General features: G+C 40.8%; 1 protein-coding gene across 1 annotated transcript; it reads right to left on the reverse strand.

Moving 5' to 3' along the window:
- Nucleotides 1-20,213: 20,213 nt before the first annotated feature.
- LOC126336671 (dehydrogenase/reductase SDR family member 11-like) lies at nt 20,214-52,372 on the reverse strand. Its single transcript, XM_050000618.1, has 6 exons — nt 52,105-52,372; nt 49,448-49,610; nt 44,110-44,239; nt 35,973-36,102; nt 34,194-34,337; nt 20,214-20,628 (listed from the first exon to the last, which is right to left on the reverse strand). Exons 1-6 carry the CDS (start codon nt 52,240-52,242, stop codon nt 20,587-20,589), a joined length of 747 nt encoding a protein of 248 aa, XP_049856575.1. The 5' UTR covers nt 52,243-52,372; the 3' UTR covers nt 20,214-20,586.
- Between the last annotated feature and the right edge of the window lie 2,405 nt (nt 52,373-54,777).

A 54,777-nucleotide genomic window follows, 5' to 3' on the forward strand; every position in this document is an offset into this window, starting at 1 on the left:
TTACTGATGTAGGTTACCTGTTTCGACAATTCTGTTGTTATCTACGGATTTATTGTTACATCATTACACGATCTTCTCTTTCAGAGCAATATGTGGTGCTGCACAACGTGTGCCCATGCTGGTATGGTGAGCTATACTAGTAGTCCGTAGGTCAATTTTAAATTAACAGCTATATACACTCATGTTACTGCGCCGATTTCAAGTGCACACGTTCATCACCATTTCACAAGTAAAGCTGGTGATGAATGTAAGCACTTGTAATCGGAGGAATAACATGTGTGTTCATAGCTGTTATTTTTAAGTTACATGTCATGGTACCAACGTGGGCATACATAGTATAGCACCATTTATTGTGATGAAGAAGATCGCGTAATGATGTAAACAAAAAACCTTAGATGGCAACAGAGAATTGCCAAAACCGGTAATCTACATGAATAAATGATTTTAGCGATCTCGGCTGCTGAAAAAATGTTCAGTTCAAATGGTTCAAATGGCTCTGAGCACTATGGGACGTAACATCTATGGTCATCAGTCCCCTAGAACTTAGAACACTTAAACCTAACTAACCTAAGGACATCACACAACACCCAGTCATCACGAAATGTTCGCCCGCATCTCGTGGTCGAGCGGTAGCGTTCTTGCTTCCCACGCCTGGGTTCCCGGGTTCGATTCCCGGCGGGGTCAGGGATTTTCTCTCTGCCTCGTGATGGCTGGGTGTTTTGTGATGTCCTTAGGTTAATTAGGTTTAAGTAGTTCTAAGTTCTAGGGGACTGAGGACCATAACTGTAAAGTCCCATAGTGCTCAGAGCCATTTGAACCATTTGAACGAAATGTTCAGTGTTCGTAATACTACAGATTGTCCCCATGATGACGATGTCAGAAGTATAGAAAAGAATTCTACTCTACATTAATCACAAATGATATCATACCTCATTTGCTAAGAAGGGTTTCTCATAGAACGGTGACGCAAAATTGTACGAGGGTTATTCGGAAAGTAAGGAACGATCGGTCGCGAAATGGAAACCACAGTGAAAATCCAATGAAGTTTTGCACAGGTGTGTTGGGCAGTGTCTCTAGTATGCCCGTCGATCGCATTACGTCATTCTTCATAGTTCTGAGCACACAGGGAGCACATAAAAATAACTAGAACAATAGTGTCTCCCGTCAAGTACGAGGGCTGGTGAGAAATTTCGCCTGAAGCTGTGCAGCCAACATTACATAATTGTCGTGCGTTTTCTTCTTCAAGACAATTCTCAGCTGCATTCTGCAGGGCCAATCAAGATACTCCTACATCGTTTTCAGTTGGATATGTTTGATTACCCACAACACAGTCCATAATTGTAGTCCTCTGAGTTTCATCTCTGCTCACATGAACCGCTGACTGTGAAGTCAACATTTTGGCACGGACAGCGAGCTGTAGGCCTGCGTAGAGAATTGGCGGAAAGCACTGGCGGCTGCCTTCTATAACGATGGTATTGGAAAGTTGGTACCACACCACGACAAACGTCTAAGTCGGATCGATGACTATGGAGATAAGTAGCTGGAAGTTGTAGCCAACTGTTGCAAATAAAACAGTTTTGATTTTCACTGTGATTTCCATTTCGGGACCTATCGTTCCTTACTTTCCGAATAGTCCTCGTATTCACAGCAATTCGTTGTGCCTGGCTGATAGAAAATACTTCATACGCTAGTGTATTGAAGGTAGCATAACTGATAGGTTCGACTATGAACTACCTGGGGTACGCGCTGCGCGGGAAGAGGATCTAGCGTGGGCTATCAGTGGCGTAAGCCATCGTGAATATGTTAACTGTGTTCGTGCGACTGGAAAAACTTTATTGTATTTTCTTGTGTACGTGAGGCTTAGAGAATTTGGCAATAGGCGAGAAGTATTTTAAATTCTTTTTCTGTGCTGCCACATTGTCCATAGCTGCTTTACAATTATAATTCTGCAAAGCAGAGTGGGATTAGGCTAGAATCGACAGTGTCAAACAAAGAAATAATCTAAAACGGCGCACTTAGATGGCGTTTCGTGATGTAAGCCAAAAACTAGCCATGACGATGTTTTATTTCAATAAAATGCAACATGTTTGGTCACAAAACGTACATTCTCTTGTAGTTACAAAGAAATGATTTAAACATCCTTGACAAGTGTTTTGTTTGTGTCTGCATCAGGGCATATTGAAGTTAACCTGTACTTATGCATGCAGTTCATCTAGCACCTACGAAGCCCAAAATTGTAGTATTACTGGATTTCAGATACTTTGCAAATGAGATGTTTGTCATAAAAGAAAGGAACAGTTATCGGGCTGTAGTTCGTAAAGATATTAAACTAGCGCATATATAAAGAGGCGAAATACTTTATAATATGCGCCTACACCAAGAAGCGCGTCCAGCGTTAAAATATTTCAAATAAACACTATGACCAGCTGAGCGCAGATATTCAAATCATTGCCACAGCGCTCGATAGCAATAAGCTGCTAAACATTTGAAAGAACAATCCATCATTTGTTAAGAAATGTTCTAGAGACTTCATTACCTTTTTACGTTTGGTCGACGACTTGTTAAGACGTGTTGTGTAGCACCGCTACATGTTATATTTTATTTAGTGTCGAAACCCATGTAAATCACCTAGTAAAATGCTTCGGCAAACCGCGTGACGCTAAAGAATACTTATGCGCATACCATAACATTTAATTTTTAAGAAATCTCGGACAGACAAAAGCAGCGATTGTTGAAGTGCTCCATGTATGAGAGAAACATATAAATGTAAGTTTTGTATTCATTGTATATTTGTTAATGTCTATTAGTTTAGCGCCTTTGTTCTTTGAGAATATGTTGAGGCTTTACTTTACTGAAAATCTCTGCTTATTCTTTTTTTAAAACTTTCAGTGTACGTAAGCTTTGTTACAGGTTCAGTCTTCATCACGGTATCTCAATTGTATTCGGGACGACATTAATTTGTTCAATTTGCAATGTGATAACTTTTTACAAAATTTCAGTGTTTTGCATTCATCTACTTTTTTTTCTTATTCAAATAGGTCCCTTAGGTATTTTCATCGAAGATTCTGATTGCGTGAAGGCACTCCGGGTCAAAGGTCAGTCACGAAAGCACCTTCACGTAATCAAACCTTACGTCTCCTGAACACAATCGAGAACCGACGCATCGGCGATCATCCATTAACTTTTCTCTCTTTCCAAGTCGTACCAAAAACGGCAAAGCAGAACTGCCGTGAGTACGCAATCTAGTGTTGTAGGTTGCATTCTTTATCTTGTGGGCAAAAATTGCCAGATATTATCATCATTACTGTTATGTTTGATTAAATGTTTGTGAATAGCAATATCTATAACACTTGAAAATGAACATTTGATTATTCAGAAACTAGAGATCATGGCTTAATCATGGATTTCCAGCACGAGAGTGTGCAACAGAGCAAGGGTAGTGAATTCGGAATAATAATTTACAGGGAACAGTTTACTTAGGAATCGATCTGAGTAACATACGGATAGTAGGGGTCAGTGAGAGAATGAATCTTTGAGTGAGAAAACTGTGAGTGTATCATAGACCGATGGTAATCCCAGAAACCGCTGGCTACAAGGAAGTAACACAGAGTGTCATGAAATCAACACCAACTACTCCAGTCCCCGCGCTATCAGATCTTCAATCTTTTCTGGCTGAGATGGCAGCGGAAAAGAAACAGCAATGCAAGAGGACAGAAGAAAATTTCGGAAAAAAACGAAAGCCAGAAGAAAATTTGCCAAAGTAAGAAGGCAGCAGAACATGTTAATGGGAGTGATGATAAGAATATTAAGGAGGAGCTCAAACAGTCCAGGGTAACTTAAATAATTAATAAACAGGCGTGTAGTTGTGACAGTAAGAGACGTGCGTTGTTACAAAAAATGAAAGACACACTGGATGAACTGCATAAAGATGTTAGCATGATCAAAGAATGGAAAGGCGAAGTCACAGAATATGAAACTGAAGTCAAGGATGAAGTCAAACTGCTGTCATGGCAAAGTAACTCGAGATCAGACAGGACCATGCCGTCTAACTTAAAGGTCAGTAATAAATTAAAATAGTATTCAAGTTTTAAGAGTTTCAGGTAGCGATAAACCACGGAAGCTATGAAGCGTTTGTCGGGTTATTCATAGAAACCAAAAAAACAAAAAAACGACAAACGTAGTGTTAGCTTAGAAAGTAATTGAACGGGTAGCGATCAAACCATGGGTAAAGCAGAAAGAGAAAAGAAGAGGAGAGCTGCATTGGTTTACTGACAGATTCTGCTGACTATGTGACTAGCCAAATCACTCGTTTCCACCTATACAACCAGCAATACCAGTAGGCATTGGGTAGCAGGAAATGGATCAAGACTAGAATCAGAAATGCTTTGTCTCTGTGCAAAAATACGCAATATTCCCCGACCATTTGAGCAGTGTTCATCCCCAAATTTGGATTCAACGATTTCAAGACAGACTGCAGAGATCATGCCTGTGGCATGTAAAATAAATTTTATTTGTGTACACCTCTGAGAAGAAGCAGCACTAAATATGCGAGTAATTGCAGCCGTGTGCAAAGTACATGATGAATTTAAGTGCACATTTTTAAATGAGTACTGGGTGAGAAATAAGGAAGGACACCTAAAATTGAGCATCTTAATGATGGAACCGTACACTGAATCACAATACCAAGATCCGATACAGTGTTTCAAAGACATGGTGAGATTTAATCTGCTTCTGGGCGCACCTTACGGGCAGAAGAAATTGGTTAAAATCTGTGGTCCAGTGTGATTGATATTAATGCACTCAACTGCTTGTTGCAAGAACTTGGATTTTATCTCAAAGACAGAGTAAGGCAGCCTGTATACTTCGTACAAACTCACTCTGAACTAGAACACTACCGTCTGAATAACCTGAAATGAGGAGTGAGACACAAATTCCCTGAGAATGGGAATAGGTGAAACAGGAATAGTGAGCATGGACGTAGGGGGGCACAGTGCTCGTTAGATGATAGACGACTTAATGGAGGCCGATATGATTTGGGCAGAGAAGACGGGGAAATTATTGTAGTTCGAAGTCCTGACGCATTAAGAAATCAGTGTGGGAGGTTCCTACCCCATTCTGTGGCATTTAGTAGTCAGGCCTGCTAGAGGAGTGGCCTGCCAAGCGAGTGCAATTATTATTCGTACATAACAAATATTTTCATGATTGATCATACCCACTGCAACTGTGCTTGAAATATGAGCCGTAGTGCCTATCACTTAAGGTATAATTTTTCTCGTCCTTACTTCTTAACTCAACGGAAACGATAATGCATCTGACTAATAGCTTGTGCACATTTCTGATGGACTCACTCCACCCTGGTATATATTTTAATCAAAGCTTGGACATCCCAGCAAGAAGAATGGAGGTTGTGGTGAAATACCTCAGCAAAATGGCTACTCACAACTCAATAATCAAGACCAGTATTTGTTTCATATATCTCCTCTTTTATTACAATCAGTTCTTTTACGTTAATGTTGCAAAATTTCTTACAACACACGTAAACAGAATAGTTAAACAAGGGATTCTCCACCCAGTGGGCATGACATAACATAAGCATTTTACTATTCTATGGTCTCATGTTGTTTCTGTTTATTGCTACTGTGCACTTTCTGGATTGGTAACGAATCTTTCGCTACTTCATCCTCTCCCACACTCTCGTAACCTCATTCATTACCAACATAACGAATTTATTGACTTTCGTGCTGTACTAGGAAAAAATCATGCTTGACCCACCGTATTTGAAACTAATTCGCTACTTTCCCATGCAAATCACACGGATTAAATACACAAAATAAATCACACTGACAGTATAAAACACATCTCAAAAACAAAATGTTTGGTTATCTACTCTTTCTGCTTTCCCATTTCAAACAATAGTCATCCCAGATTTACACGTCACTGACCCACGTAATAATTTTCCTACCACAAACTCTGGAGGATTTATGCACATCTCCCTGTATCCCTGTGCAATGCAACCCACGTGGTGTTGCCGGGTAGATGACTGAGTCAGTTTAATTCACTCTCAGAGTATTTGAATATCAAGGTGGCCCCACACGAATGTATCTCATAATGGAAGTTTCTACATCTAGAAGTCGAAATCCATCATTTTCTAAGTCTTGTTCTGGTGTTATATAAGTGTCAAATTCTACGTCTATAAAGTCTGAATATTCATATCTTCAATATCATTGTCGTCCAATGGTTTTAATTGTAATTATTGCATCTACTGAATCATCAAGTAAATATAATAGTCGTAATGATGGAAGGGCAATAAAAATTAGTGTAATTGCTGGTAAAGCTGTTCAGATTGTTTCAATTAAATGTCCATGGAGTATATTACGGTTAGTATAGGCAACAAATAATATATAACTTAAGGCATAACCTACAATTACTGTAATTAATAATAATACGACCATAGTATGATCATGAAAGAATGATAGTTGCTCCATTAATGGTGAAGCTCCATCTTGAAGAGATAAATTTGATCATGTTGCCATTTGAATATTTTCTAATAAAAGGTCAAACCTTTATTTGTAGAGCTTAAATCTACTGCACTAATCTGCCATATTAGAATCTAGAGATTAATGGTAATTCTGAGTAACTACGTTCTGCAGGAGGGTTATTTTGTAGTCATTCTGTTGATCTTCAGTCATATAGGTAGGGCAATTGCAAATGTTAATGCTAAATGTATTGTTCTAGTAAAAATATAAGGGAATAATCCTATAAAATTGTTAAATAATATTATAATAAAAATTGAGATGAAAATGAATGTTGTTCCACTAAATGATTTTGGTCCAAGTAGTGTTTTAAATTCATTATGTAAGGTTAAATTTAGTTTATTTCAGATAATGTTAATTCGTGATGGTGTAAGTCAAAATAATGATGGGATTAATAATAGTCCTAGAAATGTTCTAGTTCAATTTAATGATAAATTAAAGATGTTAGTTGATGGGTCAAATGTTGAGAATAAATTTGTTATCATTTTCAATTTAAGTTTTTTATTTCAATTGTTCCTTTTTCTGCTCTTTTAATAAGATTAGGCTTAAATGAGAAGAAGTTTATTTGATTAAACAAGATTAATGTAGCTGAAAATATGATGAATAGTGAGAATCATATAAGAGGGGATATTTGAGGGATTTGGATATAATTTCCCCATCAGAAGTAGTCGTTAATTTACTATTATTTGGTTTAAGAGACCATTACTTACTTTCAGTCATCTGATGAATTTCAAGGTGTACTAATCTTGTTTAGTTACTTTAGATTGACACTCTAATGTTATTTATTTTAACTAACTCCTTAAATTATCTTAGATAATCACTTAATAAATAAATTTACTGAAGTTCTTTCAATTACAATTGGTATAAATCTGTGGTTTGCTCCACAGATTTCTGAGCATTGTCCAAAGAATAATCCAGGTCGATTTATTGTAAATGTTCCTTGAATAATCGACCTGGTGTTGCATCAATTTTAACCCCTAATGCAGGAACTGCTCATGAGTGTAGAACATCTGATGCTCTTGTTAATACTCGTACTTCTGTATTTATTGGTAGGATTGTTCGGTTGACAAGCACTTCTAATTTTTTTTATTGTCTCATAGTCAGGTTGAGACTCACACTGTACTCACCACGTGGAAGTGCTTGTCTCTAATTCAAGTTCTGCACACAGAGATCTAAATTATTTTCAACTTAGATTTACACTCGCAAGTATGTCATCTTAATACTATCACACGCTAGCATTTCGTATTGTAATTACAACACGTGGTTTCTTTGTCACTTCCGAAGAATAATATGTTCCCCACGATTTTTTTTTACCTGCCTATCTTTTTCCGAACTATTTACATGAGCCTCCCACCAAAAGTTTCTGGAAAGAGAAAATATTAGTTTATCTACTCTTAAATATTCCACATGCACACCATTTTCATTTAAATTTGTTTTTCTGGAGTTCACATAAAGCACGTCTTCCAGCTCAGGAACCAGCGACAAAGTGCTGAAACATTGCCGTTCATCCGGTCATCCCTCGCTTCCTCAGAAGTGGGGGAGGACCCTGCGACCGTATTGGTCAGCCACATTCCAGGCCTTCTAGTTCTCTGGTATACTTCCTCTCTTTGGTTCGGCCAAAGGTGACCTGAGAACCGTTTCAAAGATGATTATTGAATCTACCTTCACTATCTGTGGTCAGCAGATGACAAGCCATTCATTTAATTCACAAACATTACCAAACTGGATTCAGGGATCTATTTTAAGGAAGTGCACATCATAATTATTAAACATACAAATTGCCCTTCTTTCCTACATTGGTATCCGGCTTAGGCGTATTAAATAAAATGGTGTTATTATACAAAACACGCTCTTCTGATAAGAACAACGAAGTATGTTGTACAACTTTTCTATGTCGGGCAGTACTGTACCCTTTCAAGTGAAACAATGACTGAGATAGAAATAACCAATGCGGCTGTGGCTCCTGCGTGACGGTTGGATGATATACTATTACCCGGAACCTTACTCATCTACTGTGATGAATTAAACAAGAAGTTATTGGAAAGTGCCACGGTGTTCGACAACCAGACAGGTATTGCCTATCCCTTTATTGACGTGAAGGTCAGTGGAGTAATATTACCATGCATTTTAAACTCATACAGTCAAGTTTCAATCCTAGATAAAGATGTTTATAGGATGAGTGACAATAATAAGCAATGTCCAGTATTCAAAATGCACACGATGAAAGTACGCAGTATATACTTGGAAAGAGTGCTGGAGTGAAAGAACAGATCAGGGACGATTTCGAATGCCACTCACACATACTCAATGCAAACGTTTTGGTCATACAGAATCTTAAAATAAAGTTTATTCTTTGTCTCATCTTCTTGACGTTCTACTGAGTAGTACTGCACTGGAACAAACATTTTTGTCGGTGTGCTTGAAGGGGAATGGAAATTCAGTAAATCCTTGAGCGATGTAGTCGGAAATATTAACGCTAAATGCGTTCTGGAGTCCAGGGGACTCATTAAATAAAAATTGTTTTGTGTCCCTTAATGATTTTTGTTGTTGTTTTGGGACGTATACGTAATCAAAGGCGTATAAGGAAACGATTTTTTTTATTTACAACCAATTTAGAAACAAACTGAAGCGAAAAAATCTGAAACTAAAGATATTACAAAAATAAACATAGTCTTTCTATTATATGTATTTTTCGTGTAAAAAGTGACAAATAAAAACGTTTTTATCGAATACACTCTTCGTAAGATCTAAATTATAAGAAAAGGGAATACATTTACATCCACAGGAAATCTGTAAAATACTTATAACGATCCAGACAAGTGTATGAAAAGAGAAAATATTTTCGACTCTTTGAGATTTACAATCGATTGAACACACAGTTTCATAGAACATTATAAACAAATAGGTTTTCTGCATTGAACATACAAAAAATATATTTGTTTATAAGTTTGGCTCACATATAGAATAATATTTTGATTCCGAGGCAAAAGTCTTAATCGTCAACTGGTGTCTCAGATACAGTCTTCAAAAGTTTGTAGATACGTAGTTAACTGCCTTGTTTCAAAAAGTAGAAATTCTTTAGGTATCTCCCGTTTGTTTTTCCTCGCGGTACCAATGTAAGTAAATTTATTTTGCTAAGGTGGTTTTTGAGTTCTGTTGAGGAGTACGAGTTGTCACCAGTAATACTTCGGTTGATTTCAAACAGTGGTTTCGAAATACGAAGAACAGCTAGCGTTGGAATAGTAAACCGTTTTCCTTCAGTTGTGAGATCATTAGAGTCAGTGCCCTTGTATTCTGTATGTAGTGGTTTCGAACATCAACAAGGTATTGGATTTTCAAACCTTTTTTTTTTTCTCTGGGTAAATGTATTTTAAATTTATATCTATCTCTATAGACAACTAGCATTTCATCCTCAGTTGTATTGGTTCCTAAATATAAGCCGATTACGATAAAAATTTTCAAAAATATGTTAAATCGCCGCAGCCGAGTCAGATTTTACTCTTATGATTCTCTTTAAGTCTTAGACCTCAGGCAGATTAATAACACAGGAAACGTTTTTGCTGAAGTTACCAAACGAAAAATTTCACGACATCCCATCTATTGAAAAGAATGATTCATTTTCTTCACTGTCAGATTTGTAGGCAGCAGTCCCAATAAAACGTTGATTTCAATAGAATTTGTTTCCCTGTGCGATTCTGATTGCGTGTCATTGCGAAATTCCTACTTTATCGAATTTGTACAACACACAAACATACCTATTATATATTGTGAGAAAATCTTCTACCTTGCATCCAAGGGTACAAGTTTTGGTAAGGTCAGTAAGTTGTGGGCTGGTATTCTTACATTTAGGATTGGTTCGGTGGCAGCCCATTTGCATCCGTTTTTAGCATAAAAAGATTTTTTACTTGGCTCACTTGTGCCTCTATCGTTTGCACTTTCAGTAACCATGAGCTCATCTTCGTCATCAGATACAGCGCCAGAAAGTTCACTCGCCTTTTCACGATCACATGGGATAGCATTTTCGATGGTAATGTGGTTACCGGGATCGCCATCTTGATCTGAACAGTCAGCATCACATTCCTCAATTCATCTTAGTATACATTCCTCAAAGTTTGAATCTTTAGTGTTAACTTTTTTGGGTCCGCTAACATATTCCCTATACTGAAAATATTACACTAACTTGTGTCTCGTAGTCCCAGGGCCTCTAAGTCGTTTACAGTGCAGTGCAGGATTTGACGTGTTTCCCCACCATAGAAAGGTACTGATCAGCCATGCTTCCTTACCAAGAAATACAAAAGTTATTACAACTTCATACTTCCCTGGAATCCCAGTGACTCTGCAACGCCTTTTAAGGGCTGAAATCTAGGAAAAATTCAGACGGGCCAAACAAATTTCGGGCTATGACATTGTAGTGAATGGATTGTTCAGAAGTACGATGCCAAGTTCTTGGGATATGCATTCATCTCCGACGGGACAGGTACCGCTGCGACTACAGTAATTATGAACTTGGCATGACCCTTCTGAACAACACAGGTACTGAAATATCGTATTTATCCGCCGAAATCAGGCAAGCAGCTTTCAATGAAAATATCTCCCCTGAACGGGAACATACATAATGAATATACGAGTGCAGGTTGTAGATACTTGGTTGAGGACATATGGAAGTTTGCCTCTGGCCCTGAGTCAAGCTGGGATAGCTTACTGGTAAGGCCACCGCTCGCGACAAGGGAAACATTCAGGTTAGACTCCCAGTTCGGCACAAATTTTCACTGTTGTCATTCCATTACATAACTGATGGTTGTCCATATCCACAACTGCGAATACATCTTATAAATTTCGGGCTTGCAGTCGGTCATCGTTTAATTCGTCCCACGATATTTCGGATATTTCGACTGGACACCAACTAGTCATCTTAAGGTGAGCCATCGAAGACGGTCTTGTTGTCCAGTCGAAACATCGTGGGATGAATTAAACGACGACCGACTGCAAGCCCGAAATTTGTTTGAACATTCAGTTTTCCGGGAAAATTTTAAAATTCACAATTTAGACAGTTTTTTCTGATGACAGCTTTGATATGTTAGGGATTGTGCTCAACGGTGAAGAAAAAATGCTATCAGAAGAAGAGTAAGAGCAGTTAACGGATATAGCCAAAGAATAGTTGAAATAAGAAGGTGAATAGAGTATTGAAGTTGATTAATCGGATATTCTGAGGACGGAAACAGCCCGAGAGTTAGTGATAGAGAAAGACTTGTCAGACATAGAAGAAGACTGTAAAGATGACGAGTGGGAATATGTTTGGTTGAGCGACTCCGAAGAAAAGGGCACTAATTGCTTAGTGTGTAATACCATACAAGAAGCTTGCAGGACGTTCGACTTTCTTCTTCACTCAAGGTAATGGACAGATGCAACATTAAATTTAAATGGACCTAATGACTCGAGTGGTGATGAATACAAATGTGTAAACGGCTAACACATAGTAAAAGACTTGGAAGAGCACAGGAGGTCCACCCGATTTGATAGCAAAAATGGAAAACAAGAACGGAGAAGGACTGAACACTGATGATGATGAGGACAACCCGTGGGGCTATTTATTCGACGTGGAAAACGCTTGAGGACAACGAATAGCGGAAGGATGGTACTGTGTGTTTTATTAGTTAATAGGTTAGATAGCATATATAATATGTGAATATCCGTATGACTACATGTGTAAATTATGCGTGTTCTCCTCTGAGTCATAACGATAAGGCAGATAAGGTTCAGTTAGGGTGATAGAGTTTTATTCAAGGCAAGAATGGGATCAAGGGAAAGCGAGTTCTTAAGTCTTGTTCCTCCTGCCACCGAACTTCACTAATTCCCACTATATCTAACTTTAACCTATCCATTTCCCTTTTTTAAATTTTCTAACCTACCTGCCCGATTAAGGGATCTGACATTACACGCTCCGATCCGTAGAACGCCAGTTTTCTTTCTCCTGATAACGGCGTCCTCTTGAGTAGTCCCCTCCCGAAGATCCAAATGGGGGACTATTTTACCTCCAGAATATTTTACCCAAGAGGACGCCATCATCATTTAACCAGACAGTAAAGCTGCATGCCCTTGGGAAAAATTACGGCTGTAGTTTCCCCTTGCTTTCAGCCGTTCACAGTACCAGAACAGCAAGGCCGTTTTGGTTCGTGTTACAAGGCCAGATCAGTCAATCATCCAGGCTGTTGCCCTGTAATTACTGAAAAGGCTGCTGCCCCTCTTCTCTTCAGGAACCACACGTTTGTCTGGCCTCTCAACAGATACCCCTCCGTTGTGGTTGCACCTATGGTACGGCTATCTGTATCGCTGAGGTACACAAGCCTCCCCACCAACGGCAAGGTCAATGGTTCATGAGGGGGGGGGGAGGGGGGGAGCACCGTCTAATAGGGACATCTTTTGTTAACTGAGTCAGTACCAATTGAGCACTGTTTCATAATATGCCTGCGGCAGGGAAGCAGTGCCGTTAGGGGCTCTTTTATTAATGTGTGTTGAAGAAGCCAGTACAGTATGCACTGAGCCATTGAGAGCAAGAGTAATGATACGGACGTGCCACGTTACATAAAGGTACGTGAGTCCAATGAACCGAAGAAGCTGATTTTTCTTTTTTGTGTATATTCTGTGCTGTTCTCAGGGAGTGCATCTGACATCTAGAAGAAGTCCATGTGAGAGATAATTAATAAAAAAGCGACATAGAAATCAGTAATACAAGTACGAGGAGGAAACAAACTAAGGCCCAAGAAGGCCAATGCGGGAAAAAGTAAAGTGAATACACACCAGGTATGTGACTAGGTTAACAAGAAGTTAATCGTTAAATTTCATTTTGTTTATTGCATGTTCCAGGAGATTATGTGCTGTTTTCTGCAAAAAGTATTAAGAGGAAGGCAACAAACTAATTTCTAATGGACGGAAAAGCTACAAATGAAGAGAGAGAAGTATGCAGGCACGCAAATATTATGTGAATGATAGGTATCCTGGCACCATAATTATTTTAATAACTTGTAGAATTGTGACGGAACAGTGTGTGGGAAGAGCACTGTTAGATGTCCGCAAGGTATCGACAGAAATTCCAGGTATTAGCAGATAAGAATGCGCAAGAACTAACAGCAAGTGAATTAACGAGTCGACATACCCACCCATCATAATAAGAAACCGGTAAAAATAAGTGACATCAGTTTTTGAACCATTCTATACAACCCAGTTTGTGGTTTACTAGTCACACTAGGCTATGTGGTTCTAATGGCCACCGACCCATTTTTATTGTATTATAAATCCTTAAGTCTATCAATTTGATTGAACGTGAAGGGGCTGATAGAGGAATACTGTATATATCAAGGTAATTTTCTATAAAATTTAACTATGTATATCTAGTATATGTTTCCATAACACAATTGCGATGGTAATGGCACAACATGACGCAAAATGTGATAAGGGAGGAAGGGAGGAACGCCAGCTGAAGGTGGCTGCAAGGACGTGTGCGACTTCTGGCTCACTGCAGGGTAGTGATCAGTGATTGCCCCGCTTCCTCCCCCCCCCCCCCCTCCCTGCCCACCGCCAACGCCCCCCCCCCCCCCCGGGCCCACCAGTGTCCACTGTTGTCTTCCATAGGCTGAGCCAGCGGTTGGTCAAGGGCACCCCATACCCGGCGCATGGGACTGATGGGGTTTGACGCCTCATACTGTGGACCTAACGCATTACGCCACAGCCGAACCCAGAGGGAGAAGAAGCGTGCACCACAAACCGTTGGTTGGCAGCCTGTCTACTACTTGATTCCATGCGGAAACAGCTTAACCGACGTCTTTCAGCAATGTCAAGATGCTACGCCTCAAGTGACAGCTCATCAACTGTTTCGAGAAGTACCAGGCAGTCCGTTAGTCAATGTGGAACACCAGTTAAATTTTGTGTGACGTCTGTACACGGATATAAAAGAACTAACTAACGTGCTGCCGATGCAAAACAACACAAATCTGTAAATCATGAGCCTCTCATTGCCATAAACTAGTTCAGAACTCTAACACTGATGAACACATCGTATACAGTGACAATCTAGGCGTAATGCAAGTGCGACTCTGTCCAATTAGATGTGAACAGTGCAATTTCTACTTCATTTACCACGCTGTGAGAATGAAACTTTTAATGCACCTCGCTATAGCCTCATTTCTCTGATCAGTGAGAGACATGTCTTTGCTTCATTGCCAAATGATCTTAATATCACGAATTTGAACAGATGAACGGCGGTTCTGAATGGTATGAGTGTACGTCAGACAGGCTATGGACATGCGCAACCGTAGTGACTGACCCTTAATAATTAGACACAGATGTGTGGAGATGCTACTTACAAAAACTTTAAATCCCTGCTCGCAAGTTGTACTGTACTTACACGAATTGATCTTTCACATGTCAGCAATATGTAACTTAGAACTATTTCGTTTCTCGTACCAGCAGTCGAGATTATTGATGTGATAAATAGTATTACCTGAACCTGTGAAGTGCATTTGTAATTCCCAAACAGGGGAAATCATACATATTTTTTAAAGTATTAAGTGTGCTTCGTCAACTTATATTTTCAGGAGCAATATATATTAAGTTTAAACATGTTACATCATATCGTTTCAGACTGACCTGTATTTTAGTTTTGGTGAGTTATTTAACTGTTGTAATATGAGCTGCCCCTTTAATGGCAAAACGTTTAAGCATGCATCAGAAGTGTTCAATTTTGTTCTTGTCATAAACTTGTAATGTTTTCTCTCTCATCATATGTTATTCGTACTTGAAGATCATAGGACCCCTTGTGGAGTTATTTAACTGTACGTTGTAGGTTAGTTTGAGCAACACTTTCTTAAGATTTACCAAATTGTACATAACCTAATCATGCAGACACCCAAGTCTAGGTACTCACGAATTTAAACATATTTCGATAGGCCGGTCGCGGTGGTCTCGCGGTTCTAGGCGCGCAGTCTGGAACCGTGCGACTGCTACGGTCGCAGGTTCGAATCCTGCCTCGGGCATGGATGTGTGTGATGTCCTTAGGTTCGTTAGGTTTAAGTAGTTCTAAGTTCTAGGGGACTGATGACCACAGCAGTTGAGTCCCATTGTGCTCAGAGCCATTTGAACCATATTTCGATAATTGTTGTTCTGTATTCATATGAACTTTTGTAGTGATGTATGAAATTTTTTTGACGTATCGATGTATTTAGGTGTATCCTGTTCTTAATTATTTTTGTTGTGAGCAAAAGTATAAGTGAGTATTCATTGTGACACATTAAGAGTGAAAGTCTATTCAATATTTGTTTATTCAATGACGAATGTGGCTGACTTTTGATTAAGAAGAAAAGTTTCAAACGTATGAGTTGAATTTGAAGTATATTTGAATTGAATTGTGTGAGCTGGTGCTCTCTTCTTTATATGTGTTCAATTAACAGCTTACCCTAACTCCAGTTAATGAGAATATTTGTGTGAAGGCTTATGTTTAAGTGTGAATGTGAAATTGTTGCCTTGGCAACACGATACCCACCTCAGTCTCACAATCCATACCGTGAAGCACACCATTCCAGTGTCGACAAAACAAAAAATGTAAACGAAAAAGTAGAACCCAAGGCAAAAGTAAAATTTCTTTGATGCAGTTGTGCTACAGACAAATTCCAGCACAAACACATCAGTATTAATTTTAAAACTGAGGAAGGGATGATGTTATGGGACAGTTCTTACGAAATTGCTCTGTAATATGATTGTTGTTGATTTGTTGTGAGCAAACGTATAAGTGATTATTCATTGTGACACATTAAGAGTGAAAGTCTATTCAATATTTGTTCAAATTAGACTATCAACTCAATTAAAATCACAAGCGAATCGTGAAAGTATGCAAGTAGCTGGAACAAATACCAATGATTTTAAATATAATCAGTCCTTTTTCATTTCATTTCTATGCGGTGGTGAAAGACAAAATGTAAGTGCTGGATGCAAAGGAGGTCAAAAGTAATTGAGACAGAAGCTTTAAAAGGATCGCAGAATTGGCTCATCAGAATTGAGGGGCTGAGAGTACAAATGATACATGTGCTTGCTGAAGCAAGACAATGCGTAATTTTTCTGTGAGCTGAGTCCACCAGCTGACGGTGAGAACGTGAGGGCTGTAGGGGTAGGACCGTAAACCGGATCGTAAAACTGTTCCTCCACTAAAAGCAGAGCCACTGGCAGGTATACACTGGGTGATGGCCGCTCCTGAGATGGCCACAGCACCATGGTATAAACCACTGCAACCTGACAAGTTGTAAAGTGGCATAGTGAGGCGCAGCAAAAAGAACGTTTTCTAAAAAGATAGTGTTCTGTAAGGGGATGGGAAAACATGAGATACAGAGCGTGAGGGAAATCTGCTGGATGCAAAGAAGGTCAAAAGTAACTGAGACATAAGTTTTGAAAGGATCGCAGAATTGGCTCATCGGAATTGAGGGGCTGAGAGTACAAATGATACATGTGCTTGCTGAAGCAAACTAACTAAATGACTACCAAAACTCAACAGCTATTTGTAAATTACGTGAGTTGCTATCCAAAAATTGGATATTTTTTGCTAATGATCACTTAGTCTGCGTACAGTTTTAGGTATTTTTAGAGATTGCAGTGCCCCTGCACTATTTTTTCTAATCTGTTAAAACTTTTTAGAGCAAAACAGCTACAAATGCTATACTTTTAAGGTGTTTCTTCCTAGGAGTCAGTTAATCTGTGTATAGTTGTATGTATGGTTAGATATTTTAGGGGTCCCTGCATTATTTGTTTACAATATTTAAAAATACTTATACTTCTTGTGCCTTAAAACTTTTTGGAGTAAGACAGGTACAAGACTGTATTTTGAAGATTTTTTTGGTACAACACATGAGATACATAATCCAATACCTGTTCGTTATAAAACCAGTATAAATGAATAATGAAATCGACGTTAATATAATATGTTGAGAAACAATAATGAAGTAACGAATAAAATTAAAATATCAAAACGAAAATACATTGATGTGGTTCCAACACATACGAGAGATTGTTCATATTCATTTCTATAGTCCCCTCGCAGTCAGTGTCTGTAGAATATAAATCACGTACTTCTGTGCTATTTCTTGAAGAATATTCTTCCTGGGCAGAACTCGTGATGTACGATTGTGTTATTCATTTTTCAGTCTTTCTCATCCTCTTCTTTGACCATGTCCTCTCCTTTCTTCACTCCCACTTCTTACACCCTCGGTAACTGCTTTCTGTAATGGGATACACTGTTATAGAACTCATGTTAAAGTGAAGGATTGTGGTTCATCGTATCTTGAAGATTTTTCCATTTCTCTAATTTTGTTTCAAGCCCTTCTTGTCCAAAGGCAACAGAAGTGGTATTGATGTGGGATCAGTATTGGACCTCCTGCAGTACATATCTATAGACTCAAGGTCACGCTTTAGTGAATACTTGACGTGTATTGTCAGAAATCTTCTTTGCTGAGTCACAGACACCTGGGATTCTTCCGCTGTATCTTGTTTCCTTCTGTGTCTTTAGTAACATTATCCTTTGCTATTGCATCCCTGACTGTAATTGAAAGAAATTTTGTTTTCATTTCCACTACGAAAACTTTTCGGCTGACCTGCTTCACTATATCCATTCCGTCTTTGGGAACAAATACCCGTGAAGTGCTTCTCTGACTTTTCAGAGAGACCAGAATCTTTATCATATTCCATATATGCATGGCCAGGTTGAAGGACCTTATGATCTGTTGTGTCAAAATGCTGATTTGGCTCAAGATGTACAAGCAATATTTCAAAATATGATCTATTGAAACACGCATTAGATATTACCACAAGTATTCTTAAAAGCATGCACAATAGGCTAATGTTGTACTTTTGAAAAATACATACCTGAATCTTCATTAGAGGCAGCAGCAATTTTTTTTCTGTCTCCCATTTCACCTACACTTGTTGCATTCTAAATGCAATCCAGGCATTGGCTTAGAGCTTAAATTTTATCATCACAGGGGTGGCACTATGTAGGACATCATTTATAATTCTTTTACTCACAAGAGAGCCTTATCTCTCCAAATGTGCATTCAGATCATTTTCTTGTGAAATTTCACTTGCACCACTTGTACTCTCAGCCTCTCAATTGTTTTTGTAGTGGGGTCGGGACATTGTGAATGCCTACATGCACCCACTATCATTGTTAGAAAAAAAGTGAAACCAAAATCGTTGTGGGAGGGAAGTTCTGCTTTCTGTTCCCACTTTAAGAGCGAAATGTGTATTATTGGTTAATCACAGCAGATTCTTTAAGAAGAGTGAGATTGCTAGGATTTTTATGATTGTTCCCTTAGACAGATCTCGGAAGTTCACAGCTGTTGCCTAACAAGAACCCAGTGCTGGCAGTACCAGCAGAAAATTTTTGGAGGGTGAGGATTTGCATACTTGCCTTTAGAGCTGTGGGGAATAAAGACTTCATATTATAACTCTAGAGAGGGAGCACTCAGTCTGCGTCCGTGTTTCCAACAGACAACATTTTGGTTGGTGGTTTCTATACTCTGTCACAGATGCCGAAGCCACTGCAGACATTCACTGCATCTGAGTTTTAGAGCAGTGGTTAACATGGGCGGCATTTGCGAGGCAGACGCCAAGTTATTTGTTCAACGTTTATTTTTCTGAATTAAGTCACACGCTCACCTAGTTGCTCTCAACATGCGCTGCCTTTAATCTGTTAACTAATTCAGCAGCCATCAGTGATTTACTTCATGTAGCAACTTTTGTTACGATCCATCCATTTTAACCGTTACGCATTTAATAAATGCTCGTATTACCTATTCAATCCTTGGAATCAAGTCCTTGTGTTCTACCAATAAACATTACTTTATTTTGACTACAGTTTCATACGATAGTTTGATGAAACCATTCCTCATTATTTCTATGTGAGCTATGATACCTATATTTACTGAGCCACCCCATTTTCAGATGTTCAAAAATATCCATTTAGCGCCCTTGTCTTAACATTTCGCGTGATCTTGTAGGAAGCAGTTCATTCACTGTATAGGTCAACGGATTCAGACATTGATAGTATCACAGAGGTGTCGTTAAAGTACAACCATAGTCTCACAGATGAAGAACACATCAAACATAGCCATAAACATTTTCATTTCAGAATTAATACTACAATCTGAAAGAAGCATAAGAAATGAATAACAAATATTATAACGAAATACAACAAAAAGAAGAGTTCACAAAATTAATTGACACTGACCCTCTGAGCATGTGGGAAGGGTGAATACCTCACTCATAAAATATTTTCGTCTGCTAAAAAATTTGTCGGCGCAGTAATAGGAATATTATGCTCAAATACATTCCTTCAACTAAACTTTATTCGCGACTGAATATTTTATGACTGCTGACAAGTGATGAAAAATGTATCTTCCTGAAATTAGGCACTCTTATAGACAAAAGTGATTCCGAGGTTCCATGAATATTGCATTGATTACTTGCAGAGATATTGTGAACTGGACTATCGATTCGGTAAGTGGACAAGGTACATAATTTATGACAAAAACTAGAAGCAAAATTCAAGCGCAAAATATTTAGTAGAGGTTTTTGAAGGATATTCTTGAAATCGCTGCACAAATAATGTAGTATTACTGCACCATACTGTCGAGTAAAAGTACATAAAACATGAAAGCTTTTGTTTTATTGTTACGTCACCTATGCCAGATAACGTCTAAGTTTTACATAAAAATGTTAGAACTATTTTCCAGTGCCACATGTGCCTATGTGCTACATTTAAGGTTTTGAGATACTGGAATTATTAACATACTCATAAGGGCGGCGTTGAAGTTATTTCGAAGCTAACAAAAATCTCGAGTTTATCACAGAAAGCAGTCTAATAATACTTCTCCACGGAGAAATTAGAAGCTTTTCTACATATTCGATTGTATTGTTTAATTTCTTCAGTTGTGATGATAACTGCTATCATGTTTCGGCACAACTGGGAGCAACTGAGTAATAAATATGTATATGTTTCTCATCGATGTCGAGGCCTTCAGTAATCAAAACCAGTTGGACGGATGATTATGTCATGGATCTGAAACAAAAATAAAATTTTTTGATTAAAACTAATTGAAATAATTGAGAGCGTATAAATTTGAAGGAAGATGAAGACAATTTGGTTCAAGTTAATTCCTGACACGTCAGTTTACACGGAAGAACTGTGCTACAATTGAAAACCTCTAAAGGAGCATGTGTCCTCAAGAAGCAAAAACGTCCCCCAATCACTATCAAATATTTCCACTAAAGTGTCTTGTCTATTACGTTTAAAAATAGCTGTATTAGACATGTTTGGATTCGAAAATATAAATCACCTGAGAGTTTAAAGTGATAATGATACTTGGAACTCTAAAAGCAAAGAATTAAGAAATCTCACTGTATACATGAATCTTCATTCTAGAGCCATACAGCAAGAAAGGTAAATTTTCCTCATACCCGTCAAGTTAAGCTCTCAGTAGCTGCTATCATCGTCTTAGGTAGCAGAATTACATCGGTGAAAATTTATCATGTTTGTGTTGAACGTGCCTTAACCGTAAAAATTTTACACGATACAACGATATACTTTCATGACATACATTGTTAAGTTGATTATCTGAAGAAAGTAACTGTATTGGCACGTGGGACACGAGATTTTTGTTCTGTATGCTAACGGCAAAAACAAGCTGTGGCGTAGTGGAAAAACAGATGGAACGGATTTGGATCAACCAGACACAAAAACTAGGCTCATGCGTAATTAATAAACCAAGACACCTACCTCTAATAACCGAACAAGTGCCTAAATAAAAATTTATATTACACTTGTTAATAACAACGGATTTTCTGAGGAAATATCACGGTACATTAGCGACTCTCAAACAACGAGTGCTCACAACACTCTCGTTAACTGCACTCTCACGTGAGCAGCGCGTGGCGGTAAATTATGTTACAACTAAGTGTAACAATAATCAGGTCCAGTTTAAGGCCCAAGCGACACGAGCTACCGCTTGGGGTGTCAGAGGTGCCACAACTATGAGATTTCTGTACGAGTCGCTTGGAGCGGGAATCTGAGTTGGGCGCCAGGGGTGCCCAAGTACAAGGTTTGTATATATTTCTTGTCACACTTAGCAGCAGAAACTGCTGAGATGGGCGAAAGTGCGAGGAGGATGAAGGGGGGGGAGGGGCGTAATAATAAGCCGCTTGTGTGGAAAATGTTCTCGAACCTCCGCAGCTCGTGGTCGTGCGGTAGCGTACTCGCTTCCCATGCCCGGGTTCCCGGGTTCGATTCCCGGCGGGGTCAGGAATTTGCTCTGCCTCGTGATGACTGGGTGTTGTGTGATGTCCTTAGGTTAGTCAGATTTAAGTACTTTTAAGTTCTAGGGGACTGATGACCATAGCTGCTAAGTCCCATAGTGCTCAGAGCCATCTGAACCTTTTTTTTTTTTTCTTTTTGAACCGGCTCTGCCGTTAATCTATGGAAAGCAAACCGGCTCTTGCAACACTCAGAATTAAGGAGGAGGAGGAGGAGATTAGTGTTTAACATCTCGTCGACAACGAGGTCCTTAGAGACGGAGCACAAGATCGGGTGAGGGAAGGATGGGGAAGGAAATCGGCCGTGCCCTTTCATAGAAACCATCCCGGCATTTGCCTGAAGCGATTTAGGGAAATCACGGAAAACCTAAATCAGGATGGCCGGAGACGGGATTGAACCGTCGTCCTCCCGAATGCGAGTCCAGTGTGCTAACCACTGCGCCACCTCGCTCGGTTCAGAATTAAGGATCCAGCCGATAAATGGAGTAGATTTTGGGATTGATGCAGATAAAAAAATTTGAAGAGCTGGTAAATTTCAGTCAAACGCAATGAATAATGCAATCCCAGCAATAATTAAGAATGCGTGAAAGCTAAAACATAAGTCCGTTCCAAAGAAAAAACGGACTTAACAGATGGCCAAAGAGGCACACGGATAAAAAAATGATAAAAATATTTGTTCGTGTTGTATGATTACAAATGAACCATTTTTGGATTTTTCCCTTTACCTTTACTTTGAAACGTTGCATCTATCAAGGTCAACGGGAAGTATCCTACAGGTGATGAGTGGGTTTTTGAGTGTCAAAATATGTGACGTAATTCTTTTCATGGTTTTGAAGTAGACGCTTAAAATATTTACTATGGACCTTAACATGTGACATAAATCTGAACGTGATACGAATACCCTTTCCAGAGGAAAAGAGTTCTTAACATTCGGACAGACAGACAGACAGACAGACAAATGGACAACAAAGAAATCATATAGGGCCTAAAGGTTCCGTTTTTACAGACTGAGGCACGGAACCCTAAAAACAGTAGCAATTTTCAACAAAAAAGAGGACAGACACAAAAGAAACAAAGCGTTGCAGTCCAATATGTTTATTAAGCACATCAGCCAAACTATAAAAAGAACTACTATGCGGTAAACTGAAATAACATACAAAACTTTGTCCATGTGAAGGAATCACAATCTAGATTCAGAAAAGGCAAATCAGCAGAATCAAGTAACCAACACATCAGACGAAAAGTACCTAATCAGAATAAAGATAGACATAGTCAGAGCTTATGACAACCTCTTGTGCCTTACCTTGTTCTCTACAATGGGACACATAAAAAGACCAAGAAATCCCACATCACTTCCCGATCCTTCAGTACTATTCTGCAGAAAAGGAAGCTAAATCGGTTTGTCGGTAGAGGATGACATAAAACATCTAAGCAAAGGAGAGTGGTCGAAACACATTTCACTAAAGAACGTTCATAGGGCTCTGTATTAGGAGCAGAGTTCTGAGATATTATCCTGGAAAGTCAGTTACAGTTAGTAAGTGAACTGCTGCATACAGGACGATGCATCACACACTCTGACGAGCTAATGTTAGTAATAACTCGCAGCTGTAGACCAGAGTTAGCAGAAAATATTCTGTTTGTAATGACACCACTTCTGGCTTCACGTTTATGAAATGAATTAGAAACAGCGGCAATTATATTGGTATGTATTGTTCTCAAACTGTCATGGACAGGAAATCCAGCTATAAGCAAATAAAGTAACAGTTGGATTAAGAGACGCATTGTGGCAAAAGGTGTGGAGTCGCAGATTGATGAGAAGCTATTTTTTTATGAATATATTCAGACGTCGAGCCTGGAATCAAGTAGCAATTACGAGAGTACGGTCGTCGAAAAGATGCAACACTTCAGACTGAAGCACGTTTACTGGTTACAAACGAAAGGAGCTGAACTGTCTGCCTGGGCAGATAGTGCGCCAGTTTGCACACACACAGAAAGCGCCGGTCGCGTGAAACTCAGCTTGTTCTTTTGTCGCAAGATATCCTGCGAACCATGGATAAAGGGCAACAGGAAGTTTCCACAATCCTAGATTTCCGGAAAGCGTTTATCGCAATGCCTCAATGCAGGCTTTTAGCATACAGAATAGCTTCTCAGATACTTGAGTTTCTCGAGGGGTTTTTGAACAACAGAGCCCAGTACGTCTTCCTGGACGGCGAGTATACGCTAGAGACAAGGGTGTCACCAGGAGTACCCATGGAAGTCTGATAAGATCTTTCTTGTCCTTCATATACAAAAACTTTCTGACGGATAGGGTATGCACTAATCTGCGACTGTTTGCTGATGACACTGCAGTGTTCGGGAATGTGTGGTTGTTGGGTGACTGTAGGAGGAGTTTCTATTTGGTGTGATGAATGGCATGTTTCTCTAAATGTGGAAAAATATAAGTTGATGGAGATGAGTAAAAAAATGTTGAATACAGCATTAGTAGTGTGCTGCTTGACACAGATCCAAGTGTAACGCTGCAAAGCGATATGAAATGGACATGTGGGTAAGCAGGGTTGTAGGAAGCCGTATAGTGACATCGGTTTATTGGGAGAATTCTAGGAAAGTGTAACTCATCTGCAAAGGAGACCGTGTACAGAACACTTCTTGGACTCAATCATGAGTACTCCCCGACTGCTTGAGGTCCCCTCCATATTGTACTAAAGGAAGATACCGAAGTAATCCAGAGGCGGGCTGCTAGATTTGTCACCGGTTGATTCGAACAACGCGCACTTATTACGCAGATGTTTCGGGAAGAGAAATGAGAATCCCTGGAGGGAAGGCGACTTTCTTTTCGAAGAACACTAGAGAACGGGTGTTTCAAGCTGGCTGCAGAACGATTTTACTGTCGCCAACCTACATTTCACATAAGGACCAGGATAATAACATAAGAGAAATTAGGGCTCTTACAGGGCATATAGGAAGTCAGTTTTCGCTCGCTCTGTTTGCCAGTGGAACTGTAAATGATATGACTGGTTCTGGTGTAGGGTGCCCTCCGCCACGGACCATAAGGCGCCTTTCTGAGGTGCAGAACATGAGTTCAGCCTCCCTCCGATCTTATTCAATCTGCACATTACGCAAGCAGTGAAGGAAACCAAGCAGAAATTCGGAAGACGGCCGGTGTGGCCGAGCGATTCTAGGCGCTAGAGTTTGGAACCGCGCGACCGCTACGGTCGCAGGTTCGAATCCTGCCTCGGGCATGGATGTGTGTGATGTCCTTAGGTTGGTTAGGTTTAAGTAGTTCTAAGTTCTAGGGGACTGATGGCCTCAGAAGTTTAGTCCCATAGTGCTCAGAGCCATAAGAAATTCGGAAAGGGAACCAAAAATTCAGAGAGAAGAAATAAAAATTTGAGTTCTGACGATGACATTGCAATTTTATCAGAGACGGCAAAAGACTTGCAAGAGTAGCTGAACGAATTTGAGTAGTATCTTGGTAACAGTAAAACAAGGATAATGGGGACGCAGTCGAATTAAATCAGGCGATGTTGATAGAATTAGATTAAGACACGAGTAGTCAGTGAGTTATGCCATTTGGGCAATAAAATAACAGTAAACTCTCGAAGTAGATAGGATAGATAACGCATATTGTAAATAGGAAAAAAAGCGGTTACGAGAAAGAGAAAATTGTTAACATGGGACATAAATTAATGTGTTAAGAAGTTTTTTCTGAAAATATTTCTCTGGAGAGTCCCTTGTGCGAAGTGAAACGTGGACGATGAGCAGTTCACACAAGATGGGAACAGAATCTTTTGAAATACACTGACGCAAAAAATATCACGACACCAAGAATGAGTTGTGCGACATAAAAGGAAATTGGTAGGCGTGTTTCTGAAAGATGATGTCTGTTCAAATTTCGTGCCACTCGCTAGTAGCGCCACTACGAGGACGCCAGTCAGGTTTACTTTAAATACGCTCTCTAACAGTCGTGAGCGTTATTTACCTTTGGGATTTGACGTGACGAGTTGATGTTAGTGAAGAACGCCTTTAAGGCCATTAGCAGCGCCTCCCTAAGTTTGAACGAGGTCGTGTAATAGGGCTTCGAGAAGTTGGATGTTCCTTTCACGATACTGCAGAGAGACTTGGCAGGAATATCGGCACTGTATACGATTGCTGTCAGCGGAGGACACGAAAATGTAAGGTCGCAAGAAGACTAGACTCCAGACGGTTACATGGCACTACCGAGAGGGAAGACAACGCACCATGTTCGGCGTATGGCTCTGGTGTATCGTACTGCATCTGCAGCAGCAATCTGAGCAGTTGTTGGCAAGACAGTGCCACAACGAACTGTTACAAATCGGATACTTCAATGACAGCTCAGAGCCGGATGCCCTGAAGCATGCATTCTACGGGCCCCAACCAACCGCGGTTTGCGACTTCACTTGTGTCAAGAGAGAGCTCACTGGAGGGCAGGGATTTAAGCTGGTTCTTCCTCGGTGCCTGTGACGGCCATGTGTTGATTAGATGGAGACAAGCTGAGGGTCTGCAATAAACTTGTCTTTGTGCTACACACGCTGGAACTATACCTGGAGGTATGGTCTGGGGTGTGGCTTCGTATGACAGTAGGAGCGCTCTCGTGGTTATCCCACCCTGACTGCAAAATTGTTCGTCGTCTGGTGATTCGACCTGTTGTACTGCCATTCGTGGAAAGCGTTTCAGGGGGTATTTTCCAACAGGATAACGCTCGCCTGCCTAGCGCTGTTGTAACCCAATATGGTCTACAGGGTGTCGACACGTTGCCTTGGCGTGTCTGCTCATCAGATCTGTCTCCAATGGGACATTATCGGACGACAACTCAAGCGTCATCCACAAACACCCTTGACCGGCCCTGTTCTGACCGACCAAGTGCAGAACCTGACATCCGGCACGTGTACAACACAATGCATGCACGTTTGCGTGCTTGCGTTCAACATTCTGGCACTTACACTGGTTATGTAACAGCATTTCACATTTGAAATGCCGTATCTCATGCTTACATTAATCTGTAATCTTGCAATGCTAATCACTTACATGGTTACCTAGACAAATGTATTCCCGACATTTGGTTACTCTGTATTAATTACTTCTTGGTGTTGCAGTTTTTCCGCTTGTGAATGTGATACAAAAAGAAGGTGATAATTGGAAGGATGGATCGAATAACTAAGTTAAAGTCGTATGAACGACTGGCTGGAAGACCCTGATGGGCAGGTTCATCCGCCTAATTGGAAAGATTTTTCCCATCCTTCGTGCCCACAGACGCATTGGGCTCGCGAAGTATGAGCTGTGTGCAGAAGTGTAGCTATAAAATATAAGTTGAATAACAGGGAAATTCCTACTTCTACATCTACATCTACATTGTTACTCTGCAATTCACACTTAAGTGCCTGGCAGAGGGTTCATCGAACCATTTCCATACTACTTCTCAACCATTCCACTCTCGAACAGCGAGTGGGAAAAAGGAACACCTACATCTTTCCGTCCGTGCTCTGATTTCTCTTATGATCCTTTCTCCCTACGTAGTTGGGTGTCAACAAAATATTTTCGCATTCGGAAGAGAAAGTTGGTGATTGAAATGCCGTAAACAGATAACGCACCAAATATATATATATATATATATATATATATATATATATATATATATATATATATATAACGCCTTTGTTTCAGTGACTGCCACTCTCATCTCTATTGCGCGATAACACGAAACGAGCTGGCCTTCTTTGCACTCTTTCGATGTCCTCCGTCAATTCTACCTGGTAAGGATCCCACACCGTGCAACAATATTCCAGCAGAGGACGGACAAGTGTAACGTAGGCTGTCACTTTAGTGGGTTTGTCGCATCTTCTAAGTGTTCTGCCAACAAAGCACAGTTTTTCTTTCGCCTTCCCCACAATATTATCTATGTGGTCTTTACAATTTTAGTTGCTCGTAATTGTAATTCCTAGTTATTTAGTCGAATTGACAGCCCTTAGATTTCTGCGATTTATCGTATAACCAAAATTTATCGGATTTCTTTTAGTACCCGTGTGGATGACCTCGAACTTTCCTTTGTTTAGTGTCAATTGCCACTTTTCGCACCATACAGAAATTCTCTCTAGTTCATTTTGTAATTGGAACTGATCGTCTGATGATTTTACTAGACGGTAAATTACAGCGTCATCTGCAAACAACCTTAGGGGGCTGCTCAGTTAATCACCTAGGTCATTTATGTAAATCAGGAACAGCAGAGGGCGTATGACACTACCTTGCGGGACGACAGATATCACTTCTGTTCTACTCCACGATTTACCGTTTTTCACTACGAACTGTGACCCCTCTGAAAGGAAATCACGAACCCAGACACACAACTGAGACGATACTCTATATACACGCAATTCGATTAATAGTCTCTTGTGAGGCACGGTATCAAAAGCCTTCTGGAAATCTAGGAATACGGAATCGATCTGGGATCCCTTGTCGACAGCACTCATTGCTTCATGGGAATAAAGAGCTATCTGTGTTGCACAAGAACGATATTTTCTGAATTCGCGTTGGTTATGTAGTAATAAGTCATTTTCTTCAAGGAGATTCATAATGTTCGGGTACAGTATATGCTCCAAAATCCTACTGTAATTCAATGAGTTACTTCTATTTCCTTTCTCGAATGTTGGAGTGACCTGTGTTACTTTTCAGTCTTTACGAACAGACCTTCCGTCGAGCGAGCAGTTGTATATTATTGCTAAGAATGGCGCTTTTGTGTTTGCACACTCTGAAAGGAACCTGACTGGTATACCATCTGGACCGGAATACTTGCCTTTCTTAAGTGATTTGAGTTGTTTCGCAACACCTACGATACCTACTTTTATGTCACACATGTTAACAGCTGTTCAGGTTTCGAATTCTGGAATATTTACTTCGTCCTATTTCGTGAAGGAATTACGGAAAACTGCATTTAGTAACTCCGCTTTAGTGGCACCATCATCGGTAACATTTCCATCGCTATAGTGCAGTCTCTTTGGGTTTTCTAACATATTTTGAGACAGTGTTTCATTGTGGAAACTATTAAAAGCACCTCGCATTGACGTCCGCACTAAATTTCGAGCTTCCGTGTAATTTAGCCAGTCTTTGGGATTTTGCGTTCTTCTGAATTTGGCATGCTTTTTTTGTTGCTTCTGCAACAGTATTCTGACGAGTTTTGTGTACCATGGTGGATCAGTCCCGTCTCTTTTTAACTTATGCGGTATGAATCTGTCTATTGCTGTCGATATTGTACCTTTGAATTTGAGCCATATCTGGTCTACACTTACATAATTAACTTGGAATGAATGGAGACTCTCTCTTAGGAAGGCATCAAGCGAATTTTTATCTCCTGTTTTAAATAGATATATTTTGCTTTTATTTTTAGTGGTTTTGGTTGATATGGTTTTAGCCTCGTTACAATGACCTTGTTTTCACTTAATCCCTGTATCCGTCATGACGCTCTCTATTAGATCAGGATTATTTATGGCTAAGAGGTCAAGTGTGTTTTCGCAACCACTTACAATTCGTGTAGGCTCATGAACTAATTGTTCAAAGTAATTCTCAGACAAAGCATTTAGTACAATTTCGGAAGATGTTTTCTGTCTGCCACCGGCTTTGAAGATGTATTTTCGCCAACAAATCGAGGGTAGATTGAAGTCTCCACCAATTACAACTGTATGAGTTGGGTACTTATTTGTAATGAGATCCCAGTTTTCTTTGAACCGTTCAGCTATTATATGATCTGAGTCGGAGGGTCGGTAGAAACAGCCAATTATTATTTTTGTACGGCTGTTGAGTATAACCCCTACCCATAGTAATTCGCAGGAACTACCTATTTCAACTTCACTACAAGATAAACAACTACCAACAGACACAAACACACTACCACCTACTTTATGTAATCTATCCTTTCTGAACAGGGTTTGCGCCTCTGTTAAATTTTCTGCAGAATATATCTCCGACTTAACCAGCTTTCTGTTTCTATAACGATTTCAGCTTCAGTGCTTTCTATCAGCTCTTGAAGCTCTGGTACTTTTCCAACACAGCTACAACAATTTACAACTGTTGCTTTCTTTGCTCTGTACCCTTTGTGACTGGAGCCCTTTTTGATCTTTCCCGAGACTGTCTAACTTAAAAAACCGCCCAGTCCACGAAACAAAGCCCCTGCTACCTGTGTAGCTGCCTCCTGTGTGGTGGACACCTGACCTATTTAGCGGAACCCGAAACCCCACCACCTTATGGCGCAAGTCGAGGAATCTGCAGCCTAAACGGTGGCAGAACCGTCTGAGCCTCTGATTCAGACCATCTACTCCGCTCTGTACCAAAGGTCCGCAATCGGTCCTGTCGACGATGCTACAGATGGTGAGCCATGCCTTCATCTCGCTAGCAAGACAGGCAGTCTTCAAACACTGGCTCCGAGCACTATGGGACTTAACATCTGAGGATATCAGTCCCCTAGAACTTAGAACTACTTAAAGCTAACTAACCTAAGGACATCACACCCATCCATGCCAGCGGCAGGATTCGAACCTGCGACCGTAGCAGTCGCGCGGTTCCGAACTGAAGCGCCTAGAACCGCTCGGCCACCGCGGCCGGCAGGCAGGCTTCATCCACTCAGATAGCCGCCAGAAACCAGAGAGAATCTCTTCCGATCCATAGCGACACACGTCATTTGTGCCGACACGAGCCACCACCCGCAGTTGGCTGCACCCTGTACCCTTCGTGACATCCGGAAGGACGCATTCCACTTGGATGATTTCCCCCCCCCCCCCCCCAGTATGCACACGGAATGCACATTGGCTTTCTTCCCGCCCTTAGCTGCCATATCCCTAAGGGGCTCCATCATCCACCTAACATTGGAGCTCTTAATGACAAGCAATCCCACTCTCTGCGCTTGTCCGGACCTCTCAGGAGGACCGGCCACTGCCAGTACTTTCAGCAGTGGGCGGTGCCTCAGACCTGTTACGGAGGCGTGGAGGCGTAAGGGTACAGCCTTGCGGCCAGCACCAACTTTCGCCTTCCGCCAAGGGACTCGTGACCCCTCGACGGTTCGCCGATCACCGTCAGGCAAGTGTCGACCGGCACGGACGTCCGAATCCAAGGGCGCAAATGGCACCAGAGATCCCAGGCGATGCTACAGGTTCCAGAGGTGCCAAAGCGCTCGCCTCGGGTGTCCCAATGTCACCGCGGCCCAGGGCAACAGCCTTGAGCCTGTCGACCACGGCCAACACAGCTTCCTGCTGTTTACAGACGGTGGCCAATTCCTCCTGAACCCGTACACAAAAGGCGCAGTCCCTATCCACCCCTAACAATTTTTCTTCCCTCTCTTTTATCTCAAAAGCCGTTCAAAACAAACAGATGACTGACGACTACGCGAATTCACACTATACGGGCACTAAAACGCGTTGCTACAACTCTCAAATACTATAATACGCCCGAAATTTGTGAATTAAACTATGCAAGTACCCAAAAACACGCAAAGAAATTAAGAATTAAACAATAAAAAAGTAAGTGAGCTACGAGTGCGACTTGCTGCTGGCTGCTGCTTATCGAAAGGCAGCAGGCAGCTCACTTCACGTAATTGGTTATGAACAACAACATAGCTCGCGAGATATTCACTTCTAAATGCTTACTACGTCTTCACTGCAGAAGCCACAGAATTCTCACAAGTGCACAAGTCGGCACTACGAAATATTTCTATCGCCCGCAACCACGCGCAAACTGCTCAACACTCTCCAAGTCTTGACTCCCCATCCAGCACACCCCATGTCCTGTGCGACTGTCCCTCGCGCCGTCCTGTTCACTACTGCCGCTCCACTGACTTCGGTAGTCACCTACCGTAGCAACGAGCGCAGTGATTGGCTAGAGTGCTCCCGCGTTGTCTCCAAACCAAAGCACATCACAAGCATATTGAAACACATACGAAATACTGGATTTACATTTAAATAACTTGAAATTAAATAAATATACCTACAGTTGGACCATAAACACGCTCTAACACACATACACAAACATACATAAACAAATTAAATAAACATATATCAAAGGAATAGAAGCAAAGAAGGCCAGTAGCCTAATGTCTCTATCCTTTCTAAAATACAGTAAATATTTGACCAATTTCTTCATGAATAGTATCTATCAGCTATAAACAAAGACACAGACGAATAAATATATTTACAAGCAAGCTGCTACGGTTTTTTCGTGTAACTGTGGAGTACTTATGGTCTGACGCGATCAATAGTAATCGGCCACTTTGACCTCCAATTACTCGTGTACTATTCGAGTTACATGCCTGTAATTCATACCAATTTAGGTTTACACTAATAGCTTTCTAAAGACATGTCGAATGACAAAATCGGATGAACCGTTTAGATTTTGGAAATTCGTTGCTGGGTGTTACTTGTATAATTTACAGTCAGATACTAAACTTTATACTAATAAAGATATTGAAAATCTGATTACACCATCAGAATTGTCGTGCAAATAATGGTAATATACATGTTTCTTTTTGATGTATCATGATTCCTCTGGCTACTCTTAATTTCTACATGAACTGTGAAATGTCTGCCATTATGGCTCCACAAAGTCAGCCATCTTTGGCACTCCCGGCATACAAATCTCCTTCATCGTCACAAAGCGCAGTCCACGGCACAGCATCAACATGGAATTCCCAGCTACGCAGTTGGCCCGGACCACATGTTGGGGCTACCCCTCGTGGTTCAGCTGATGTTCGGCACCACGCGTTTGCTGACGAGCCCCAGCTTGCCGAGCGGCCTGCGCGGCCACGCCAACTCCGAACTTTGAATATTTTCAGGGCGCCACAATTCGCCCGTTACCTTACAAGTGGCTTGTACAGGATAGGCTAGCTTGAAGAGCTGCATCGAACTAGTCTTCAGGCCGAAGGCTACAACAGCATTACTGTGAGTTTCTGATTAGAGTTGTAAGACTACTGTAGTCTACTATAGACTGTCATAAGTAAGTTAGGCAAGCCCGCCCAGGTAGCCGCGCAGGAATGTGTCATGGCCCCGGGCACGATTCTGCCCGGCAGATTAGTGTCGAGGTCCGGTGTGCTGGCCAGCCTGTGGATGGTTTTTAAGCCAGTTTTCTATCTACCTCGGCGAATGCGGGCTGGTTCCCCTTATTCTGCCTCAGTTAACGCTACGTCGGCGATTGCTGCACGTATGTGTACACCACCATTACTCTACCACGCAAATATTTGGGGTTACACTTGTCTGGTATGAGACGTTCCCTGGGGAGGTCCACTGGGAGCTGAACCACACAGTAACCCTAATTTCGGTGTGGGGCAGCGGTGGAGTGGGTGGTCTGCTGTGTCCTGTGGTGTGGTTTGATCCACTGAGGACTACGGTGGGGCGATGCCTCTCCATTGTTTGTAGGTCCCCGGTTTAGTACACAATAGACAAGCAGAGGTTACGGTAGCCTCAGTTAAGGTCCTATCCGCTTTAACTGAACGTTAGGCGTGTTGCATACCTATCGGGTGTTACCATATAATGTTCGCTTTCTTTACATTTGCGATCGGTGTCTTACCAGATTCCCCTGAAAACTGGAAACTGTGTGCGGACTAGAAACTGAGTGTGGTTACATAAAGGGCTGGGTAACCTATGGAACATTTTTGTTTTACATACTTATCCTCCGGTCCGCTACTTAAAAGTAAACAGTATTTGTAGCAAATTTGAAACTGCCAATGAGTAAGTCTGGTTTTATTCGAACTTAATTGACTTTTAACGTAAAACACAGAGATGTTGTAGTAAAAATAAAGAAAATAATACAGATTTATCACACAACGCGATAAAACGCAATCTCCTCAACATAACGGTAAAAAAGGATCATATTTCCCTTCAATACGTTGTAGAACTTTAAAATATGTTTCTGTTACAACTTTCGCATTTATCAAAAATGGTTCAAATGTATCTGAGCACTATGGGACTTAACTTCTAAGGTCATCAGTCCCCTAGAACTTAGAACTACTTAAACCTAACTAACCTAAGGACGTCACACACATCCATGCCCGAGGCAGGATTCGAACCTCCGACCGTAGCGGTCGCGCAGTTCCAGACTGTAGCGCCTAGAACCGCACGGCCACCTCGGCCGGCCGCATTTATCAATAGTAACAGGAAGTTCCTGCCTTTGATCATGATTAAGAATGTTCTTTTGAGTACAAAATTGTGTGAACTGAACTTATGGCACATTATGAGTTTCGATATTTTGTGTAGATACGAGCTCTATTCCTGACACTCGGTTGAGCCTATTGTAAATCTCCTTAAAAAAAAAATATGTACTTACCTGTACGCGAGGGTGCTGGGACAACATGTAAACAACAGCACCTGCAATGTCTTCGGGTTCCATGCAGGGGAACATATCGTATACCGCCTCTGTTGCGCCTGCGTTCTTCGCGAGCCCCGTTCTGGTAAGTCCAGGAGAAACCTCCTGTGAGGACAAAAATTCGAGTAAAAAATAATGTTTCTGGTACTCAAAGTTCCAGACTTAGAAACTCAGATCTAAATACTGAATGCAGGTCGATATGCCGGTCATAGTCCTGGAAAACGATAGCATAGTTAAGCGTCATAAAAATATCCAACTACGTAACTAGAAAATTGAAAATGCTGACAGAAAAATGAATAGTTGTAAAAACATCGAATTGTTGTAAAAACGTCGAATTGTAAGCTATTAAAATTTCCTGTTAACACTGATAAAAAATATATATGAAACTTCCTGGCAGATTAAAACTGTGTGCCAGACCGAGACTCCAACTCGGGACCTTTACCTTTCGCGACCAAGTGCTCTACCATCTGAGCTACCCAAGCACGACTGACGCCCCGTCCTCACAGCTTTACTTCCGCCAGTACCTCGTCTCCTACTTTCCAAACTTCACAGAAGCTCTCCTGCGAACCTTGCAGAACTAGCACTCCTGGAAGAAAGGATATTGCGGAGACATGGCTTAGCCACAGCCTGGGGTATGCTTCCAGAATGAGAATTCTGATATATATATTTTCAGCATAAAGAGAAAAGTGCATTATTCGCAAACTACATATGATTCACTTTATACCAAGTAAGCAGACAAGTAGCAAACATGATTATCGACACATATTTTTAAATTTGATAGACTCTATACAACTGCCACAGAAAGAAATGAGAAAGATTTTTTTTCCCTTTTGTGGTGTGACGGGCTTGAGACATACAACAATGTAACGTGCTTATCGTCCTGTGATTAGCACGTTCTGAAGTTCAGATTGCCATCAAAACTGTTGCATGCGGTTGACAGAGAACGTCTGATGTAAACAGAAGGCAATATTGATCCCTTACAGTTTTAGCGTTGAGTTGCGAAATTTTTTTAAGAAAAGAACTTGAGAAAGGAAAAATGATTGCTGGAAAGCTACAAAATCCCTTTACCTTATCCATTTACCAGTTTCTATAGCATTTGCGTTATCTTGTCCTTGTTACATTCGGAATGGAATTTGCAAGTCGTGTCTTACAACGCTCATCTGTATTTCTTAAAATAATGTTCATTGCCCTTTGGAAACTAAGACTCAGTTGTGGTGAGTGGAGGGATTCGGGAAGCGTGTGTGATGTATGTTTTTGTCGATCTATAGTTCTGATTTCACACCATCTTCATAATACAATTACAACAATTCAGTGCACTTACATCACATGGGCGAAACGGATTTTCGAATTTAAGCACTCACATTATCCCACACACATATGTAAGACACCACACATCGGAGAAACATCATAAATGGATGGTCTTACTTAGGGGACATACTACTAGAAGTGGTAAAATGTTGCCTTTATGAGTATAATGTGCCCACTATGGTTAACAGTCCAATTCAGTAAGCGCTTTTCCACTGAATATGCATCGCTTAATACATATTCTGTGTGCACCAGCTTTCATGTTGAGAGAAATCACAGTTAGCATTATTCTCATTAGGCCGCGACTTAGAACACCCAAATATTCCCTGACAAATCATTTTCTTCTGCAAACAGACATGTAAATCGTTTAGTATTGGAAGGAATGAATTTCACAGTTAATTAGGATGTAAGGTATTAATGTGATTAGGAACTTACACCGACTCGAATCTTGCTTTTTCTGGAGACGAGATCTTTCCGGAGGCCCTCCAGTAGCGTCTTGACAGCTTGCTTGCTGGCGCAGTACATTGCGATGCTGCTCTGATTTGGTGTAATGTGTCCCCATATGCTGTGAACACGAAAATTATAATTTTTAAGTCACAATTACAAACAGTATCATCGACTGAAAAATGTCTATAATATTTGTGTCCGAAGTACAGGAAGTGATTAAACTTTTTCTAATATTATCTTACAATGCATGATGAGATCTCAACCTGGGTGCAATTGTCGCTTCGTCACAGGCAAGAAACCAGCTACGAAAAAGCACTTGATCTATTAGACATTGACGCCCTTTCTCAGATAGTTTGAGTTGCTCCAGTTGTTCTTCAGCTGCCCTATACGCGGCAACTCATCAACTGGTTGTATGAATACGTATGATTACTTGAGGTCAGCTCTACCAATGACAGATTGGGCTAGCTGTAATGACAACAGTTAGCGTCCGTTGCCTACGGGTAGCGTCCCTGACTAGTAATCAGGGAGGCTCCAGGATTCTAAGTCTCCCACTGCTTAATTGTTGAATAAAAGTCATCAGCAATAACGGCCGAATACTTCTGGTGTAAGGACACTCGTTCTGCTAAAACCAATGACATATAGGGTGGAGGAGCAGACAGTTTCAGAGCAATGTCTTGCCCTTGGAGGCGAAAAAATCTTCAACGATCAACGGCGCCAGGACACAGAAGGCAATGGAAACCACTACGTTAAGTATGCTTAATGTGATTCCACTGGACATGTGGGCTGTAATTGGAAAATGTATAATGATAATTAAGCCAAAAGATTCAGGATCAGGCCTCCATTTGGATATCCGGATGGGGATTGCCAAGGGGATTGTAACCATGACAAAAGCACTCGGTAACCAAAGAAAAGAAATCATTCTATAAGTATGAGTGTGGAATGTTAGAAGTTTTAATTTGGAAGGAAAGCTAGAAAAATCTGAAAAGGGAAACAGAAAGGCTCAGACTTGATATCGTACAAATCACTGAAGTAAAATGGGAAGAAGACCATGATTTCAGGTCAAGCGAATATAGCAGCACTGAAAAATGGCCTAATAGAAGTAGTTTTCTTTAAGGGTAGGAAGGTAAAGTAGAGAGCGTCTTACTGTGAACAGTTCGGTGATTAGGGCTGTTCTTATCAGAATCGACAGCAAACGAACGCCAACAACAATAGTTCAAGTTCACATGCAGAAGTCTCCAGCAGAGGACAAAGCGACAGACAAAGTACACCTGCCTAATGTCGTGTAGCGCAGGAGTGCAGCAACACGATGTGGCATGGACTTCACTAATGTCTGAAGTAGTGCTGGTGGGAGCTGACACCTTGAATCCTGCATGGCTGTCCATAAATCCGTACGAGTACGAGGGGGTGGAGATCTCTTCTGAACAGCACGTTGCAAGGCATACCACATATGGTCAATAATGTTCATCTCTGGGGAGTTTCGTGGCCAGCAGAAGTGTTTACTCTCAGAATATTCCTGGAGCCATCCTGTAGCAATTCTGCACGTGTAGGGTGTCGCATTGTCGAACTGGAATTGTCGAAGTTCGTCGGAATGCACAAGGGACATGAATTGATGCAGGTGATCAGACGGGATGCTTACGTACTTTTCACATGTCGGAGACGTATGTAGACGTATTAGGGGTCCCATATCACTCCAACTGCTCACGCCCCATACCATTACAGAGCCTTCTGTCACGTTGAACGATTCTCTTCAGTCGTCGTTGGTCCCGTTCTTGCAGTATCTTTACTCGGCCGCAGCAATGTCGGTGATTTGATGTTTTACTGGATTTCTGATATTCACGGTACTGTCGTGAAATGGTCGTACGGGAAAATCCGCTCTTGATGACTACCTCGGAGTTGCTGTGTCCATCGCTCGTGCGCCGACTATAACATTCAGACTCCCTTAAATCTTGATAACCTGCCATTGTAGGAGCAGTAACCGATCTAACAAGTGCGCCAGGCACTTGTCTTATATAGGCGTTGCCGACCACAGCGCCGTATTCTGCCTGTTTACATATATCTGTATTTGAATATTCATGCCTATACCAGTTTTTTTCACGTTTCAGTGTATATGAGGACACTGCACGGGTAATACAGCATGTAATAGGAGATGAAATTCTAATAATACTGCGGAACTGGAAGGCTATAGTTGAGTATGGAGTAGACGACAGAGTTAAGCGAAAATATGGGCTTGGTTGTAGGAATGAGAGAGGAAAAAGAATAGCTGAGTCCTGTAATAAATATCAGTTAGTAACAGCAAATACACTAGTAAAATATCACAAGAGCAGGAAGTATAATTGTAAAAGGCAGTTAGACAATGGTGATTCCAGTGGAATTACATCAGGCTCAGACAGAGATTCCGAAATAAGAGACTGTATTGGAACGCATATCTACGAATAGACATAGACTCAGATCACAATTTAGCATCAAGGGTAAGCTGAAGTTAAAGAGAGCCGTCCTTAAGAAGCATTGTGGAAAGAAGAGCGATACTGATGTACTGAGGAGTGGAGAGATGTATTTGAAGTTCTCTAAGACAGCAGAGAGTATGATTACGAATACCACTGTAAACAGTTCAACTGAAGAGGAATGGACATCTCTAAACAGGGTAACCTCAGGCGTTGGACAGACAAACATAGACACAAGGAAGGTAACTGCCAAGAAATACTTCAGTTGATCGACGAAAGAAGGAAATACAAAAATGTACAAGGAAAGACAGTAATTCAGCAATATAAGTCACTTAGGAATGAAATAAAAAGGAAGCGTAGGAGGAAAAGGCGCAGAAAAAGTCTCAAGAAATTGGAAAAGAAATGGTCGTCTGAAGGACTGATACGGCATATACTCTAACAAGCCAAAACATTATGACCACTGCCCACCGCGACGTTGCCTCCTGGTGGCGTTCACATGTTGACCCAACGACATCGTAAATTATGATTGCAGTGGGCACGGGACCTTCGGGATTCAACCGTCGATCAATAGAAACGTATCGGCGCTTCCGGTGAATTACATTTTTGCTACACTAAGTCGCTGGTCATCTCCACACACGCCCTCATCGACGTAAACAGCGGCTCTAAACGTGCAGCGTGCCACGGACGTAGGCTGGTGGGGGCAGAGTTATGCTCTGTGCGCTGGCCTAGGACCTGTGGTAATAATCAAAGACACGCTGACAGCTGCGAGCCACTTGTATCCCTTCACTCTTGATTCTTCCCCAACGGCAATGTCATCCTTCAGCAGTATAAGCATCCGTGTCTCGGAACCAGAACCGTGCTACAGTGGCTTAAGGGGCATTATAGTGTTCTCAAGTTGGTGCCTCGGTGACGGAATTCGCCTCATGTAAATTCTTTGGAACCCATCTGGGTCGCTATCGGGCGCCATCAAAGCGTACGCAGATCAGCAGCCCGTTATTTACGCGAACTACTTAAACTGTGCGTAGACATCTAATGCCACATATTTCCACAAACCTACCAACAAACTGGCGGATCCCTGATAAGCAGAATCAGTGATGTATTTCGTTCCAAAGACGGGCAAACAAGATATTAACAGCTGGTCACATAATGCTTCGGTTCATCAGTGTAGAGCAACCAAAGCAGTTTTTGGTGAAATAAAGGATAGGGCGTCAACATGAAGATTGCAATGGGAATTCCACTGTCAAACACAAAGGAGGAAGCGTATGGGTGAAATGAGTATATTGAACAATTCTACGAAGGTGAGGACTTGTTCGATGACGTGATAGAAGAAGAAATGGGAGTTGAGAGGGACGACATAGAGGATCCAGCATAAAAGTCGAGCTTAACAGGGCTTGGAAGACTTGCCATCAAACAAGATAAAATTTCTAATATCATTGGGGTGTAGTTGGGGGGAGGGGGTCATCCAAATGAGTACTGAAGTTGGTTTGTAGAATCTATGAGATTGGAGACGTACCATCAGAAGCCGAAGTAAGCAAATTCTGTGTCGATCAGCACTTTGAAGTTTGTACATGAGAACTGCAGCTAGATAATATAGTGTTGACATTAGCAGCAGTGTACAGGTCCATTAGGAGATTGGGAGCTATTCATAAAAACGTTTTACTCCCTATTACGCTGTCTGTTACACCGAAAGAAGAAGTTATTAATCTGTGGTGATCTGAATATAAACTTCCTAAGCAATTCTGATAGGAAAGTGAATTAGAAGGGTTATTATTGACGTATAACTTAGAATCAGTAATTAGATTCCCTATATGTATAGCTAAAGACAGTAGCACTCTAGTTTATGACGTATTTGTACAGCAAGAGGATGTAAAACTAACACATGCTTTCCCTGTGATAAATGGATTGTCAGGCCGTGATGCACAATTGATTAACTTACAAAACCTATCTAGGTGTACAGTTCACAAACCATCAACTAAAAGTGAAAGGTTGCTCAACCCGGTATCTATAGAGAACTTCAAAAGTTTAAGGAACGTTAGTTGGGGAGATGTGTATAATGAGCCAAATGTGAATGATAAATGCAACATATTTCTTGATAAATTCATATCTCTCTTCGAACATTTTTTTTTTTGCCCCAAAGGAATTACTAAATCTAACACCAAACAGTTTTCAAAGAAACCTTGGATTACTAAATGTATTAAAGGGTTTGCAGAAAGAATAAAAAACTGTATGAGACAGCAAGAATTAGTAAAGACTCAGAAGTATTTTTATACTATAAAAATTATTGTAATTTACTAAGAAAAGTTGTCAGAAAATCAAGAAATGTGTATGTTAGAGATGAAATTAACAACTCAGGCAATAAAATGAAATCATTATGGAATGTTGTTAGAAGGGAGACAGGGAAAGTAGGCACTGGTACATGTAGTATTACTGTTAAAGAGAATAAGAGCATCTTAACCAACTGTACACATATAGCTAATGTATATGACAACCAGTTCTTAAATGTAGGTGAAAAAATTGGTGAGAATACTTCAAAATAAATGCCAAGCAGTACATGGAAGAATCAGTTTATAGAAATACTAGTCAGATTAATTTTCACCTAACAACTTCTTGTGAAATAAGGAAAATCATTAACTCTTTGAAAAATAAATGTTCTGTTGGCGTAAATGATATCTCTAACAAGATATTAAAACAATGTGGAACAGTTACAGTTGATATTCTGAGTCATATATGTAATGCATCACGAACTCAAGGCATTTTGCCATACAGGTCAAAATATGCCATTGTCAAGCCTCATAAAAAAAAGGCGACGCCTCAGATGTCAATAATTGCAGGCCAATATCCTTGCTTAGAGCATTTTCAAAAATTGTTGAGAAAGTAATGTACTCAAGAGTGGTTAGTCATCTCAAGAGTAATGACATACTTACAAGTTAGTAAACCACAGTTGGGATTTCAAAAATGCTGTTCCATTGAGACAATATACAGTTTCACTGCCCACATAATAGAGTCTTCTATTAGCAAAATGTTACCAATAGGACTTTTCTGTGACTTATCCAAAGCATTTATCTGTGTGAAGCATGCCATTATGTTACAGAAATTACAGTTCTATTGTATAAATAGAAGAGCATATAAGTGGTTGAAGTCATATCTACAGAACAGAAAGCAAACTGTTTCTTTATATAGTTTAAGTGATTGAAGGAAGTTTCCCACTTCATCTAACTGGGGTGAAATTACATTAGATGTTCCACAGCGTTCGATCGTGTGTCCCCTTCTTTTCTTGATGTATGTGAATTACCTCCCTTCTTATCTGAAACAAGAAGCTAAACTGACACTATTTGCTGATGATACAAGCATCATTATTAATCCAGTAAAAGAAACTCCAATAGAAAATGATACTAATAATGTCTTTGGAAAAGTTGGTTTGTTGCGAATGGGCTTGCACTGAGCTTTGAAAAACGCAATGCATCCAATTTTCTGCTGCAAGGAGTGCAGTTCCTTCAATAAATTAACACATCAACAGAAGTCAGTAGCCAGGTGACGCACACTAAGTTTTTGGGTGTACATATAGATGAGAATCTTAATTGGAAAATTCATGTTTTGGATCTGCTAAAGCAACTAGGTTCAGCGACTTTTGCAGTCAGAATAATTGCCAATTTTGAGGATATAGAAATTAGTAAGCTAACATACTTTGCATACTTTCATTCTCTGGTGTCATACGCAATAATATTTTAAGTGTTCACTGCTCAAAAGAAAGTGGTTAGAATAATGTGCGGGACTCATAGTCACGCATCTTGTAGGCATCTGTTTAAAAGGTTAGCAATTCTTACAGCAGCATCACAGTACAGTTACTCAGTAATGAAATTTTTTCTCAACAACATGGATCAGTTTACAAACAACAATTACATTCATGATTATAATATCAGAATAAACGAAGACCTACACTATCCTCTACTTAACCTATCTTTGGCACAGAAAGGAGCAAAATACGCTGCTGTAACACTTTTCGATAAATTACCAGATGAAATAAAATGTCTGACAGACGGCAGTAATAGTTTCAAAAATAAACTGTAATCATATCTCCTTGACGACTCCTATACGATAGTAATAGTTTCAAAAATAAACTGTAATCATATCTCCTTGACAATTCCTTCTATACGATAGATGAATTCTTGAATAGGAGTAAATAAATCTATAGCTATAATATATGCATTTTGTGCCATTTAAGGGAATGGGGTAGATAAAAAAAAACTGCTCAGATTAAAAGTAGTATGAGACATCGATATCGTCTTTCGCTGCTACTGTTCAGTCTACAACTCGACGAAGAAATGACGGAAATAAAAGGTACAGCAGTGGCATTAGAATTCAGGATGAAAGTATATCAATGATAACATTCGCAGATGACACAGCTATCCTCAATGAAAGACTGTTGAATAGAATGAACAGTCTAATTAGTAGAGAATATGTATTGGAGGTAAACCGAAGAAAGACGAAAGTAAGGAGTAGCAGCAATGAGATTATCGAAAAAGTTAACATCAGTATGATGTAGGCCAAATGAAAGAATTCTGCTACCTTGGAAGCAAAATAACGCACGATGGACGATGCGAGGATGACATAAAAAGTAGGTTAGCACAGGCAAAGAGAGTATTTCTGACCAAAAGAAGTTTACTGGTAACGAACATCGCCCTAATCTTGAGGAAGAAATTTCTCAGAAAGTACATTTGGAACAAAGTATTGCATCGTAAGAAAACTAAAAAAAGGAGGAAATCGAAGCGTTTCAGATGTAGTGTTATAGAAGCATGTTGAAAACTAGGTGCCTTAATAAGGTGTGGAATGAGGAAATAATAAGTAGTATCGGCGAAGAAAGGAGGGTATGGAAATTACTGATAAAAAGAAGGGACAGAAGGATAGGACATGTGTCAAGACATCAACGAATAGCGTCCATGTTACAAAATGGATCTTAGAGAGAAAAACTGCAGGGGAAGACTAAGATTGGCACATTCCCAAAAAACAATTGAGAACATTGGTGTTGGGTTGGGTTGTTTGGGAGAAGAGACCAAACAGCGAGTTCATCGGTTTCATTGGATTAGGGAAGGAGGGGGAAGGAAGCCGGCCGTGCCCTTTCTAAGGAACCATCCCAATTGAGAAAGTATGGTGCAAATGCTACTGCGAGAGAGACTGCCGGCCACGGTGGGCTCGCGGTTCTAGGCTCACAGTCCGGAATCGTGCGACTGCTACGGTCGCAGGTTCGAATCCTGCCTCGGGCATGGATGTGTGTGATGTCCTTGGGTTAGTTGCGTTTAAGTAGTTCTAAGTTCTAGGGGACTAATGAGCACAGCAGTTGAGTCCCATAGTGCTCAGAGCCATTTGAACCATTTGAGAGAGACTCAGACTGAAACCTTACAGAGAGATGGTTGCGAATCAGCTGAAACCAATATGCCATCTACCACATTATCTGAGTAACAGGCAGTTGGATCACGCTGTGATCGATGCTTGCCTAGGGGAGGTGTTGGTTTTTTCGCAATGTCGAAAACAGCGCTTGTGAGACCGTGTACTTTATTTGCATAGTGAGGCGGTGATTGGTAGAAGTAGAAAAGCTGGAGATGTTGTGAAACAATAAAGCGAGCGCTTCGCCGTTTTTCTACCAGCTGACCAAACAGAGTGTTTACTGTGGATGTCACACACAGTACCTGCACGTATGGATGATGAAGCCGTCGTCGACGCCCCTGCTCAGCATGTCCTGTACGGCCTCCCTGGTGCAGATGCTTAGGCCCAAGACGTTGATATACAGGAGTTCCCGCCACTTGTCTGTTGGTCCAGCTGGTGAAGATAAAAGAAACACTTATTATATCCTTTATGAGTACGACGTAGCTCTGATAGTGGTTGTTCTGCACCGTTAACACGCATTTAAAATCGAATAGTCTTACGGCATTTTACTATTTAACGGTATTGTAGTATGTTATAAAACAAAGAAAAATAACTGTTTAGGTACTCGTGAGCAGTTGAAAAAAGACACCTCTGCCCTGTAGAGGGGGCTCCCATGTTGACTGCGGAAGAAGTTCGATGTGTCACGGGAGTGGGGTGTCATCATGCCTTAGAGCCACTGCCACCTTGAGAGTCGAGATCAGGTTGCAAGCTGCCAGAATATTTCACGACGCCCATGTTGTGGGTGCAAGAAGCTTACGACACACCGTCTCAGAGGTTGAGACATTTCCGGGATTTTTAAGTTCCAGTGTGTCAACTTATTGCTGTCAGGTCTCGCTTTGATGTTGTGGATTGTAACAATGGACAGATGAGTTACAGTGTAATCACTCGCTACTGGCAAACAAAATCTCTGAGCAACTTTACGTACCGTACAAAGCTACCCCTTCGCTTTGAGGTACTGACACATGCGTGTAGCTTTGTTCACACAGCACAGAGGCCAAAAACTCCGGCATTTGTGGAAGCATCTTAGTTCGTTTTCAGGACTGTGCAGTCACTTCACAGGTGCATGCACTAATGTCCCTGCTTGCGTAGGCGCAGAACGTTGTGTGCACTCATTCACTCTGTCATCTTTCTCACATGATTCATTGCAGACTTTTCGAATTTTGTCTAGTGTCATACTAAAGCGCGAATATCATGTTAAATATGACGAATACTGAAATTTAAGGCAATTCATCAACAAACATATGTTACTGATTAGTCCCTGTAAAATCGTTTGAGAGAGATTGCAGGTCGCTGGGTCAAACCTCCTCACACTGGTCCCCCTGCCCACGTAGTCCGCTTTCTTCCTGTGCGTACCCTATTAAGCCATAGAAACCGATGCATCCCGCACGCCGAGAAGACAGCATCCTGTCTTATGACCTTCCCCATTCGCGTCCGTTGTGCATTCCGACGGACTTGAGCAATTCCAACAAGACAATGCGACATCCCACACTTCCAGATTTGCTACAGAGTGGCTCCAGGAACACTCTTCTGAGTTTAAACATTTCTGCTGGCCACCAAAATGGGTCTGAGCACTATGGGACTTAATATCTGAGGTCATCAGTCCCCTAGAACTTAGAATTACTTAAACTTAACTAACCTAAGGACACCACACACATCCATGCCCGAGGCAGGATTTGAACCTGCGACCGAAGCGGTCGCGCGATTCCAGGCCGAAGCGCCTAGAACCGCTCAGCCACAGTGGCCGGCTGGCCACCAAACACCCCCCCCCCCCCCCCCATACATGAAGGTTATGGACCATATCTGGGATGCCTTGCAGCATGTTGTTCGGAAGAGATCTCCACCCCGTCGTACTCTTACGGATTTATAAACAGCCCTGCAGGATTCATGGTGTCAATTCGCTCCAGCACTACTTCAGACATTAGTCAAGTCCGTGCCACATCGTGTTGCGACACTTCGTGCTAGCGGGGGCCGTGAACGATGTTATGTAGGCGTACCAATCTTTGGCTCTTTAGTGTAAGACGACATAACAATTAAATTTTAAACAATGTACGTCGCATTCATGTATATACTGGTCTATCGGTTTGGTAGCGTTCGCAGTGGTGTAACACTAAATTTTTTTTTCAATGTGTTTGTAAGTATTAATACCAATAAGGCCATAAGTATCTCTCCTGTCAGTACTGCGAAGTGATATTACCTCTAGTGCTGTGATCAGTTTCTTCACTTTAATTAACAGTCAGTAAAGTAATATTCCCTTTAAGTAGTAACAATAAACAACACTACAGGATTTAACCGATCAAGTGTGTGTTCCTGGTGGAACATTCTATATTGTATGAACTAAACGAAATATAATAGGTGATCAAAAGTTCCCGTTTGAAGCGTCGCTACAGCATACATGCAACGTAGTGCGACTCAGGTGCAGGTATATAAGCATCAACTTTTACGGAAGGGATCACTGTGATATTTGTGTACTTACGTCGTGCGTGCGGAAAATGCGGAAGCATGAACTCCGGCGACGTTATTACCAAATGCGCCCAAACAGCACCTGCCTGTTGTTATTTACTTCTTGGCTGTTGAAGGTCAAATACCGGTAGACATCCATTGTAAAATGAAGTACATCTATGGAGCATTATGTCTGTCGAAAAACACGTTGTGGAATAGTGGTGGTCGCTATTCGATACTAGTCGCCTTTCGATTTTGGAGACCAGATTCGTCCATTAAGCCATGCAATTACCACACCTTTAGTCCCTTGAAAGATCCCTTGAATGCCCGACGATTCCTGTCGCACGTGGATGTATAGTACGCAGTTAAGGACTTCTTCATACAGCAGGACACGGTGTCTTACTAAAAGGCTATCTTCATTGCTCACGGTGATTTCCTCATTTGCTTACCGGTCCTGGATTGCACAGCTTCGAACGGAATCTTTTGGATCGCGCCCTTATACTTTTTTGCCTTGTCCCGGAAACTTTATCATTATTATTATTATTATATGAATGAGATTACGGGTCACAAGCCCATTTTCTAGCACACAACTGATCCAAAAAGATGACAACCAAGCAAAGATAAACACGTCATCCACCGATTATTGTCTTAAACTAAAAAAGTTATCTCTGTTCACAATTTTTACATTCTTACAATTGTATTCTACAACAGCATTTACAGTAATATGAATAAAGAGTAGAGCTAAGTTCACAGGAATGGGAATTTGTGTTATTATCTATGTATTAATGAAGGTGCCACCAACGGTTGTAACATTGTTTAAAAGGGGAGCATAATGGAACTGAGATCTGAGGATGCACATATTTGTTATTTTTTAATTTCTAATATTTCTGATGGAGTGAGTTTTGTATGGTTTCCCTGTACTTGTAGGGCATCTACATCTATTGTGTATTTGTGGGTCTGGTTTAAGCAATGTTCGGTAAAGGATGAATCTGGCTTCTTTAATCTACAACTTCTGTGTGTCCTCTGAGCCTAATACAGATTTACCTCCTTGTCTGCACTGTACAGCAGGACTGATACTCTTGGCAGATGATCTTATTAACCTCTTATTTAATGATGGCCGTTTGTTTATCTTTTGAATTGAAGAAACATCTACCTAATGTCTATGGAACTAAGGAAAACACAGAGCAATCTGAGACCGTGTCCTACGTGGGCGACAGAAGCGAGCGACTTCTGGATACGCGACACTCCAGCGGCAAACAGCAACACCGGGCGAAAACCTTGGGTGTCCTGCGTGCGAGCGACCATGTCGTGCTGCAAGATAGCTGCTGCGAGCCAACCAACTGTTTCTATAAAACGGCGTCCTTAACCTGCAGAATATTGTATCTGGAGAGTAAGGCTACAGAACTAGATCTACTTTAGAAAATAAAGCGAAAAGGAATGCTGTGCATGAAATTTCAAGAGGGAGGAATCTCCATGGAGAGTTTCATGCGGTTGTGTTTTGTCGCCTGAAGCTGTCGCACGCTGTCGGTGGCTTCTGTCGTTCTTGGAGGACACCGCCTCGGATTGCTTTGTGTTTTCCTTAGTCCCATAGACATTAGGCAGATGTTTCCTCAATTCAAAAGATAAACACCTTTAAAACCTGGCTTATTGTATTAGAAATTTCACACATAAAACGTAAGTTACACCATTTCTTTTTCGGTCTATCTACGTTGTTCAGTAGATACAGTAAGGATTTGGCTTTCTTCTTTAGTTTTTTGTTCAGAATTTTGCTAATATGTTGTATACTAGTTAATTATTTGTAACTATTGTTTTTATTGTATGAAGTTTCTGGTCATAATCTTCTTGGGGCATGGACATAAATAGGAGACAGTGGATCATGTGGCGAAATGATGGTAAGTTTATGAAATAAGACGAAAAAGTATTTCGTTTAGTTAATATAACAACAAAGATCAAAAACACTACAAATTTAGTACAGGTCACATCAGACAGGCAAGTATAGGCAAGGTGCAAATTTGTTCATGAACATACTCTCCAATTCTGTCCTCGTGTCATTTTCCCCCATAGCAAGCTTTCTCTTCTCCTGTAGAATTTTTTTCACCAAATTAGATATGATAAAAGAACTAATGTGCTTCTTCTCTGTATCGTGAACTCCTGTCAGTGCTGGTACCCTTAGCCTTTCAAAAGCAATTTAATATCACATTACCACTTTCAACAACTTCTATCATATGCTATCCCACATTAATTTCTCGCATTCATTATTATTTTAATCTCTTACATTTCTTTTTTTTTCAGTTATTTAAATCGAAATGCCGCGTTAGTGATGTGTAAAATGTTTCGATTGTAGACTTGTTGACCAAGCCACAAGTACGAGAAACTCGTTTTTTCCACATAAACGACGTCGAGTGACAGACTAGGGCTAGACACAGTTTTCTTACCAATATTTGTTTCCTACCGAATAACAATTGCCGCTGCGATTTTGAAATAGACCATGAATTGCAACGTCATGGTAGCTCCAAACTCGTATTACTCTGTGGTAAGTCTCCACGATGGTAATGATTTTATCTGATTTTTATGAAGAAGTTTTTAACAACTATTTGCTAATTACATGAACTGATTCGTGTTAGCGCAATTCTAATGTTATTACTGGCCTTTTTAGAATCGCTACAGATACTCAAATATCACCAAGAAATTTTGAAAGTTAGTGAAAGTGAACTGCCGACTTGCACCACGGCAACATGGCTAGCAATATCTCACGACAGCATAAAACCACTCTTGTAGTGATCTGTCGTGTTTTCATTTGTATTGTTGTTGTCTCACACCAGATTTTTTGTATTGGTTCATTGGACTGTAATCAGGAAGAGAAAGAAAACTATTGAATGCTACAGTTATGTTCACGAGTTACGCAAGTGTTCGTTACTGATCTTTCAAATTATCAGTACTAGAAATTATTATCTAACACAAGGTAGTTTGAATGTGCTTGTAAATAACGTACACTTGTCGTCTTCCTAAGGAATGCCTTAAAATTCACTGGAATGTAACCGTTTACGTACGTTCTTGAGTCCAAGTGTAACACAGAATATGAACAGCCGTTTCGGTGGCCTTCCACATATGCAGCTACTTTTCTGGTCTACTGACTGAAAAAAAATTTCTGCTAACACTTACATGACAGATCGAAGGTGGTGCAGATGCCAGCGTTGTTGATCATGATGTCGACGCCAGACAGGTGGTCACGTATCCACTTGAAAGCTGCCAGAATGCTGTCCTCATCCGTCAAGTCTCCCTCCACAACGTGCAAACTGCTGGCGTTGTCTTTCAGTTTGAGTGACTGTTGAACAACAGATTTACATGATTCTTCTGTTTTCAACACACTTGTTAAACAGCAAGCAATTGTTAAGAAAGCAGTCAAGTGGAGAACTGAAAAAACGTATTTTCAAGTCATATTACTTTTAGTTTTCTGTAAAATGCCTTAGTGGATATAAGTTTATTGTAGCAACTACGAGTATTCACACCTGTCGATGTAAATAAAAAAAGGAAACTGAGACTTCATCAGTATGGACATAGCAACAAGAACATCGATGGTAGATCCTTTAACACCCACATAATACAAAACGTAATGTAATAAGTACAATGAAGAAACTTTTTTCGTTTAAATTTTATATTTTTCTCCCGTAGGTCATCCATCTGAACAGTTACAATTTCAATTCTAGTTCAAGTTCTCTATTCGTTCGCACGTGCGCTCGATTCCCCTCTCCTCGCTTTCCTCTCCTCTACCCCCCCCCCCCCTTACCATCCAACACACACACAATTTTTCTTTTATTTTTTGAGTCATCAGTCTTCTGACTGATATGATGAGACCCGCTACGAATTCCTCTCTTGTGGCAACCTTTTCATCTCAGATTACAAACCACGACCTCAGTTATTTGCTAGGTGTCCTGTATTCCACTCTCTGCCCTACTCTACAGTTATTATCCTCTACAGCTCTCTCAAGTAGCATGGAAGCTATTCCTGATGTCTTAACAGATGTCCTATTATTCTGTCCCTCCTTCTTGTCACTGTTTCTCTTTCCTCGCAGATTTCGCGCAGAAGCTGCTCATTCCTTACCTCATCAGTTCTTCTGTAGCACCACATCTCAAATGCATCGACTGTCTTCTGTTTCAGTTTTCCAACAGTCTATGTTTCACTACCGTACAATGATGTGCTCCAAACGTACATTCTTGATATTAAGGCCTATGTTTGATATCAGTAGACTTATCTTGACCAGGAGGGCCCTTTCTGCCATTGCAAGTCTGCTTTTTATGCCCTTCTTGCTCCGTCCGTCATGGGATATTTCGCTGCCCAGGTAGCAGAATTATTAATCTTCATCTACTTCGTAATCACCAATTATGACGTTATGTTTGTCACTGTTCTCATTTCTGCTACTTCTCTTTCCTTTCGTCTTTCTTCGGTTTACCATTAGTCCACAATCTGTACTTATTACATTCTCCATTCCATTGAATTATTACATTCTCCATTCCATTGAACAGATCTGTAATTCTTCTTCACTTTCTCTGAGGATAGCAATAATGGGCGAGTATTATCGCTGATGTCCTTCCTTCTCGAATTTTAATTCCGCTCTTGAACCTTTCTTTTATTCCTGTCATTGCTTCTTCGATGTGTGGATTGAACCGTAGGAGCAAAGGACTAATCCCTGTCTTGCAGCCTTTTTAACATATGTTATAGAATATCAAATCTAGCGTAAAAAAAAGCCTAAAAATTGTATTGCCATTTACCCGATTGATAAAAAGTTCAGTATGTTTTCGTATGTCACTAAGTCTTACGTTGGTACAAAACTGTACGTAATTGGGGGTAAGTGATGTCTACATTTCACTACACTCTGTAGTAAATGAGTTGATTGTCGTAATCGTAGAGACAGGACCTGTCGAAAACATTTTTCCACACACAAACTGCTTATCATTTGGCGCACCCACCCCGTCTGCCTTTAACAAACTACACTTTCACCCGTGTCAGTTTTCGCTACCAATTGTGATATTCACCGTAAAAAAATCTTGCACTTGAGCGCCCCTCTCATCATGGAGTTCTAAACGGCGGCTTCTAATAATTGTGATACGTCATGTGCAATAAAGGACTGTTGTGGTGCCTCTGCTCAGGTGACGCCGAAAGCGGCGGCTTGCGCTGTTTAGGCCTTAAACCTGCCCTGAGTAGAAATCAAATGGCTTAACATCTGAGGTCATCAATCCCCTAGGCTTAGAACTACTCAAACCTAACTAACCTAAGGACATCACACACACCCATGCCCCGAGTAGAGATCAGTTAGTGTTGCTGCTACTGGTGTCTTCCTTCATACCGCACTAACACTGCGTATCATTAATACGTTTTAGGTTTGCTGTTAAAAATAATGGCTGTATGGTTTGAACGAGGTTAATGAAAATAAAAAAAATGTAAACAACAGCAAACGTTCTGTAGTTTTGGACGGGGATGGTTCTTTATTTTCACCTTCATTCGCAGGCAATTAAATATTGGCACTACTTCTTGTTGTCTAAGATATCAAATCAGGCACTACGCTTAGCTGATCCGGTGCGCATCAGTCTGGGAAGCTGCTTGAGCTATCAAATGCCGGATCCTTTCACTTGTAAACAGTCACTGTCGACGTATTACAGCATAGGCGAGAAAAAGAACGAAGTTCCTATACTCTGCTAGAAGATTGGCTGACATGGTTTAAAGTCAAAAAGAAAAAAAAAAAAGGATTGGCTATCATGCTAAAGACTAAGCTGAGTTAAAATGAGGCTCATGACAGCCTCAAGAGAATGGAGCATGTTTACCTGGAGTTTATCGACTGCCTTGTCGAAGCCGACGACTATGATTCCATGGCCGAGCAGCGCCTGCGTGATCGCGTAGCCGATGCCTGAGTTGGCACCCGTCACCATGGCAACACGACCGGCGTATTTTTCGATCCCCATAATCGCCGACTTCACACTCTGGCGTCCGTTACATCAACGGAGTTCTGTCGTCCGCAAACAACACTCACGCCTTTTTAAGCCTCCGTCTTCTCGCTATCGCTGCTTCCAGTGCGTCGCGGCTTGCTATTGCGCAACAGCTGCTACAGGAACACTGCTGAGTCATCCTTAGCAGACAACTTTGCCGTCCACTTCACCTGCGTTCCGTTTACGGCGTTTGTCGGGGCCTGCTTATTCCTTCTTTGCCCTTGTTCCCTCTCATTTGAGATTGGCACGACATTGAAGAACACCCATACAAAAATTAATTACTTCCATGCCAAAAGCTGTGCCTACCACTATATTTTCATTTTACTGTGCGACGAGAAGCGCAGTCTAAGACACTGGACCAGGAAAAAATGACATTCATTTCGTCTTTCCACGCATTCTGCTTCTGCTCTTCGTGGCTTCCATAAGTCAGTACAAGAACATGAGGACTTTTTCGTGCGTCTGATGCCACTGCCACAGTGTGTGCTGCTAAATCCGTCTCTAATGACCACGATGTCTGCTGGACATTAATCTTTCATCCTTTGCCTCCTACCAGGTAGATCATCAACTCGATCCTTCTTCCCTGTTCTTTACAAATATACTTTAATCTAAGATGGCAAAGGAAGTAGTAAAAGTGAAGCTATCGTCAACTGGAAGGTTGTTTCAACGCCATAGTCCTTTGCTAGACATGGTTCTACTGGATCCAACTTTTGATCTTATAACCAGCAGGTTATTGTTGTTGTTGTTGTGGTCTTCAGTCCTGAGACTGGTTTGCTGCAGCTCTCCATGCTACTCTATCCTGTGCAAGTTTCTTCATCTCCCAGTACCTACTGCAAACTACATCCTTCTGTATCTGTTTAGTGTATTCATCTCTTGGTCTCCCTCTATGATTTTTACTATCTACGCTGCCCTCCAATACTAAATTGGTGATCGCTTTATGCCTCAGAACATGTCCTACCGACAGATCCCTTCCTCTAGTCACTTTGTGCCACAAACTCGTTTCTGCCCAATTCTATTCAATACCTCCTCATTAAATATGTGATCTACCCATCAAATCTTCAGCATTCTTCTGTAGCACCACGTTTCGAAAGCTTCTATTCTCTTCTTGTCCAAACTAGTTATCGTCCATGTTTCACTTCCATACATGGCTACACTCCATACAAATACTTTCAGAAACGATTTCCTGACACTTAAATCAGTACTCGATGTTAACAAATTTCTCTTCTTCAGAAGCGCTTTCCTTGTCATTGCCAGTCTACATTTTATAGCCTCTCTACTTCGACCATCATAAGTTATTTTGCTCTCCAAATAGCAACACTCCTTTACTACTATAAGTGTCTCATTTCCTAATCTAATTCCCTCAGCATCACCCGACTTAATTCGACTACATTCCATTATCCTCGTTTTGCTTTTGTTGATGTTCATTTTATATCCGCCATTCAAGACACTATCCATTCCGTTCAACTGCTCTTCAAAGTCCTTTACTGTCTCTGACAGAATTACAATGTAATCGGCGAACCTCAAAGTTTTTATTTCTTCTCCATGGATTTTAATACCTACACCGATTTTTTCTTTTGTTCCCTTCACTGCTTGCTCAATATACAGATTGAATAACATCGGGGAGAGACTACAACCCTGTCTCACTCCCTTCCCAACCACTGCTTCCCTTTCATGTCCCTCGACTCTTATAACTGCCATCTGGTTTCTGTACAAATTGTAAATAGCCTTTCGCTCCCTGTATTTTACCCCTGCCACATTCTGAATTTGAAAGAGAGTATTCCAGTCAACATTGTCAAAAGTTTTCTCTAAGTCTACAAATGCTAGAAACGTAGGTTTGTCTTTCCTTAATCTAGCTTCTAAGAGAAGTCGTAGGGTCAGTATTGCCTCACATGTTCCAATATTTCTACGGAATCCAAACTGATCTTCCCCCAGGTCGGCTTCTACCAGGTTTTCCATTCGTCTGTAAGGAATTCACGTTAGTATTTTGCATCTGTGACTTATTAAACTGATTGTTCGGTAATTTTCACATCTGCCAACACCTGCTTTCTTTGGGTTTGGAATTATTATATTCTTCCTGAAGTCTGAGGGTATTTCGCCTGTCTCATACATCTTGCTCACCAAATGGAAGAGTTTCGTCAGGTTGTCAGTAGTTCTAATGGAATGTTGTCTACTCCCGGGGCCTTGTTTCGACTCAGGTCTTTGAGTGCTCTGTCAAACTCTACATCTACATCTACATATACATATACATGACTACTCTGCAATTCACATTTAAGTGCTTGGAAGAGGGTTCATCGAACCACAATCATACTATCTCTCTACTATTCCACTCCCGAACAGCGCGCGGGAAAAACGAACACCTAAACCTTTCTGTTCGAGCTCTGATTTCTCTTATTTTATTTTGATGATCATTCCTACCTATGTAGGTTGGGCTCAACAAAATATTTTCGCATTCGGAAGAGAAAGTTGGTGACAGAAATTTCGTAAAAAGGTTTCGCCGCGAGGAAAAACGTCTCT

Source organism: Schistocerca gregaria, chromosome 2, assembly GCF_023897955.1.
Source record: "Schistocerca gregaria isolate iqSchGreg1 chromosome 2, iqSchGreg1.2, whole genome shotgun sequence".
Lineage (NCBI taxonomy): Eukaryota > Metazoa > Arthropoda > Insecta > Orthoptera > Acrididae > Schistocerca > Schistocerca gregaria.

Bases quoted from the DNA above. Each gene is read 5' to 3' on its own strand.
- LOC126336671 (XM_050000618.1), bottom strand. From the start codon at position 52,242: ATGGGGATCGAAAAATACGCCGGTCGTGTTGCCATGGTGACGGGTGCC. The intron at 36,103-44,109 runs GTACTGTGTGTG...TCGTGTTCACAG, and splicing joins TTCATCATCCATACGTGCAG to CATATGGGGACACATTACAC. The intron at 34,338-35,972 runs GTAAGTTCCTAA...TTGTCCTCACAG, and splicing joins AAAGCAAGATTCGAGTCGGT to GAGGTTTCTCCTGGACTTAC.